Source organism: Carica papaya, chromosome 8 (assembly GCF_054855325.1).
Source record: "Carica papaya isolate Zhongbai chromosome 8, ASM5485532v1, whole genome shotgun sequence".
NCBI classification, from domain to species: Eukaryota; Viridiplantae; Streptophyta; class Magnoliopsida; order Brassicales; family Caricaceae; genus Carica; species Carica papaya.
The window spans coordinates 28,921,707-28,993,346 of record NC_142316.1 but is presented as its reverse complement, the minus strand read 5'-3'; the positions used below and the strand labels follow the sequence as shown (position 1 = coordinate 28,993,346).

General features: G+C 35.8%; 6 protein-coding genes and 2 pseudogenes across 11 annotated transcripts; 1 reads left to right on the top strand and 7 right to left on the bottom strand.

Moving 5' to 3' along the window:
- Nucleotides 1-23,887: 23,887 nt before the first annotated feature.
- LOC110813087 (polygalacturonase 1 beta-like protein 2) lies at nucleotides 23,888-26,217 on the bottom strand. Its single transcript, XM_022040096.2, has 2 exons — nucleotides 26,084-26,217; nucleotides 23,888-25,963 (listed from the first exon to the last, which is right to left on the bottom strand). The coding sequence occupies exons 1-2, from the start codon at nucleotides 26,150-26,152 to the stop codon at nucleotides 24,167-24,169; spliced, it is 1,866 nt and encodes a 621-aa protein (XP_021895788.2). The 5' UTR covers nucleotides 26,153-26,217; the 3' UTR covers nucleotides 23,888-24,166.
- Nucleotides 26,218-26,861: 644 nt separating this feature from the next.
- Nucleotides 26,862-27,503, bottom strand: LOC148252781 (polygalacturonase-1 non-catalytic subunit beta-like; annotated as a pseudogene).
- Nucleotides 27,504-33,282: 5,779 nt separating this feature from the next.
- Nucleotides 33,283-35,314, bottom strand: LOC110813164 (polygalacturonase 1 beta-like protein 2; annotated as a pseudogene). The gene is made up of 2 exons (XR_015813997.1): nucleotides 35,185-35,314; nucleotides 33,283-35,064 (listed from the first exon to the last, which is right to left on the bottom strand). The product of XR_015813997.1 is annotated as a polygalacturonase 1 beta-like protein 2 (transcript).
- Nucleotides 35,315-35,336: 22 nt separating this feature from the next.
- Nucleotides 35,337-37,595, bottom strand: LOC110813163 (polygalacturonase 1 beta-like protein 2). Its single transcript, XM_022040193.2, has 2 exons — nucleotides 37,445-37,595; nucleotides 35,337-37,341 (listed from the first exon to the last, which is right to left on the bottom strand). Exons 1-2 carry the CDS (start codon nucleotides 37,493-37,495, stop codon nucleotides 35,521-35,523), a joined length of 1,872 nt encoding a protein of 623 aa, XP_021895885.1. The 5' UTR covers nucleotides 37,496-37,595; the 3' UTR covers nucleotides 35,337-35,520.
- A 1,395-nt stretch (nucleotides 37,596-38,990) lies between these two features.
- LOC110813126 (uncharacterized protein At4g28440) lies at nucleotides 38,991-46,906 on the bottom strand. The gene is made up of 3 exons (XM_022040144.1): nucleotides 46,667-46,906; nucleotides 43,380-43,613; nucleotides 38,991-39,582 (listed from the first exon to the last, which is right to left on the bottom strand). The coding sequence occupies exons 2-3, from the start codon at nucleotides 43,600-43,602 to the stop codon at nucleotides 39,392-39,394; spliced, it is 414 nt and encodes a 137-aa protein (XP_021895836.1). The 5' UTR covers nucleotides 43,603-43,613; nucleotides 46,667-46,906; the 3' UTR covers nucleotides 38,991-39,391.
- On the bottom strand, nucleotides 43,840-44,774 carry LOC148252780 (uncharacterized). Its single transcript, XM_088210371.1, has 3 exons — nucleotides 44,314-44,774; nucleotides 44,016-44,085; nucleotides 43,840-43,908 (listed from the first exon to the last, which is right to left on the bottom strand). Exons 1-3 carry the CDS (start codon nucleotides 44,772-44,774, stop codon nucleotides 43,840-43,842), a joined length of 600 nt encoding a protein of 199 aa, XP_088066497.1.
- Nucleotides 46,907-61,189: 14,283 nt separating the features above from the next.
- AOR (Oxidoreductase, zinc-binding dehydrogenase family protein) lies at nucleotides 61,190-64,003 on the top strand. Its single transcript, XM_022040101.2, has 4 exons — nucleotides 61,190-61,662; nucleotides 62,254-62,577; nucleotides 63,256-63,415; nucleotides 63,594-64,003. Exons 1-4 carry the CDS (start codon nucleotides 61,243-61,245, stop codon nucleotides 63,857-63,859), a joined length of 1,170 nt encoding a protein of 389 aa, XP_021895793.1. The 5' UTR covers nucleotides 61,190-61,242; the 3' UTR covers nucleotides 63,860-64,003.
- A 324-nt stretch (nucleotides 64,004-64,327) lies between these two features.
- BCA4 (beta carbonic anhydrase 4) lies at nucleotides 64,328-70,909 on the bottom strand. Of its 5 annotated transcripts, none has more exons than XM_022040102.2 (10): nucleotides 70,769-70,909; nucleotides 70,319-70,521; nucleotides 68,281-68,345; nucleotides 67,857-67,997; nucleotides 67,440-67,488; nucleotides 66,876-66,992; nucleotides 66,328-66,381; nucleotides 65,824-65,909; nucleotides 64,918-65,023; nucleotides 64,468-64,755 (listed from the first exon to the last, which is right to left on the bottom strand). In XM_022040102.2, exons 2-10 carry the CDS (start codon nucleotides 70,433-70,435, stop codon nucleotides 64,591-64,593), a joined length of 900 nt encoding a protein of 299 aa, XP_021895794.1. In that variant the 5' UTR covers nucleotides 70,436-70,521; nucleotides 70,769-70,909; the 3' UTR covers nucleotides 64,468-64,590. The 5 variants fall into 5 exon arrangements, with proteins under 5 accessions (XP_021895797.1, XP_021895794.1, XP_021895795.1 ...); XM_022040103.2 differs by having other exon boundaries at nucleotides 70,319-70,404; nucleotides 70,769-70,908; XM_022040104.2 differs by having other exon boundaries at nucleotides 70,319-70,422; nucleotides 70,769-70,907.
- Between the last annotated feature and the right edge of the window lie 731 nt (nucleotides 70,910-71,640).

Genomic DNA, 71,640 nt, shown 5'->3' with positions numbered 1-71,640 from the left:
ATCAACCACAACATAGAAACCTTACCGCAATCTATTATTCAGAATCACAGTAAACCTGCAACCCTACGTGTAATATCACAGTGAAAAAGAATCTCACAGACTCTCAGCAGACACACTATCTACTATACTACTAGTTATTACACACTCAATCATGCCAAATAACGAAAGTATTATTGCTATGTTCCTCTATCCGCTAGACTCGAAAATTAGCAACTCCAATCCCGACTCCATCCCTACTTCATCTGTAAATAATAAGGAGTGAGTATATACAACTCAGTACAGTAAAAATTAAGTTACAAGCATCATATACAACAATAAGGAACTCAGGAGTCCTATATGTACTCCACCTACTCAACCTAATACCTACCATTGGTAATTTAAAAAAAACATGCATGTTAATTATGACTGCCCCTCGACGTCCTCTACCCGTACAAATACTCTCTCCTGTCACCCGTATCAGCGATCACCAATAAACCGTCTATCTCCCGACCCCTAATAGGCCACACACACACACGCAGATACCATTCTCACTCGCCACCAGTATCGGCACCCACCAATAAACCACCTATCTCTCGACCCCTAATAGGCCACACACACACATAGATTTCATTCTCACCTGTCACTAGTATCGGCGACCACCAATAAACCGCCTATTCCTCGACCCCTAATAGGCCACATACATACACAGATTCCATTCTCACCCGTCACCAGTATCGGCGACCACCAATAAACTGCCTATTCCTCGACCGCTGATTGGCCACACATACACAGAGATTCCCTTCTCACACGTCACCAGTATCGGCGACCCAAATAAACCGCCTATCCCTCGACCCCTAATAGGCCACGCACACACCCAAATATCGTTCTTTCCTGTCACCAATATCAGTGACTAAACCCCTTCTCGTCGGAGTCTCCCGACCATCACCACCATCGGCGATCAACTTAGTTCTTCTAGGTAGCAACAACCAACATCGGCATCCCCCAATGCTACCAACCCAAAAATAATATCATCCTGTCCTTACTCCATCACCTTATCTTGAAGTTCTTCTATACCTTTAACCTGTATACCTAAACCACACACGTCTCTCTATAAGACACACACCAATACTTAACACACCCACACCAGTAACGTTCCCTTACCAACTACTAAATTTACAGCAGTTATACCAACCTATATACAACCCTTATCCTCACACCACACAGCTACACCACTCATCCCCTCGCCTTACACAGCTACACCCACACACCTCTAGTTCGACACTTCAAACCCACGCTCTACGGCCTCTCTTTCCTTTTCTCAAATTTTCTACATCCACACACTTCTTCCTCTCTTACACAAATCCACCTCATTCACCAAATCCCTTCCACTCTCTCCCTCCACGGCCTACTCTAGATACTCCACTCTCAAATCCCGAAATCACCTCTCTCTCACGAACCTCACTCACACACTGCATTCCTCCCTCTCTCTTCTCCCGCAGACTTTTCCTCATACCTCCCTTAATACTCACACAGAATCCTCTCTCCTACACGGACCTCACTCACACACCACGTTCCTTCCTCTCTCTCCTCCCCTAGTCCCCTCCATAAACCTCCATTCGTGCTCACACAAATCTCCTCCCTCTTACAAACCTCACTCACACGCCGTACACCTTCCTTTCGCTCCTTCCGCGACCTCCTCCATAAGCCTCCATTCACACTCACACACGATCTCCTTCCTCTCACGAACCTCACTCCCATACCGCACTCCTTCTTTTCTCTTCTCTCGTGGCCTAGCCTCCTCCATATTCCCCGCTCATACTCTCCCTCATGGACCTCCCTCACGCGCCACATTTTTTCTTCTTTCTCCTTCCCTGGCCTCCTCCACACACCTCCACTCTTACTCACACAAAATCCTCCACCTATGGTCAAAATTTTAAACTACATCAACCAACACATAAAACTTAGAGTTTACTGTACCTCCCGTCCCCATTTTTCTCTTTCCCTCGGCTTGCTCTGTCACCGTCCTCTATCTCTTCCTCTTTATCTCTTATCGCTCCTCTTTGCCTCCCGTCTCTATTTTCCTCCATCCTTTGGCTTGCTCTGTCACCGTCCTCTGTCTCCTCCTCTCTCTCTCTTCTCGCTCCTCTCCGCTTCGACTCTTCTCTCTCTCTCTCGAACCTTCTCTTTCCCCCGATCTCTCTTCTCTCTTTTCTTTCATTTCTTCCCTTTTCTTCTTTTCTCTTTTCCCTTTTTTTTTCTTTCCTTCTTTTTTCCTTTTCCTCTTTCTCTTTTCTTTTCTTTCCTCTCTTCTTGCCCGTCCATCTCAAAACGACGTCGTTTTTTTTTTCTTTTTTTTTCCAGTTACTACAATTGTATTCATAGGGAGATTTTATATCCCTATATTTTCATCTTCAATAAGATATATATGATTTAAGTAAATGTATTTTAAATACAAAGATATAGATGCACACATATATATATCATAATCAAATAATACTGATCAATAGTTTTTTTTTGTCTCATTTAACTAAATTTTTGTAGTTTTTCTCAAAATAGTTTACTCTAAATTTGACATTATTATAACCCTATAAATGGGTTATTAGTCAATTCTTATTATATTTAGTCGTTAACTTCCCATTACGTGCTCTCAGTATATCTAATTTCTAATGAATACACCTAATAATCAATGAACAAAACAAAATCATGTGATGTAAAGCTTTAAAAAAAATACATTATTAACTACTACTTAGTTAAATAATTAGTATAATCATTTTCTCTATATAAAATTGTAGGTCTAAATCAAACTGTATGTAAACTTATTTTTTATTAGAAGATATTTTTTATTATATTACGATTGATATATATCTATCATCTAATTAATAAATATATAAATTTTTAGTAAATAATGCATTATCCATTTTTATTGAACAAATCATTTATCTACTCATTTTTGTTTTCACATGTGGTGTACACATATATATGTATATATACTTCATGTCTCGTGTAGTATAAATTTAATATATTTCTAGCTTATTAATGGTATATTTAGTTATTTAATTTGAATAAATTTATCGTAATTTATATATTTAATACATAGTTAAATCAATTCAATAAAATAATAGATTTTATGTACAATTATAAATTTATATCCTCACTTGCAAAGAAATGAATCATAAAAGTATCTTATTAGTACTTGAATTGAAACTATTTGGCTTAAAAATATGTTAAAAAATCGATCCCTAAATTATGCACAATCACATATAAAGTAAAAAGTATAAAAGAGAACAACACAAAATTTTACGTAGTTGAGCAGTATGTCTACATCAACAAAAAAAATTAATAAGAAAATATTTCATTATGATAAAAAAAGTACATTACCTATAGATTAGCAAACCTATATACAAGGAGACTATTAGGATTTTTAAAGTCCCCAAAATATACATAAATTAATTCTTATAATAATTACAAAAATACTCTCATGATTAAATACAATGTCTTCATAATTTAAGTCATATCAATAAAATACATGTGTTATCTCCTTCAAATTGATAGGAAATCTGTGTTAATCTTTTCATTTATATATGTGTATATTATATATATATCTAGTTGGAACTAAACTCAAATTCATCCTTAGAGTTTGTTTTAGTTTGAAAACTATAATCATTATGGTGAATATGTAACGATCTGAAAAATATCCAAAGGAAATAAATTATAAATTAAGTTCGAAAGCGTAATAAATGTTCAAGGTTTATATTCCCTACACAATAACTTAAAGAACCAAACAGGACTATGAAATTCAGTCTTTTAAAAAAAATACAAGAAATAAGGAAATAAACGAAAAATAAAGAAAATTAGCATCTACTTGCAATCTTCTTGCAATTCGGGCTCTGGAACTTGGTCCTCTTGATCTGAAATGGTTAAATAAGGAATGAACTACACTAGCCCAGTAAGGACATCACACCATATCACCGACACAGAAATAAAATTGATAGAAAATCAAAAATCACTAATGGAGCACTAAATTTAGCAAATTAATTTATCAATCATAAAACCATTTACAGTCAACTTACCATAGTAGAATTTATAAAAATAACCTATACAGACAATAATATTATACAAATCATGATTTCATGTAACGTAGCACATATTATAATTCTATATTCATCATCAATAAATCAAACAATAACTGTCACTTTTTTTACCAGCATGCTAGTATCCATAGGGGTTCATAGAGATGTCCTACACGTGAATCCTTTCCTTTAATATTCTCCATTACGGGCCATCCCCATACCCCATTCGGTATAAGTACTAAATTATATAACTTAAATACATCGTCCGGTATGAGCGCCAAATTATAAAGTCTCGATACTTCGTCTGGTATGAGACAATCTTCACGGTAGGGTTTCCTATGTACCTAGTCCGTCCACCATCTCCCAGGATATCCAGTAAGGCTGTCGTTTCACCCATTCACTTAATCACACAATTTTTACCGTTAAACCTTCATTTTTTTCAATTCAGCCATAAACACATAGAATAAACCATACATGCATTCAAAATCATAAAATAAATTAATAAGATACCATCATGCATATAAACTGTAAAAAAAATCAACAAACAACAGTAGATAATTTTCGGCTCTGGCTCAATTAGCAATCCGTAATTAATTATGCACATGCTCTAAATTCGTATAAAATACCATATTATTATTTATTTAAACTTCAATTCTATGATAGGGAATAAGGTGAGAGATCCTTACTCGATTTGATATCCGAAAAACTAAACTATTCTACTGCACCTACAGGCGATTTTCGAGTTTTCTGAATTTTTTTTCAAGAATAAAAACGTGCTAATAGTACCTACAAATATCTCAAAAAAAACCCAAAATAGTCCTAGGGCCCACTTGGGCAATTTTGAAATTTCGGCACGGCGTGTAATGCCCGGAAAGAGGGGAAAAAAATGTGCGCCACGTCAGCAGCCACGTCAGCAGACCCAGTCAGCAGTCCTGGCCAACCAGGACCTGCCACGTGGCAAAACCACGTCGACCGGGGACGGGCCACATTGGCGATCTGTGTGCGCGCGATCGGACGGCCCAGATCAATCGCGCGCACAGACGGCCCAGATGCAAACGCATGGACGACCCAGATTCAATCAAAAAACGAACGACCCAGATTAAAACAAAATAAATGGTTGAGATCAAAAGGCAAAAGGGTATAAATAGAACCCCCACACCAGACCACAAAACCCTAGCCGCCTGCCCTCGCCGGAGAAGACGAACCAGAAGCCGGCCGCCGCCGCCCGCCGCTGCACCGGGGAGAATTCCGACTGCCGATCGAGGTAAATTTCATACCCCCGACTCGTTTTTTCACGCTAATTTCCCCTGTGGCCAAATCGGAGCCAAAATCCCGGCCAAACGGCCGAAAGCCAGCGGCGCCGCCGCGCCCCTCCTCGGTTTTTGCCTCCGATGAGGCCCTTCCCGGCCTCCGTTTGATGAAATTTTTATATCACCGTGATCACCATTCTTTTCTCTACAGGTTGACCGGAGCCGAATCACCAAAAGACGAACCTCGCCGGAGAGCCGCCGCACCCGAGAGCACCGCCGCCGGTAAGCTTCGGTTTTTCGTAGTTTTCTGGCCCCTCGAGGGCCGTAGGTTTGTTTATTCACAGAAACCAATGCGAGTGTGGCCGAATTCGGCCGGAAACGGCCGAAAATGGCCAACCCGAGGCGAATCGTCGCCGCATGCGGCGGTGCCGTCGCCGGAGCACGGCGGAGCTGCCGTGCCGGAGTTGCGATATTGGCCGAAAGGGGCCCTGGACCTAATTTGGGATTTTTTGGAACACGTGCAGGTACCAGTAGTGCGTTTCAGTTCCCTGGAAAAAATTCAGGAAAAAATTGGGGACAGCTTGTAGGCGCACTGTGAAGCCGTGTTTGGACCCCTAAACGAGTAAGGACCCCTCACCCTATTTCCTATCACGGTATTAAAGTTATATAAATGATAAAATGGTATTTCATGAATCAACGAATGTGTGAAATTGCTTAAGGTCGCTAATGGAGCCCGAGTCTAGTGTGTTTGTCGGTTAACTGTGATTTGGCCTGTTTTACAGTTTTAAATGCAGTATGAGGTTTGATGTTTTCATTTTATAGTTTCGTGTGCATATTTTACTGTTTTATTGATTATTGGTTGAATGACTGAAATACCGATGCTCTATGTTGTCTGTTTGGCATGAATTACTGTTTTGCTTATCTAAATGCGAATTGATGATGCTGATTGAGGAAAAGAAGAATGGAAGATTGTATAAATTGATAATTGTGTAATGTGGTCAGCCTGACTAGATATCCTGGGAGATAGTGGACGGACCGGGTTCGTAGGGGACCCCACCGGGATTGTGGTCTCCCATACCGGACGGGGTATGGAGATCTTATGTGTTTTGGCGCCCATACCGGACGGGGTATGGGACGGCTCGCTTCACCCTCATACCGGACGGGGTATTGAGGTTTACAGTTTTGGCGCCCATACCGGACGAGGTATGGGGACGGCCCTGGAATCTGATTACAAGTATTAAGGGTAACGGGTAGCGGGACCCCTATGGATCCCCATGGATACTAGTAGGCTGGTGAATGAGGAAAAGAAATTGTGAAATGATTGAATTGCAAGGGCGTGATAAGTATTATGTTACACAGTTTATATGATTTCATGATGATAATAATGTTATTGCTTTCGTATATTGTTTTATGAATTTCACTGAGGTAAGTGAATGGTAAAAGGTTTTATTACTGATAAATGAGTTTATTGTAAATTATACTCTATTGGTCTTTTTTGTGTTTTCTACCCACCTTTACCTCCGTGACGGTGAGATATCGTGATGTCCTTACTGGGCTAGTGTAGCTCATTCCTTATTTAATCATTTCAGATCAGGAAGACATTGTTCCCGAGCCCGTTCCACAAGAAGACGACGAAGGGGACGCCTAAAGACTCCAAAGTCATATTCATAGCTTTACTTTCGAATTTTTCTTTTAATTAGTTTGATCTTTTATATTTTGAGCACGTTTTTCTGGTTTCAGTGTAAGGGATGTTAATCGAATTTTGACTTCGCTTCCGCGTTTGATATTTTTAATATATATTCCATTTTAAATTTTTGGGGCCGTTACACGGCGGCTCCGCCATGCTCCGGATGGCGGCGGTCCGCCTCAAGTCGGCTGTATTCGGCTGAATTCAGCTGATTCTACATCGATCCCTGTGAAAAAATATGTTAAAGGGTCTCGGTTGGCCAAAAAAATACAAAAAATTGAAACTCACCGGCAGGGGGCTCTCCGGTGCGGCGGCTCCTCTGGCTCACGTTGCGATTGGGTATTTTACTTCGGTCAGCCTATAGAGAAGGAAACTGTGATCACAATAGTGAAAAAATCATGCAGAACGGGAATTGAAAAGGGCCTCATCAGAGGCGTTTTGTAGAATTCCCTGCGGCGACGCTACCGGGCTTTGCCCATATTTTTTGGCCAATCGGCCAGTTCTTTTACTTCGATTTGGGCATGGGTGTGTTTAGAATTGAATTCCGAGCAAAAAGAAAAAATTTTACCTTTTTTTGGCGGTCGAAAAGAGCTCCAGTGCAGCAGCGGGTGGCGACGGTCTCTTTCTCAGTGGCCGGATCTTCTTCTCCGGCGAGAGGGTCTGGCGGCTAGAGTTAGGGTTTGGTGTGGATATAGGTTATTTATATTCTTCTATTTTTGATATGGACTGTCTATCACGTTTGATATGAACCGTCCGATTGCAATTAAATAGGGAGCAAATCTAGACCGTTCATCACGATCCAATCTGGATCGTCCATCGTGATATAATCTAGACCGTCCAATCGCGTTTAAATATGACTATCTGATCGCTTTTGGGGAGGGAACACATCTGCGTCATCTGTGCACGCAGGAACATATATGGGCCGTTCGATTGTGGGCATGCGGATAGCCCGCATGGTACCGCGTCAGCATCTGCTGCCACGCAACGCGTCCTAATTCATTGGGCCTACTGACCGGACATCTGACGTGGTAAAACTTTCTTAAATTATATTTTGACCTCATATTTCTGATTCTTCTTTCAAAAATACCCCCAAAACTCAAATTTTCACTCATTTTTTCCAAAATTATTTTCAATTTCATCCTCTTTCAATTTTTACTCTAAAATAAATTTTAAAAAATTAAAAAATTATATTTATTAATTTTAAATTACATTACAATTTTATTTTAGGGTGTTACAACTCTCCACCCTTAAAAGAAATTTGGTCCCTCAAATTTATCTCTCTCACTCTCAATCAAACAACTGGGGATATTGGTCTTTGAAGTCTGATTCTAGCTCCTATGTAGCCTCTTTCGATGTGTGATTTTACCATATGACCTTTACAAGAAGAATCTCCCAGTTGCAGAATAATCTGCTCTTTCGATCCACAATTTCGACCAGTACTTCCTCGTAGGACAAATCCTCATAGAGTGGAAGAGGCTTGTGGGCCAAGATACGAGAAAGGTTCGGGTTGTACTTACGTAGTATGGACACATGAAATACATTATGGACCCTAGAAAGTTCTGGAGGCAGTGCTAGTCTGTAGGCGGCAATACCAATTCTGTCTAAGATTTCGAATGGTCCAATAAATCGAGGATTCAGTTTTCTCCTCTTGCCAAACTTACTGATTCTCTTAAAAGGAATGACCTTAAGGAACACCCGATCGCCTTTCTCAAATTTTGAATCTCTCCTCCTGGTGTCTATATAACTCTTATATCTACTTTGAGCCATCTGAATATTCTTTCTGATCTTAACTATTCTGGATGTAGTCTTCTCTACCAGATCTGGACCGAACAACTTTTATCTCACACTTCCTCCCAACAAATCAGTGATCTGCATGGATGCCCATATAATGCCTCATACGGAGCCATGCCAATACTTTCTTAGTAACTGTTGTTATAGGCGAATTTTATCAAGGGTAGATGGTCATCTCAATGGCCCTCGAAGTCAAGAACACAAGCTCGGAGCATATCCTCAAATGTGCAGATTGTCCTTTCTGACTGTCCATATGTTTGAGGGTAGAATGCAGTACTAAGAGACAGTTTCATTCCCATTGCTTGCTGAAGACTAGATCAAAATAGAAAAGTGAACCTGGGGTCCCTGTCGGACACTACTGTCACTGGTACTCCGTGTAATCTGACTACTTTACAGATATATATTCTTGCCAATTTGTTCAAAGAATCGGTCATCCTGATGGCCAAGAAATGGGAAGACTTGGTAAGTTGGTCAACAATTACTCAGATGACATCATATCCTGAGCGTGCCTTAGGTAATCCTGTCACAAAATCTATGGTGATATGGTCCCACTTCCACTCCGGGATTAGTAATGACTGAAGTAGCCCATTTGGGTGTTGATGCTCTGTCTTGACTTGCTGACATACCAAACACTTAAAAACAAAGTCAGCTATCTATCTTTTTATCCCGTTCTACTAAAATTGAGGTCGCATATTTTGGTACATCTTAGTATTTTTGGGATGCATGACAAACTTTGAGATATGGACATCCGTCATAATGTACTTTTTTAATTCATTGTCACCTGGAACACACATTATGTTCTGGAATCTTAGTTAACCCATTGGCGGAGACTCAGAATTCCCTTATTCTCTTAATTAACTCAGGCTGAACAATTAGGTGGCCCAAACATGTGACTCTCTTCAGGTCTTGAAACTGTACCTGTTGTGCGGCTCCTTTCTGCCTACATTCTGAAACCATCAAATGGACTAATGTACCTGCACTTCACAAGGAACAGTTGAGTGATAATCCATTGTTTTGGTGTTCTTTCTATAAGAAATGGGTTCGAAGAATCTGGCTCTGATAACAGCTGTAATGACCCCAAAAATATCCAAAGAAAATAAATCATAAATTAAGTATGAAAGCATAATAAATGTTCAAGGTTTATATTCTCTACACAATAAGTTAAAGAACCAAACAGGGATATGAAATTCACTCTTTTTAAAAAAAATAAAAAAAATAAGAAAATAAACGAAAAATAAAGAAAACTAGCATCTACTCGCAATCGTCTTGCGGTTCGGACTCTGGAACTTGGTCCTCTTGATTTGAAATTGTTAAATAAGGAATGAGCTACATTACCCCAGTAAGGACATCACATTATATCACCGACATAGAAATAAATGTTGATAAAAAATCAAAAATCACTAATGGAGTACTAAATTTAGCAAATTCATTTATCAATCATAAAACAATTTATCGTCCACATACCGAAGCAGAATTTATAAAAATAACCTATACAGATAATAATATTATACAGATCATTATTTCATGTATAATGAGCAATATAGCACATATTATAATTCTATATCTATTATCAATATAAATCAAACAATAACTGTCACTCTTTTTACCAACCTGCTGGTATCCATGGGGGTTCATAGAGATGTTCCCGCTATACATGAACCTTCTCCTTTAACATTCTCCATTACGAGCTGTCTCCATACCCCGTCTGATATGAGCACCGAATTATAAAATCTTAATACCCTGTCCGGTATGAGAGTGAAGCGGGCCCTCCCCATACCCCATTAGGTATGAGCCCTAAATTACCAAGTCTCAATATCCCGTCCGAAATGAAACAACGTTCACGGTAGAGTTCCCTATGTACCCGGTCCGTCCACTATCTCCTAAAATATCTAATAAGGTTGTGTTTCATCCATTCACTTAATCACACAATTTTTACCGTTAAACCTTAATTTTTTTCAATTCAGCCATAAATACATAGAATAAATCATACATGTATTCAAAGCCATAAAATAAATTAATAAGATACCATCATGCATATAAACTGTAAAAACAATCAACAAACAACAGTAGATAATTTTCGGTTCTTCCTCCAATAGTAATCCGTAATTAATTATGTACATCTTCTAAATTCACACAAAATACTGGATTATTATTTATTTATATTTCAATTTTATGATGGAGAATAGGGTGAGGGATCCTTACTCGATTTGATGCCCGAAAAGCTAAACTGTTCGACTACGCCTACGGGCGATTCTCGAGTTTCTTGAATTTTTTTTCAGAAATTAAAACGTGCTAATAGTACCTACAAATGTCTCAAACAAATCCAAAATCAGTCTCATGGCCCAGTTGGCCAATTTCAAAATTCTGGCACGACGGCAGTCCGTCTCGAGTTGGTTATTTTCAGTCGTTTTTAGCCGAATTCGATCGATTTTGCATCAATCTCTGCAAGAAAATACATTAAAGGGCATCAGTTGGCCGAAAAAATATAAAAAACTAGAACTACCAGCAGCGGGCCTCTTTGGTGCGATGGCTCCTCTGGCTCACGTTGTGGTTGGGTGTTTTGCTCTGGTCAACCTGTAGAGAAAGAAATGGTGATCACAATAGTGAAAAAATCACGCATAACAGGTATCGAGAAGGATCTCATCGGAGGCGTTTTGTGGAATTTCCCGCCGCCGCGGCGCCGCCGGGCTTTGCCCACATTTTTCAACCAATCAGTCGATCCCTTTACTCCGATTTGATCATGGGTACATTTAGAATTGAATTTCGAACAAAAAGAAAATTTTTTACCTTTTTTTGGCTGTCGAAAAGGACTCCGGTGCAGCGGCGGGTGGCGGCAGTCTCCTTCCCGAAGGTCGGATATTCTTCTCCTACGAGGGGGTCTGGCGACTAGGGTTAGGATTTGGTATGGATGAGGGTTATTTATATCCATCTGCATCGTCCGTGCGCGTATGAACGAATCTGGGTCGTTCGATCGCGGGCACGCGGATCACCCTCGTGGCTTCCTGTTCCCCAAAATTGTTTTCAATTTCATTCTCTTCTAATTTTTACTTCATTTGTACTCTAAATTAAATTTAAAAAAATTAAAAAATTATATTTATTAATTTTAAATTACATTACAATTTCATTTTGGGGTGTTACAGAATCATTAAGTACTTTTATTATAAATAGCATATTGAACTTGTAAACATTTTTTTTCAATTAAAACATTTTAAGTCTTGTTTAAGAATTAATTAAAAAACAGAAAAATTTTACTAAAGGAGCTACCTTTGTGGAGGCTCTATTTTTTAGAAAGAAATTTTGGTGTTGATAGTGGAGACTAGTCCCCCTTCCAAAACTCAACAAACAGAATTGAATTCTTTGTGGGTTTAAGGTCGAACTTTAGTAATTCGTGAGGACATTAGTAAAAATATTTTGTGAATGTATTATAAGTTGATATTTCTATACGAAAAATTAATTAAATTTATAAACGCGATGATTTATTAATTAAAATTTTTATATTTAATTTAAAAATTACTAATCTGAATATTATTAAAAATGTGTAATTGATTATTTTGTGAGTGTATTATAAGTTAATGGTAACTTATCTGTAATACTTAATTTAGAGACTGAGTATTTAATTTATTAGATGTTGGTGGAGTTGCACTTGTTAAATTAGGTTGAGTCTCAGTGAATTTATTATACTTATATATAAAATGTGATATGGTGGTGTTGTCTCTAGTATATAATATATATATATATGGATATAATGTATATGTATTTAATACATGTAAAGAAAAGAAAAGAAAAGAAGTAGAGTAAATCCAAATGTATAAAGTTGAGTCGCCATCCAAGTTGTAAAGTAGTTACTAGTAAGTGTGATTGATTCCCGCGTTTTCTTTTGTTTGTAACGTTGCTGCTTCATTTTAAAACAAAGACCAAGACGCGTTAACTGTCTCTTTCACTCTTTCTTTCTATTCTCCGTTATTTTTACTACTTTTGTCTCTACTTCATTACTCCCCCCCCCCTTCTTTTTTTTATACATGTATATATATATATATATTTAACTAATAATAATAAATTATAATTATCATTTCACTACTGTTATATAAATAAATATTTATTTTGTAAGAAATTTCTGTAAAATTAAATTTCAAAATTTCAAAACTTGTACTTACTTTTTTATAATGGAGTGACCTCTATGCCGGACGTGGAGAGCGAGTTCTCTGTTGTACATGGCCCAAACCTCTGGGAAAACGAGAGAGAGAAGCTTATATATATATATATATATTATATGTATATCTGGACCCGCCAAGGTCATCAAAAAAGCTGATTAGTCATGCACATTCGATGGCACGTAGCTGAAATTGGTCCTTCCCTTCTGTTTATCTTATATATATATATATATATATATATATATATATATACATATTTTTATTTGCAAAAGAAAGGTAAATTTTATTTATAAGAGTAACAGATACAAACACCCAACTAAAAATGCACCGATCCTTCCATGACTCATTATATTTTTTCAATTACAAAAAAAGTTACATTTTATTTTTTATCTTATACTTTTAATTGTATCACATGCAAAAAAGAAGATGAAACTCAATTATATATATTCGACTTTGACTCCAAAGAACTCCGGGAGTCATCAACTCATATATATAAATATATCCAGTACACCAAACCCACGTGCCGGAAGCCCAACCATTTACGAAAACTCTCGTATATATGTATACTCTTAAACATATTAATATATATACATATACTGATATACACCCTGCAGTTAGCTTTCAGATTCGTAGCTAGCACATGAAATCAGAAGAAAATATATTAATTTCGTTGACCTCTGTTTCTTAGAACGATTACGTATATATATAGTACAGATACTGCTTCCAATACATATACATATATATAGGTATAAAGAGTCACTGGATATGAGAGTTTTCTCTGCATCGTGGGTGTGAATTTGTTAAAATCTCATGTGGTGCCACATGGGGAGCAAATTGTATGGAAGATGACAAGTGATTGAATATATACGTATGTACGTATATATATACATATATATTAAGATATAAGGTTTGAGGAGGATGTTAATTTGATTAATTAGAAAGATTCCAGTAGGTAAATGATGAAGACTTGATCCACATAAAGTAGTGGGATGTTGTTACTTTCTCTGCAGAGTATCTCACTCATGTCTTGTCGTTTATATAAAAGGAAATTTAAAAAAAGATAAAGAACCCGCATTTTTTACGCTGCTTCATGCCTGTAGCTTTCATGGCTTACACCTTTATATTTGTTTTCTTTCAGATCAAACAATCCATGAGACTAAAACCCAATAATACAATCAATGATATATATATAGTTTTATTTCAGATCAAACAGTCGATGATATATATATATATATATATACACTTCCATGGATCCACTGGATAAATACATATAAAAGCTGTTGCATGGATATTATTTATTTATACACACACACACACACACACATGGAAGGTGATTTATTGGTGGTAGTGATAAGAAAGCTGCATAAAGAGATGATTAGGTTTCCCATTTTTTATGGTTCTTAAAGCATAATATGAATCATGAGGTTGAATTTCCAGCTTGTAAATAAAAGAGAATTAAGACTACAAGCGTCGGTGCAATATATAATGACGTGTTGACGGAATAATACCTAAAGTGGAGTAATACATATATAAACCTCATCGTTTTCATTTTTTTTGATTTTGTAAAGTTAAATGATCTCAAACGAAAAAGCTGATTTTTATAGCCACCCAATAAAGAAAATGAAAACGAGCGAAAACAATTTATTAATGGATTTATGACATGCGCGTATATAATTATCTACCTTGACTTCGCTTTTTTTTCATATAAAGATGAATAATTAAGTTTTGGTTGATGAAAATAAACATATAGGTGTAGATGATTGTACTGCTATATATATATACATATGTTTATGAAATATATAAGAGTTTGGGGTCTGAAAGGCCCACCAATTTGAATGATTATGATCATCAGCGCCTGAACCATAATGGCTAGTCGATCAAGCACTAACCATTCTCGATTTCAAAAATAAAAAATATATGTATATATATATATCTATGTATATATATAAAAGCAATAAGCACATTAACTAGAATGCTAAAGCCTGGGTACGTGGTTACAGCTTGAGCTTTTACTTTCCAGAATTGTTTGGGCATGGTTTTGACTGAATTATTAAAGAGGTATTTGAGCTAAATGAAAAAGAAAAATTTGGGAATATTTACTGTTAATATAATAAATATATGGATTAATGATATTCATATAAGTATCTAACTAAAAGAAAATGAAGTTCACCGATTAAGCTATCCAAAACCAACATTTTTGTATAAAAAATGACAAGTAAAAGTGAAGGAAAATGCCGGATTTGCACAGACGGTGTTTGGTGACGACAAAAGGTGCAGAAGCAAGTGAATAGAGAGAGAAACTTTTTACAGGAGTGGTTGAATGATGTGTGTACGTATTTATCTGCAAAACAAGCAGAAAAGAGTGCAAGAAAATAGAGAAAAATGGAAGCTTTTGGTGTGCGTTAACAGTAGCAGAGAGGAGAGTAGGTTAGGGTTTCTCAGGGAAGAAAACGGGTTTAAATACTCATTCTGTCCCCAAGCTCACTTGAGCTCGAATACACCGAATCACTCTTTAGTGAAACAATGCATTTTGGTGTCGGCTAGGTCAACCTATTTTAATACAAGCCCGATAACATCCCCCCTCAAGATGGAGAGTAGATGTTTTCTGCTCCTATCTTGATCATATACTCCTTGAGAAGCCAACTAGATAGAGTTTTAATGAAAATATCTGTTAGTTGTTGTTTGCTACTTACATGCCTCGTGACTATACTCCCTGTACTTTATCTTTAACAAATGGCAATCTATCTTAATGTGTTTGGTTCTCTCATTAAATACAGGATTAACAGTTATTTGTATATTAACCTTATTATCATAATATATATCTTTTGTTTCTAAATTACACACTTTAAGGTCATCAAGTAAGTATTTTATCCAAGTTAACTCACATCATACACTAATCATGGCTTTATATTTCGTCACTACTAAAGATCTAGAAACTGTTTGTTATTTTTTAGATTTTTAAGATATTAATGAATTGTCTCAAAGAATACAATATCCTTTAACAGACCTTCTTGTGCCTAGACATCCTAAAATACCCAGTTGGGTATAAAAAAAAGAAAAATAAAATAAAGGACACCTCAGCAAGTGAAGTGTCAAGATGAGCTAGGCCGTTTAGCCACGTGTGGGTACACATGGTGAGATTTGAAAACGTACGGTCTAGATTTGTCTTGCAGATCTGATGGCTCCTAAAAGCCCATATAAGAGCTTCATTTCACCTCTTAGAGAGGAAAGAAGAACCCTAGCTGCCAGGGAAGGCCAGGCGGCATCGGGGCCAAGAGAGCAGAGTGAGAGGAGGAGCCTTAGCCGCGTGAGGAGGAGGAGTGAGAGGCAGTCGCAAAGATGGGATGCAGTGAAAAGGGAAACGTCGCAGGAAGAAGAGGAAAAAGAAAAGGAAGAGGAAGAAGAAGAAGAAGAAAGGAAAAAAAAGAATAAGAAGTAGAAGAAAAGAAAAAAGAAAGAAAAAAGAGAAAAAAAGATAGAAGAATGATGACGGGTAAAGAGAGAGAGAGAGAGAGAGAGAGAGAGAGAGAGAGAAGAAAAAGAAGAAGAAAGGAAAAGAAAGAAGAAGAAGAAGAAGAGAAGAAGAAAGGAAAAAAAAAAGAAAGAAGAATAAGAAAAAAAAAAAGAAGAAAAAGAAGAAAAAAAATGAAAAAAATGAAAAAAAAAAAAAGAAAAAAAGAAAGAAAAAAAAGGAAAAAAAAAATTAATTTAAGAAAGAAAAATGGAAAGGTGACGACAAAATATGATGTTGGTGCGCCGTATGCGACAATGCGTGCTGATTCGATCATCTGCGTGTGGCAAATTCAGTGACGTGTGTGATGGTGCATGGTGACATTGGTGATCGAGACCACGTGTCCCAAGGTAAAATCTGTTCTTAACTTCGCGTAATATAGTTTTTAAAGTTTTTTATAATTTAATATATGTGTTTTCTATTATAAACGAGAAAAATTATCCAAATGGTATTCGAATTTCTGAGAAGACCGTAGACCGAGTTAGAAAAGATTCCCAAAATTTTTCAATCATACAATCGGTAAAAATTATGTGTATTTCGTACGAAGACATAAAGAATATGTTTATGTAAATGTGTATTTATAATGCAATATGTATGAATTTTTAAATATATGTGTAATATAATATAAATATAATTAGTATGTTTAATTTGTATTTATTTGTATCTATGTAATGTGTATATATATACACGTTACTACGCATGTGTGTGTATATATATATAATATACGATATATGAGATATGAATTGATAAGAACAGAACTGATAAGAATAAATGCGTGAATAAATATATATATATATAGTTTGTTGTGTATAATTATGTATATATGCTTAAGTATAAATATATGTATATGTATCGATAGAGATTATGTGTGTGTGTAAATATAAATATATATTTTGTGTGAGACATGTAGTGAGGGTACATGTTTGTATTGTAATATATATGTGTGTATTAATATGTGTGTACATGTATTATGCATGTGAAATATATAATCAGTGTGTGTACGTATGGAATTTGAATATAATGCATTTACTGTGGGATCTTGTGCAGATATACGATGCACTGTATTTGTTGTTTGATCTGATACAGTTACAAGAGGAATCTGAGTATCCTGTGCTTGTTGTGTGATCTGATACAGGATGATTCAGAAAGTGGATTGTAATATATAGTTCTGATGTGCGTGATGATATCGTGTATTGTGTGTGTGTGTGTGTGTTTGCATTTAATTATGCATAGAAATTTAGATTTTATATATGAAATGAATGAATTGAAAATGAGAGAGATTTAAAAAGAGTGTAGAGTGTAAGGACCCTGAATTACCTATTCGTTTAGTCTGAATCGAGGAGGAAAAGGTGCGTGTGTGGCTGAAGTTCAGTGGGTATGATGAACTTGCACATGGATAGAGTTTGAAACCTAGTCCAGACGTGAATAGGTGTTTGTGAGCATAGGTCATCTAGTAAACATAACTGTTGTGACCAATGTGAGATTGTGTGTGTGTTATCCATGTGATGGGGGGATCCGTTTCACCTCTCCTTGATGATGACATAAACGGTATCGCGTGATAAAACTTTAGATGTGATATTTCAAGTGTATTATGATATTTCAAATGTAGATGTGATATCCGAATAGAGATATGATATTTGGATAGAGAAATATTATGAAGAAAGAATGTGAATAATAAGAAAAAAATGATTTTAGAAATAATATTTAGGAATAACATGATAAAAAGATTAAGATAAGTTTTTGTTAATATTTGTTGTGTAGTTTGATTGTGATACTTTGTTTGATATTTTTTTAATTATAAATATATCATTACATTTTATATATTATATGAATGTATATATGTAAGTCTCTACTGGAGAATTTTTTTTCTTACTGAGCTCGTGAAACTCACCCGAATTCACCCCCATACAGGTAAGAGGAAGTCAAAGATCAATGAAAGATGATGAAGAAAACTTTATTAGTTTTTATTTTAATATTGTAAATTAATTTAGATGCCTCAACTACTTGTAAATAAATAATTATCCAGTCACAAGAGATGTGTATTAAAGTATAATTTCGCTGTATATTTAATATTTATTTGTTCCATTAGTTAGAAATATTGTGCTAAGTTTGTACCCATTGACATTGGGGTTCAGGCTGTTACATATCCCACCCAGTCACTGTCAGTATAAGTATTTAGTTTTAGCTCAAATGTATTTGAGTAAAATAGACCTTGACCTGGTGTATCCTTAACATATCTTAAGACTTTGTATGCAGCCCTTAAGTGATAGTCTCTAAGACTCTCCATGAACTGGCTTAAAACTTGAATAGAGTAAGCCAGATCAGATCTTATCAATCTGAGGTATAATTTTCCAATTAACCTCCTGTACATCGTTGGATCTAGTCCTGGCTCTCTTTCATCGTTTGAAAGTTTAATATTTTGGTATAAGGGGAGCGATGAGATTTTGCTTCCTAAAACCCCTGCATCTTTCAAATGGTCTAGGGCATATTTCTTATGACATATAAACCCCTCTTTTTGACCTAGCAACTTCATTGTTAAGGAAATACTTTAAATTTTCTAAGTCCTTAATTTTATATTTGTTATCCAATGCTATCTTTAATTCTTTAATAACATATTCATCATTACTTGCCACAATAATTTCATCAACATATATAAGTAGTATGGTAAAGTTCTCACGAACAAATTATAGTTTTCCCTTGGATTGCTTGAATCTTTGTTGAGTAATAAACTCAAGAAAATTTGGCATACCACTATCTGGATGTTTGCTTAAATCCATACAAGCTTTTTTGAAGTCTACATATTTTCCCTTATCACTTTTTAAGATACCCAGGAAGAAGCTCCATATATGTTTCCTCATTTAAATCTCCACGTAAAAAAACGTTGTTGACATCTAACTGTTGAATGTGTCATCTTCTAATTGTAGCTAGAGCTAACAATACTCTTATAGAGATGATTTTAGCCACAGATGAAAATATCTTGTGATAGTCTAGACTTTCTCTTTGAGTGAAGTCCTTAGCAATAAGTCTAGCTTTGTGTCTTTCAATGGTCTCATTTACTTTGAATTTCACTTTATATACCAACTTACATCTTATTGCTCTCTTCCTTGTCGGTAAATCAACTACTTTCTAAGTCTTATTTTCTTCAAGAGCTTGGAGTTCGTTTTCTATGGCATTTCTCCAGTTTGAGTCCTTGTTGGCCTTCTCATATAAACTTCATTCATTATGGGATGCTACAACAAGTATGTACTTCTTGTGTCCCCCCATAAGTCTACTATATGCAACTTTCCTTGATAGGGGAACGACACCACTACTGCGAACTTTGGATCAAATAGTTTTATGCAATTGTTGTTCCCTTGAATCTGATCACATATGTAGTCCCTTAAGTATTCTGGTGGCCTCTTTGTCCTTGTTGATTTTCTTCTTAGAATCTCATCGTCATTCATATGGTCTTCTCTTCTTTCTCCTTCCCCATTAATCATTTTTTTATTGTTGGATACCTTTTCTATCTGTATGAGGTCCCTAACCTCTATATCTGGGCTATCTTAACTCATTACTTAGTTCCTAGTGTTGTCTTGTACAAAGATGTTTAATTTTAGTCGTCTATCAACATATTTCAAGACTAATGTATAGTTACATATCCTTTATACACTTTTTTTCTTTGTGAGTAAATATTTTTTGATAAAATATTATATTTCTAGAAATAATAACTTCACCAATCTCTTTATCTAACAATTTGTATCCTTTTGTACTAGAAGAATACCCTACGAACACACATCTTCTTACTCTTGCATCGAATTTTCTTCTTCCACTCAATAAAGTAAACACAAAGGCTAAGCACCCAAATACGTTCAGGTGACTATAATTTGGTTTCTTTCCATGTAGAATCTCAAAAGGTGTTTTCCCACCTAACAAAAAAGAGGGTGTTCTGTTAACTAAATATGCAATAGTAATAACAAAATCGCTCTAATACTTGGTGTCTATTCCACTTTAAAATTTTAATGCCCTTGTAGTATTGAATATTTCTTAATGTTTTCTCTCCACTCTCCCATTCTGTTATGGAGTTTCCACATAAATCTTTTGATACATGATTCCTTTCTCATCATAAAATCTCTTTATTTCAAATTCTCTTCTGTTAGCAGTTCTAATTACTCTCACTTTTTTGTCAAATTGAGTTTCAATAAAAGTGCAAAAATATTGTAAATGTGAACCTGTTTTAGCCTTACTTTGCATCATATATACATAAGTACATCTAGTAAAATCATCAACAATTGTTAAAAAATATCTAAACCTATCATAAGAAATTTCATTATAAAGTCCCCAAATATCACAATGTATTAAATCAAAATATTATTATGCTTTATTACTACAAACAGAAAATGAAAGTGTCTGCATTTTTGCCAATGGGCATACATAATATAACTTAAAGTCTTTGTTTGATAAACATATCAAAATCAAAACTAGATTTGAATGAAATGTGTCCAAGCCTATAGTGCCATATGTCAAAGTCTCTCTCCTCTTTGCTGGAGCTTTGTAGTGTCATTCCTATAAAGATTTATTGACTTGTGTTTTCTGAATCCGTGAGTTGTCTAAGGTGATATAGTCCATTCTTGATCTCGTCCATCTCAAGTGTCTTCTAGGTCAAAAGTTCTCTAATGACACAATATAGTAATAAAAAAAAATTAGATAACATCTAATTTCTTGTGTTAACCTTCTTATAGATATTAAATTAAATCTAAATAAAAGCACACATAGCATATTATTTAATACAAGCTTATCACTTAATTTTACTACTCCTACATGAGATATATCTATACTTTCTCCATTCAATAATACAACTTTAGATTTAACATTTGATGTTATCTCAGTATATAATTGTGTTGTATGTATTATGTGATCTAAGCCCACCCATCAATTATCCAAGTTGTGTGTGGGTTAATATTTATATATGTTGTGCATACATTAAAACAAGAAAACATACTAGAGAATGCAGTGAATTTTTTATCCTGGGTTTGCTCTGAAGTTGCTTGTACCATATTGACAGTAGCTTGACTTTGTAAAATGAAGGCCATAAGTTATTGGAGTTGATCCTTTGTTAATAAATTATGCTCTTCTCCCTTGAGTTCAGTTTGTGCATCAATATAGGATACTTGATTGATAGTGGGTTGTCAGATCTTGTTTTTGGTCCTTTGTCCCTTTGTTTGTTCTTATCTCTATAGCATACCTCAGTCATATGTCCTAGCAGATTGCAATTAGTGCATATAGGTCTATTTGGATAGGCCTTAAAGTATTTTTTCAAAAAATGTCCAATCTTCTTGTAATAGGTACAATAATACTTCTCTTTGTTTGGGGTGGTAATTCTCTGTGGTTTATTGGCCTCTTTTATACTGAAAGTCATGACCTGCTTAGTGACAAATTTCAAAGAAATTTCACTCTTTTTCTCCTCTTGTTGGATAATAGAAAATGTCTCGTTCAAATTAGGAAGGAGCTTCCTTGTCAAGATTTAGGATGTCAAGTTGCTATATAACTCATTAAGTCCCATTAAAAATATCATTGTGTGATCTCTCTCCTGGTACCCAATAATCGGTATAAGTCCCCTATATCTACATATGGGAATGGGTTCATAATTTACAAGTTCATCAATTAGAAACTTGAGCTTTAAAAAGTAAGCTCGTATTGGCTCTTGGTTTTGTATGAGTACAGATAGCGACTGTTTAATTTGATACACCCTTATTGCATTTTGTTCAAAATGTTTTTGCTCTAGTTCATACCAAAGTTGATGTGCTGTTTGAGCATAAAATGTGACGATCTTAATATCAGGTGAGAGTGCATTCTGTATCTAAATAATCACGATATCATTACGCCGTTTCCAGTGTGTTCTCAATGGATCCGTTGGATCTGTAGGTTGTATTAGGGTTCTATTTATAAATCCTATTTTGTTCTGTATACTCAATGCCCGCTCCATAAAAATTGTTCATGTGTAATAGTCGTTGTCATTAAGTAATTTTGGGACAAGAACCGCCGTAGAATTCAGTGATTTATCTAGATAATACGAGTTATTGACATTTGAGGGGTCCAGATTTGTTATGACCAAATCCTTAAAGTTTGGGTTTGGATTTGCAATGGTTTTGTAGGATTTTTGACTCTCCATTCCTAATATGCTCTGATATCATAAAAAAAAATGAAGTTCACCGACTAAGCTATCCAAAACCAACATTTTTGTATAAAAAATTATAGGTAAAAGTGAAAGAAAATACTAAATTTGCATAGGCAGTATTTAGTGATAGCAGAAGCAGGTGAACAAAGAGAGAAGCTCTTCACGAGAGTGGTTGAATAATGTGTGTACGTATTTACTTGCAAAACAAAAAGAAAAGAGTGCAAGAAAACAGAGAAAAATGAAAGCTTTTGGAGTGTGTCAATGGTAGTAGAGAGGAGAGCAGGTTAGGGTTTTTTGAGGAAGAAGATGAGTTTAAATACTAGTTCTGTCCCTAAGCTCACTTGAATTAGAACGCACCAAATCACTCTGTAGTGAAATGGTACGTTTTGGTATAGGCCAAGTCAGCCTATTTTTATACATGCCTGATAACGGGATGTATGTATATATATATATATATATATGCCAAATATAAGAAAACAAAAAGGAATTAATGGGTTGATTTGTCTTCTCATTATTGATAACCCTATGGTGGGTAGTGTAACTAATAAGGTGATCTCTAGAGAACTTAATCTTTTCAATAATAAACTTAAAATTCATAATGTGACAATTATTTGTAAAATTTTAATATTTAATATCTTTTTGTTTTAATTTATGGCATCCACTTGCTTACCAATTTAAATTAGTGTTGTGATGTCAATCAATCGTAATGACAACGTGGCTATTTGCACATGCCCTTTTTTGTTTTTTAATAAATTTCTTCGGTATCTCTATGGTGGCAATGATTGATACACATATAATGTATGTATGTATGTATGTATGTATGTATGTATGTATGTTCATTTATTCTCTTCTTTAATGATCATCTTCATCGTGCTGGTGTTTTGTGATGTTGGGGAATGAATGATGGCTTGGAGCTGATGCATATATAAATCAACACGCTCTGCTACTTAATTGATTAATAATTGATCATCTTCATGAGCTGCTACAACTTTTATTATCACGTGGCATATTACTTTTAGATTTTAGTAAAAACAAATTTTTAAATTTATCTTGAAATTACAATTATCAAAATTACCGCATGATATAGAATTGAAGGACTAAATTAATAATTTATACAAGAAAATAATGTGTATATAATCCTATGGCCCATCCCTCAGCTACACAATTTTAAGAAATTAATTTTAACATTTAATTATTTCAAGAAGTAGGAATAATAATAATAATAATAATAAGCGAAATTTCCATTAAAACAATTTTTCTGTTTCTCAAACCTCTTATCACTGAGCCCAAAATATTCCATCAAGATGGACCTAATTAAGGCCCATACACCCTACCTTTCTTTGTATCCAAAAACTTGCATATATTATGATATGTTTACATTCACTATACTTTTATTATTAAAATTAATATTATTAAGGGGAGAATGTTAAATTTTTGCTCATGGGCAAACCAAATTTAAAAAAAAACAGCACGATATTAAAATGTTACAGTTAACAGTTTGCTGGAAGGTGCATATAGCAATGGTGGCCTTAGGAATTCATAGTTGAAATTATACCATTAACTCTAACCCAAATTAATCAGCAATTGCCCATGTTAAGTCATTCTCGAAGATCCAATGGCAAACTTCAATACGACCCGGACCCGAACCCAATGCCACAAAAGCTCCATGACCCGGGCTCCATTGGGATGTATCCAAATGACAGATGGCCACCCCGTGGTTGATCTTTTCCTTGCTATTCCGATCCAAAATATGCGCCTCGTAGACCCGAACTTTGGGAACAGAATGACAATAATACAACATGTACGGGTACAGACTCTGGTGGCAGGACACAGACTTGGTGATCTTTCCACCGTTGATTCCTTTGACCGACCCGATCATGATCTTCTTCTTTGACCCGTTTATATTCTCTGTGGTCCTAACCGATATGCTGTGTCCAAGAACGGAGGTGGCGAAATCGATGAGGTCCTCAGCGGATCCTACACAACGTTTTGTCTCGCCAGGGCTTGGTGCTCTCTCGCACTCGTTCAATGCGTTCATAATGATGTTCTCCATGGATGAGTTATCACCCGCATGAAAGATTTGCTTCAACTCACTGAGTTTAGAGGTGGAGAATGGTATTTTCGATAGAATGCTCCGAGGCAAAAATGATCTTTTCGGCATTTTATCTTCAATGTCCGGCATCTCCATTACAGTACCTTCCTTGAGCATTGATTCTCGGAAGAATTTCCCCGGCTCTACCCATCTTTTTACTAATTTCCCGTTAGCCCCCGCCATTATTTGAGCACGGGTGATATTGTATCTTTTGAAACTGACACCAGTTTTACTGTAACTCTTGAAATTAGTCATGTCTCCATAGGTCTTAAACCCTACTTTGGGTTTATCAGATCCCTCACCATAACCGATGAAATTGTCTCTACCAGTGTTGGCATAAGTTTTAAAATCAACATTAACGTTACTAGAGTTCTTGCCATAAGAAGTAAATGTATTATCCACAACATTAGTCTTTTCTACGTAGGATGAAAAGGTTTCAACGCCACCTTTTCCATCAGAGGCGTAGTTTTTGAAAATTTCCACGAATGAATTACCGTCAAAACCATAACTCGTGAAATTATCGTTTACCTTGTTCCCGTTCTTCCCATAACCAGTGAATCCTGACCCGACAACGTTGGCGTGCCTCGAGTAAGTGGTGAACATATTCTGCAGTTCCTTTCCATTCCTCCCGTAATTGGAGAAGATTTGGGCACCTCCGTTGGAAGAATTCGAATAAGTCTTGAATGACTGAACCCGCCCATTGGATCCGTCTGAATAGGTGGAGAATCGACTGTTCGGCTGGTTTGTGTCTGGTTGGTAGTTGTTGAATTCGCTGGAACCGCCGGTTGCTTTAGAACCATAGGTCTTAAAGCTCTGGTCAGGTGCGCCGCTGCTTGGAGCATAATTGGAAAATTTATCTCCATGTCTTGTAGAGCCCCGACTGTATTGGCGGAATGAGTCGATTGAAGTCATTTCATTATCGGAGTAGTTCTTGAAGGAGTTGAAGCCGCCGGATCGACCTGCGCCGTACTTTTTGAAGTCCTTCTGGGTGTAGTTAATGAAGCTGGAGTCGGATATTTGGTTATGGAGGCTGGAAGATAAATCGGGGAAGCAAAAGAGGTTTGCGGATAAGCAGAATGCTGAGAGTTGAGTGGAAAGCTGGTTTTGCTCTGCAAGCTTAGAAAAAGTTGCAGAGTCGAGGGCAGACAACGGGGAGGCCTTGGAGAGGAGGAAGGAGGATTTAGGGGAATGGAGACTGATCTGCTTGTTCCAGTATCGAATGAGCGAAGCCTTGGGGGTAAATGGGTTTTCCTCAGTTAATAAACGGGCTTGATTTCCCTGCATTAATATGGCAAAAAAAAAAAAATCAGAGATGGTTGAAATTGTAAAAAATCAGAATGCAGATGGTGAAGTGTGAAATCATGGGAAATAGAAAAGGCAAAGAAAGAATTTACTTACATTGATGAAGAAGAGATAGAAGAAGAAGAAGAAGAAGAAGATGGGAGTGAGGTGTTTGAGCATTGCCATTTTTAGTGGAGAAGGCAGTGGGGGGGGTGTGCGTGTGTGTGGAAGTGTGTTTGAGCATTTCCATTTATAGAGGAGGGAAATGTTTATTCAAATGGTCCAATCAGCAGGTTCAACAAAAGGAGGCTACCAGCTGGCAGAATTTTATTTTCTTTTTCCTTTTTCTATTATTAATATAATAATAAGCTTTCATGACATATATATATATATATGTATATATGTATGTTCATTTAAAGGAGATCACGTGCAGGCCAAAATTATTATTTGAAACTTCCACTCTCATTCCGCCGACCAGATCTGTCTCTTCCTACTCTGATCTGTAACAATCTTTTGCATCTCTAAATTTTACATAAAAATAATAAATATAAAGCACGTGGATAAATACTTGTTTATTTTATCATCTCCTTTTTAAATTCCATATTTCTCATAAATATTTTTTAAATAACATTTGCATATTAATTGTAATACAGTTTATTAGTAGATACACGAATAATACATTATTCAATTCAAATTCTTAATTTTTACAAAAAAAAACATCAAATTACTTTTTTTTTAATTTAAAAATCACACTTCATAATTAAGGAGCATGTGTGCACTGTTATTTTATTTTAATGAAAGGAAATTCATTACTTGCTTAAAATTTTGAATTGAAAGATGTTATTTTATTCACACTTCAAATTATCACTTATTCATCAAATATCTTAAATTCATTTTAATCAGTTGTAGTTGTATAAGTTAAGTTATTTTTAAAGATTCAATGACCAACTTCAATATAACCCAGACCTGAGCTCAAACCCAATGTCACGAAAGCTCTATGACTGGGGCTTCACTGGGATGTATCCACATGACAAATGGCTATGCCATGGTTGGTCTTTTCCTTAGTAGTCGGATCCAAAATACTCCCCTTATAAACCCGAACTTTGAGAACAAAGTGGCAGTAATACAATAAGTACGAGTATAAACTTTGGTGACATGACATTGACTTGGTCACCTTTCCACCATTGATTCTTTTGACTAAACTGATCAAAATTTGTTGTTTTGACCCTTTCATAATATGTGTGATTCGGACCATGTTACAACCCAACATAAAGGTGGTGAAATCGATGAAATCCTTATCGGAGCTGATATAGCATTTGGTCTCACCAAGACTTAGGGTCATCTCGCACTCCCTTAATGCATTCATAATGATGTTCTCCATGGATGAGTTATCAGCTACATGAAAGATTTGCTTTAACTCACTAAGTTTCAAGGTAGAGAACGTTATTTTTAAGAGAATGTTCCGAGGCAAAAACGACCTTTTCGGCATTTTATCTTTAATGTCTAGCATTTGCATCATAGTCCCTTCCTTGAGCATGGATTCTCGAAAGAACTTGCCTAGCTCCACCCACCGTTTTACTAATATCCTATTGTTGATCGCCATTGTTACAGTAGAGCTTGTTGGAGAATAAAAAATATAAAACTTCTATTTAGTTAAAATGAGTTACTTGTACATAACAATTCATAGTTTATATGCAGGTAGTGATATAACCATGTAGTCATTCATTTTATTTTATTGCTATTTAATTTATTTTTTTTTTATTTTTTTTATAACTGTTAATTTATAATTTTCACTCCTAACTGATAATTTATGACTTTCATAATTTTGAATCATTTATTCAATACTTTCCATTGATTCGAAATTGTATACACCAAGTAGTGATATGAAGTAAACATATTTTTAATTTAAAAATATTTTTATGAATATATCTACTGCTTGTTCAATATTTTCCTTCAACTTGAATGTTTTTATTATTTTCAAACTTAATTATCATTTTTTGTGTCTCATCAAGCTCTTTAAATATTATTTTCATGTATAATATATGGTTAGAGTATCCACTATCTATAAATCATACATCACTTGCAACTTCATTAGCATCGTAGTAACCCATAAACAACTCACTTTCTTCATTACTTGTCTCTGTATAGTTAACTTTCTCTTTCTTATACCATCAATCTATTTTAACATATATATACTTCTTTTATTGATAACATTGGACTCCACTCTTGCTGCCTCTTTATTCATTGATGGAGAGTCTTTGCTCTAAACTTCTGCCTCTTCCTCTACTGCGGTGGTTGTTTGCACCTCAGTCACAACCTCTTTTTGTTACTGTCTAGTCAAATTCTCTTAAATAGTATGCCTCCTCATTTTTTTTTAAAGCCTTTTGATTTACAACATGTTCTAATAATATTGTTGGAGAATAAAAAATATAAAACGTCTATTCAATTAAAAGGGAATACTTGTACCCAATAATTCATAATTTATACATACGCAGTCCCTACTTATAACTTTCTTCTTTGTTACTATTCCTTTATTCCATTTAATAATTATTTAATTTACTATTATTAAATTTTAGTTTTTTTATAACGACTAATTTATAATTTTCACTCTTAACTGATAATTTATAATTTTTATAGTTTTGAATTATTTATTCAATATAAGTGATGTTGTACCTCTTAAAATTAATGTCAGCTTTACTGTAACTCTTGAAACTAGTACGAGACCCATAGGTCTGAAAACCTACTTTGGGTTTATCAATTCTCTGACCATAATCAATTAAATTGTCTACACCAATGTTGGCATAAATTAAAAAAATTAACCTTTACATGATTCGAATTTTTGGCACAAGAAGTGAAATTTATCATCAGCAAGAAATGTTTATTCTATATAAGAGAAAAATGTTTCAATGCCACCATTTCCACTAGAGGCATAATTGTTGAAAACATTCACCAACAAATTATCTTTAAATCCATAACTGGTGAAATTATCACTTCCCTCGTTCCCATTATGTCCATACACAGAGATTTCAGACTCAACTGAATCATCCTCCATTGAATAGTGAATGATAATGTATATAAATACCACTTTTGTTACTTAGTTTAAATGCACAATCAGGTCATTTACTGCATAACTTAAGTAATTTTATTGAATTCTAATGCATGCGTAAATATAAGAGTTAATTCCAGAAAATAGCATAGTTAAGCTGATTTTTACACAAAGATATCAATCAGTCCACGATTAAGCCTTGGGTAAGGCTTGCACCTTAATGGCATCAACATATATAAGTTGTTTTTATCTGAACTCATTCGAATGCTAAATCTTATCCTTATCTGGAGACGAGCTGAGGCAAAATAATATTTTCAAAAGCTGAATGATAAAGATCAAAATCAAATGAGAACTCTATCTTCATCATAGTTAATCATTACCTTTTTTTGTTTTTTAAATAGAGAAGGATTATAGAGGGAAGTGCAGATAAATTTTTATTTTCTCAGTTTTAAATTTTTTTGTAAATTTTCTCTGTTGGCTTTAAGCAATTGCTGGTGTTCAATATTTAAAATGAGCAGCTAAATACTCTATTTTTCAGTTGAATATCTAATTAAAGTTTCGATTCAAGGACTGTAAAATCTAATTGATTTATCTTTTCTCTTTTTTATTTTTTAGTATTTATATATTTTCTGTACATACGAAAATTATTATTTGTTATATGTTATAACATGGCACATTATGCAATTAGTATAATAGTATATTGCCAGTCAGGATTCTTAAATCTGTAATTATTTAGCTTATTCTGATAACTAGTAGTAAATTAGTATTTGCACTAAGAAAATATATAATTTAATTTGAATGAACTGCGCAATTGAGTTTATTGGTTAAAATTGGATCTTTCTAGTTCTTAGTACTGTCAGTGAATTTGACTTTAGAAGCATCTCCAAGGTTGTTCATTAGCAATAGTTAATCAACGAGTTCTTGGTTAATTTAAAATTAAAAAAAGATTGATTATTAGGAGCGTCTCTAATAAGTAGAATCAATTTATTAAAAAATGGTAAGAATCATCTTAAATTTTTATTTAAGCTGAATTGAAAATGAAATTTTTTTTTGACTGAAATTTATTCATATTAAATTTTTATTTAAGCCGTTGATTTATTTTATGTTTTATCTTAATCGTTTAATTGTTTATTTTTAGTTTAAAAACAAAAATTCCCCTATTTTTATTTTTATTTTATTTTAATTGTTGGTTATAAAAGAATATTAAATCTCAATTTTCTGTGGATTCGATCCTATTACTACTACTACAATTTAATTTATTGTTTGAATATAAATTTATTATTGATAGATTCGAGAACCATCAACGAATGAACATATTTAGTACTTCATTCTTTTTTCTCCAATAACTGTAAAAAGTTTAACCACCTGCATTTGAAGATAGAGAATATGTCTTAAACGACTGAGCCCACTTATTGGAATCACCTTAATAGGTGTTAAATCGGCTAAGCTGAACCCAATTTAGGTTCACATACGCGTACCTTTCTTCATATCTAAAAAAATCACATATTAATTACTAAAGGAGAATATTTTATCGCTTAATAAAATATTTAAATATAATGCTCATCGGAAAACATAATTTATTTAGAAAAGACAATACATTAACCATACGAGATAACCATATTAAGATTTTACAATTAAAAGTTTACTGGAAGGTGCATAGAGTAATGGTGGCCTTAGGAATTCATTGTTCAAATTATCATATATTTGTGGCCATCCATTAACTCTAGCCCAATTTAATCAGCAATTGTCCATGTTAAGTCCTTATCGAAGATCCAGTGGCAAACTTCAATACGACCTATACCTGAACCCAATGCCACAAAAGCCCTATGTGTAACGCTCCGACACTCAATATGAGGCACGATTCCAGCTCATGTCATTTTCATGCAATGGACCTACAAAATATATATACGCACAGCTCAAAATTTATCATACAACTTAGCATCCTATGTGATATATATACAGTAATTATATATACAGACATGAGATCAAAATTTAGAGTTTAAAAAAATAAAACGAAAATTTCTCGAATATACACAAAATATACAAAATAGGAACTCTTTTACATGTCCTATTCGTCTGGCAGCGGTGTTGGCTCTTCATTCTCATCTGAAAAATATTAGGGTGAAATTTAATGAGCTTCATCAACTCAATAAATATTGTTATTCTCTCAATCCAGATAAAATTTCGTGCAAAACACACGGTAAGAAACAAAAACAATAATAATGTTTCAATACAAAATTTATTTTTTTATTTTTACCATTTCATATGTTTCTGATCGACTTTTTGAATTTTTTCGAATACCATATACAATCCTTAAATGTATATCCACATACTCTCGAAAAATATAAATATACTCAAATATCAATTATCATTTTGACACATAATCACATATACACGAAAGATCATATATACACTCGGAATGTCATTTTTAAGATTTCATCGCACGATATTTATGTTATTATCGAGGAGAGATGAAATGGATCTCCCCATTGCATGGATAACACACACACACACACACAAATCTTACAATAGCCACAGTATGTACGTTTGTTAGGTGACCCACACTCACAAATATTTATCTACGTCTAGATTAGGTTTCAGACTCTATCCATGTGCAGGTTCACCATGTCCGCTGAACTTCAGCCACACACACACACATTTCCCTCCTCGATTCAGACTAAATGAAAGGCATTCAAGGTCCATACTCTAATTACTCACAATTCCTCATTTCTGATTTCTTATTTATTTATTTTACTCTGAAATTTTGTTTAATTGATCGTTTCATAACCGTAATTGTTTCTTTTCTTTTCTATTTTTTTCTCTTTATTATTCCATTTCCTCTTTTAATTTGTCACTTAATTAGAAATTTCTTTTAATTTCTAAATTCGTATCTCATCATAGTCCAATTAATCTCAGTCTTTTCGGTCTATTTTCTAGTTTCGTCTTCTCATAAATTTTTAATTACTTAGGTTCATTGGTCATAGGTTTGGGTTCTGTTCTTCATCAAAAATCGAATCAGTATCCGTTCAAATTTTAAAATACTATAATTTAATGAAATACGTACAATTTTTAAAATTCAAATCCAGTTGAAAATTAGAAATACTTAATCTCCTACGCGTCTTCCCATATATGCCAGAAAGTTTTAATTTTCTTTACGCACACAATATAATTTAATTAATATACTTTTAAATACTAAACAAAATTAATTTAATCGGAATTATGAGTTTCAATGACAACCCGATAGAATATCCAAAATTATCAAAATCCGTACCCGAAAAAATCTTTCGGCTTCCTGTTTGACGAACTGGATTTTTATTTTTGATGAAGACTTTTTAGCTTCCCGAATGGCAAATTGAAATCCCAAAAGGGCAATTATGGCTTCCATTTATGTGGAAGACCCTTCAGCTTCCACGGGTGAGTGGTTTTTTCATTCTTGAGGAAAACTCCTCAGTTCCCGCACGGGTGGGTGACTCAGTTGAGCTCGAGTGGCCAGCCCGACATCAGCCTGCTCCGCTGCCGCTCAATAACCACCAAAACACGAAAAGAAAAACTATTTTACCTTTCGGCGTGGGCGATTCGGCCTTGGTTTGGATCCCCCTGGTCTTCTTTCAGTCACCCCGTGGTTATCTAGCTCATTTGCTATTCAAATGGTGATTTCTCAAACCTATAAACTGATTAGTAAGCACAATAAAAAGATTCCGAAGAAATAGGAGAATAAGAACGAAAAGAACGAAGCTTTACCTTACTCGCATCGGTCTCTGCCTTCGCACGACGTCTTGCCCATTTTCCCTTCCTTCTTCTTCCTTTCGACTTTGACTTGCACACTGTCCCGCCTCCACCACTCTCTCTCTTCTTTTCTTCCCTTGCGATGGCCGTTCTCGACTCTCCTTCTCTTCCCGCTCGGCCACTCCTCTCTTTTCTTCCTTTTCCCTTTTTTTTTCCTGCCTCCCTCTTCTTTCCCTCTCTCTTTTCTCCTTCTCGGCTTTCCTCGCGCGACAGTCTTCTTATTCCTCATTCCCCGATCGGCTCCTTTATAACCGTTCATCTCAATCGTCGGATTTCTCTGACTCGATCTGGACCGTCTGTTCTCTTTTTAAATTTCAGCCATCTGATATTCTCAAACGGTCCAATTTGAGCTGTCCATTTTTTTTTTTATTTTTTTTGCCCCCTTTTACTTTCACTTATTTATGTTTTAACTCTTCTTTTTCTTAAGTTCTTTCATTTAGGTCTTCAAAATTAAATAAAAACCCTTAAAATTATAAAAAAAAAATTCATTTAAATCCTAAGTCTAATTTTATTGATTTACTTCATATTTCTTTTATTTTCTTTAGGTGGACGTTACACCATGACCCGGGCTCCACTGGGATGTATCTAAGTGACAAATGGCCACGCCATGGTTGATCTTCTCCGTACTAGTCGGGTCCAAGATACCCGCCTCGTAGACTCGAACTTTGGGAACAGAGTGGCAGTAGTATAGCAGGTAAGGGTACAGGCTTTGGTGGCAGGAAACAGACTAGGTGATCCTTCCACTTTTGATTCCTTTGACTGACCCGGTCATGATCTGCTGCTTTGACCCCTTTATGTTCTCTATGGTGCGAACCGATATGCTATGTCCTAAAACGGAGGTGGCAAAATCGATGAGGTCCTCAGCGGATCCTACACAACGTTTTGTTTCGCCAGGGCTTGGTGCTCTCTCGCACTCGTTTAATGCGTTCGTAATGACGTTCTTCATGGATGAGTTATCAGCCGCATGAAAGATTTGTTTCAACTCGCTGAGTTTAGAGGTGGAGAATGGTATTTTCAACAGAATGCTCCGAGGCAAAAATGATCTTCTCGGCATTTTATCTTCAATGTCCGGCATCTGCATCACAGTTCCTTCCTTGACCATTGATTCTCGGAAGTCCGGTTCCACCAACCTTTTTACTAATTTCCCATTGGCCGTTGTCGTTGCTTGAGCAGGGGTGATATTGTATCTTTTGAAACTGATACCAGTTTTGCTGTAACTCTTGAAAGTCGTAATGTCTCCATAGGTCTGAAACCCTACTTTGGGTTTATCAGATCCCTCACCATAACTGATGAAATTGTCTCTACCAGTGTTGGCATAAGTTTTAAAATCGACATTAACGTTACTAGACTTCTTGCCATAAGAAGTAAATGTATTATCAGCAACATTAGTATTTTCTATGTAGGAAGAAGCTTTCAACGCTATCTTTTCCATCAGAGGCGTAATTCTTGAAAATCTGCTCGAACGAATTACCGTCCAAACCATAACTCGTGAAAAATTATCGTTTACATTGTTCCCGTTCTTCCTGTAAGCAGTAAATCCTGAGCCGACAACACTGGCGTCCATGGAGTAAGTGGTGAACATATTATGCAGTTCTTTTCCATTCCTCCCGTAATCGGAGAAAATTTGGGCACCTACGTTGGAAGAGATCGAATAAGTCTTGAACGACTGAACCCGCCCATTGGAGCCATCTGAATAGGCGAAGAATCGACTGTTCGGCCGGTTTGTGTCTTGTTGGTAGTTTTTGAATCCGCTGGAACCGCCGGTTGCCTTGGAACCATAAGTCTTAAAGCTCTGGTGAGGTTAGCCGTTGCTTGGGGCGTAATTGGAAAATTTATGTCCATGTCCTGTAGAGCTGCGACTGTATTGGTGGAATGAGTCGATTGAAACCTCTTGGTGATCGGAGTAGCTCTTGAAGGAGTTGAAGCCGCCGGATCGACCAGAACCGTACTTTTTGAAGTCCTTTTAGGTGTAATTAATGAAGCTGGAGTCGGATATTTGGTTCTGGAGGCTGGAGAATAAATCGGGGAAGAAAAAGAGGTTTGCGGATGAACAGAATGCTGAGAGTTGAGTGGAAAGCTCGTTTTGCTCTGCAAGCTTAGCAAAAGTTGCAGAGTCCAGGGCAGACAATGGGGAAGCCTTAGAGAGGAGGGAGGAGGATTTGGGGGGAATGAAGATTGAGTATCGAATGAGGGAAGCTTTGGGGGTAAATGGGTTTTTCTCAGTCAATAAACGGACAGGGACATGTCTGGCTTGACCAAGATTTACCTGTGCATTAATATGGCAAAAGACAATCAAGAGAGAGAGTCGAAATTATATAAATCGGGATGCAGATGGTGAAGTGTGAAATCATGGGAAATAGAAAAGGCAAATGGAGAATTTACTTACATTGATGAAGAAGAAGAAGATGCGAGTGAGGTGATCGAGCATTTCCATTTTTAGTGGAGAAGGCCACAGTGCTTGGGGGGGTGTGGACAAGTTTTCATGATTCCAATATCCTAAATAATTATTGGAAACTTCCAACTCTCATTCCGCTAAAACGTTTTCTTCCTTTTTATTATTATTCTACATTTGTGCATCTCTGAATTTTTACATATTTCTTAATATATTTTTATAATCACACTCCATAATTAAGGAGAGCATCTGCATTACTTGCTTAAACTATTGAATTGAAAGATCCTATTCACACTTCAAATTAAGGGTTATTCTCGTCAATTCATCACTTCAATTAGCTGCAACTGTCCAAGTCAAGTCATTCTCAAATATCCAATGACAAACTTCGATATGACCCGGACCCGAACCCAACGCCATGAAGGCTCCATGACTGGGGCTCCACTGAGATGTATCCAAGTGACAGATGGCTACGCCCTGGTTAATCTTCTCCTTACTATTCGGATCCAAAATTTCCGCCTCGTAAACCCGAACTTTGGGAACGGAGTGGCAATAATATATTAAGTATGGGTATAGGCTCTGGTGACATGACACCGATTTGGTCACCTTTCCACCGTTGATTCCTTTGACTGAACCGATCATGATCTGCTGCTTAGACCCTTTAATATTCTGTGTGGTTCGGATCATGATGTTACGACCCAACATGGAGGTGGCGAAATCGATGAGGTCCTCGCCGGATCCGACACAGCGTTTCGTCTCGCCGGGACTTGGGCCCCTCTCGCACTCCCTCAATGCGTCCGTAATGATGTTCTCCATGGACGAGTTATCAGCCGCATTAAAGATTTGCTTCAACTCACTGAGTTTCGAGGTGGAGAATGGGATTTTTGAGAGAATGCTCCGAGGCAAAAATGATCTTTTTGGCATTTTATCTTCAATGTCCGGCATCTCCATCACAGTTCCTTTCTTAAGCATTGATTCGCGGAAGAATTTTCCCGGTTCCACCCACCTTTTTACTGATTTCCCATTGCCCGCCGCCATTGTTGGAGCAGAGCTGACGTTGTATCTTTTGAAACTGAGACCAATTTTACTGTAACTCTTGAAACTAGTTCTGGACCCATAGGTCTTAAACCCCACTTTGGGTTTATCAGCTCCCTGACCGTAACTAATGAAATTGTCTACACCAGTATTAGCATAAGTTGCAAAGTTAACCTTTTCATCATTCGAATTCTTGGCATAAGAAGTGAAATTATCATCAGCAAGATTCGTTTGTTCTACGTAGGAGGAAAACGTTTCAACGCCAGAATTTCCACCAGAGCCGTAGTTGTTGAAAACGTTCACCATCAAATTGCTCTGAAATCCATAACTGGTGAAATTATCGCTTCCCTCGTTCCCATTCTGTCCATACCCAGAGAATCCAGACCCAACTACGTTAGTCCCCGGCGAATAGCTAGTGAACGTGTTCGGTACTCCGTTCCCGTTCCTCCCATAACTGGAAAAAATTTGGCTACCTGCATTTGAAATTTGAGAATACACCTTGAACGACTGAGCCCGCCCGTTGGAATCGCCTGAATAACCGCTGAATCGACTGTTCGGCACGTTTGTATCTGGTTGGTAGTTCTTGAATTCACTGGAACCGACGGTTGCCCCTGTTCCGTAGGTGTTGAAACTCTGGTCGGGCACATTGGTGCTTGGAGCATAGTTAGAAAACCGGTCGTCGTGTCCGACAGAGTTGCGGCTGTATCGCCGGAACGAGTCGATGACGACGTTTTCATTATCGGAATAGTTCTTGAAGGAATCGACGCCGCCGGGTCGGCCATTGCCGTAGTTGTTGAAGTCCTTCTGAATATATTTAGCGAAGTTGGAATCAGAGTTGTGTTTCTGGAGACTGGATGATAAATCAGGGAAACAGAAAAGATTGGCCAAGGAGCAAAATGCAGGGAGCTGAGTTGAAAGCTTGTTTTGTGCAGCCAGCTTAGTGAAAGTGGCGGAATCGACGACATTAAGTGGGGAGACCTTAGAAAGGAGGAAGGAGGAAATAGGAAAGTTGATATGAATTTCTTTATTCCAGTATCGAACGACGAAAGCCTTGGGGGTAAATGGGTTTTCCTCAGCTGATAAATTAACTGATAATCGTCGACCTCCAGCGAGATTAATCTGCATGGTGATTTCAACCCATCAATGAATAAATAAAAAAAGAGTGATGTAAATAAAAAAAAAGAAAGTAATAATAATAACAGCAGAATTATAACTTGCTTACATTGAGAGATGATAAGAAGAAGAGAGAAAAGAAAAAGAGGGGTTTGCTCATTGTTTTTCTTCTTCTTCTTCTTTTTGGCTGTGGGTGAGAATGAAAGATATACCTCTATATATACATATGGAGGGAGATATTTTCAAACTTGTTTTTAAAGGTTTGAACTCTGCAATGCAATCAGTGAGTGATAAGGGTGTAAAAAAAGGAGGTTATTCTATTGCCATCCAACCAGCCAAAATAGTATTTTTTTTAATTTTTTGGAAAATAATTCATATCATCGTAAACTTGTTATTATTAAATTTAATAAATTAGAGATTTCTAAAAAGAACAAATTAAATCAAAGGTTAAAAATTTTTATGATAGGAAGAAAGTTTGAGTTAAAATTTCCTTTTTTTTCTCCTGGATTTTGGTAATCCTAAAAATTGACGAGAGGAATTGAAGTTTAAAAAAAAAAAAAAAAAAAAGAATCACCCACAGGTAATCTGCAGATTTTAAGAAAAAATATAAAATCGCATACGTTCGGATGACATCAATCAATCGTAATAAACACCAGATTTCTCTTCTTATTACTTCAATGATAGGACAATATCTCTTTCTCTTCTTTCTTTTCTTCGTTTACTTTTTTCTTTTATCGTGTTTTTTATTATTTAATAAAAGTGAGGGGTCCTGCGAAATAAATCATGGGTGCATGTCACCCCACTCTCACCAATCCATACACATCACATATCATATATATTTTATATGCATATACGTAATGCCTTTTAACTCTTAATTTATTTTGTGCACAACTAAACCACTCATCCAAGAAATGATGGTTCTATCATGTCATGTCATGTCATTCAGATTCCTTTTTGTCATCATATCCACATTCCTACTTTCAACTCTCTCTTACTGCCCATCACCATTTATTAGTCATTACCATAATCATCAAACATCTCATCAAATTCACCTTCCCCTTCTCATTCCAAATACAACTAAATAATCACTGTGAATTCTCTTCCTTTCTTCCCCATGAAAGTACAAAACCATAACTTCTGACACTTTCTTGTCTTAAATTCTCACCCCATTCTGACTTTAGCCTATATTTCTGCAGTTCATCTTGATTTTGACCTACACAAACATTAAATTTTCTATCTCATCTCACTCGTCCCCAAGAGATTCAAGATGGACTGACGAGAAGATCAAACATAAAAGTTATATTCCACTTCTACTCATTAAAACTAAAAGAAAAACTATGAACTAAACCAAAAACTCAAACTGCCATCTGCAATTGTTCTACATCTCAAATTTCAACAAAGGGTCTCACGCAGGCAAACTAGACCTTATTCTTTTACCTCAGAAAACTCTCTGGCCTTTCAAAATCTACTTCTCTATAGTTCAAATGAAAAAATAACCCCACATACCCCCATTGTAGTTTTAAACTCTCATCCCTCTAAAAGATACTCTACTCAATCAAATCCAACTCCTCTCCGTCCTGTTCAAATTCTCCTAACCTATACATTTTTGCATTTCAAGATTTTAGTAATGTGATGGCAAAGTAAAACTAACAAAATAGTGGAAGATGTAAGAATCACATTAGGTTCCACAGAGTACAATACTTCTTTATAACATTAATATTCTGAAGTATAATCTACCAGGCAAAGGACACCTACAGTCCAAAATAAATAACTACTAACAAAGCAAAAACCAGGTTCCAAAAGCCAGCTGCTTTAACTCATTAATTTACAGCCATCCCTATCTGTTTGGAGGTTCAACCAAAAGGTTCCACTGGATCTGCTGCAAAGGTAAGAAGCCGCTTGGGCAATACTAGCTTCCAGATTTCATCTTCCTAAAAATGAACTTCACGAGCACTTTGCACATGGGATACCCCATAAACAACATTAATATGCTTTGCTGGAGTTGTTTTTATTCTTGGATCACAATGTAGCAGAGAAGTGTGCAGCATCCAGAAAGTCACTCTTCAATAACATTGACAAGCTCATATTCAATTAGGGAAAGGTTGTTATCTTCCTTCACAGTGAAGTTGGCAGGTTCCGTGACTTCCACCCTACCCCACTTGTCCACAGCAAGTCTCATTGATCCTTTAAACATGTCAATTTTTGCATTGCGAAGTGTAACTGTTGTACCTTCTTTCATCAAGTCCACTAAACAAGAAGAACGATATCAATTATATTCAACCATATCTAGAAAACCTAAAGCAGAAACATATAAAATTAGAAAACAATTCAAGATACATGGTTCCAGTGCATTCATGACCAAAAATAATAAATTTATTTATGCTAAATTTTACAGGCATAACTTTTAGAACCACATTTAGCAGGTAGATTAAAAGCCAACTCAGAATATTCCTAGTCCATTCATGACTAAAAATTGCACATAAAAATGTCAGCCAACATCCTTAAACAATCAATTATTCATGTATTCTATATTAAATTTTTTATTTAGAGAGGGCTTCAAGTTCTCAGGAAGAGCAAACAAGAAGCATGTGACCATTCATGTAAAACTATTGGCATTCACCATCTGAAATATTTAGAGCACATCCTTTACTAGAAAAAACTAGGAAATGAAGAGTAAACAAGATTAAAAATTACGTTGTCAAGATATTGCCTCAAAGAAACTACAAAAAGATATCTGATGATTATTTTCTCCTATCCAAAACCTGTAGGTTGACCAATGAACATCTAAAACCAGCTTGTTTTTTCCATTGTGTTTAGAAGTGTTGTGTCCCCGACAGGTCGACTTATACAGCCAGACAGAATCAGATGGGAAGTTATTGAATTGGGCAATGTCACTGTTTTGTAGTTGTTGTAGAGCATTTATCGCTCAGATCTGAAAGCCTACAGTAACAGCCATAATACATGCTGGCCTAAAACATCTACCATCATACTGCATTATATATACAAATTTGTTGCAAATCGATGAGCTTTCAGTGTTATATTTGTTCTTGAGCAACCCTTGACTCGAAATCACTTAATTGAGGGGGTAAAACTTCTAATTTTCTTCTTGTATTAGTTGGGTTTTTGTAGAAGGTGGGGAAACTTCTTAATTCCCTTTTATGACAAGAAAAATACTTTGTATACTGAGTGAGGCATCTTGTCAACTAGAAAGAGCAAAGAAACCAAGTTTCTAGTGGAAAATTCTCAAATAGGAGAGCTTGAAGAGACAAAGTATTCACTGATTATGGGTCAAACCTCTATAAATAATATTTGCTATTTCTCTTCCCTGTGTCCATTAATCTTATTGTTATATTTAAATTCTTTTTGCAGAGAGAACAGCGCTTGCCACATTAATGTTTGTTTGAATGATTTAAGTTCTTTTTTCTTAAAGGAGAGTACAAAGAGACCAGGGGACAAGTTATCCAGCCAAGGAAACAATGACAAAGTAACAGAACAAAATAAAGTAAAGCAAGTAAAAGGAAAGTCTGATATCATATCACGTAACAATGACATGCCAACTCCTATGTAAAACAGACAAAGATATATATGAACAATTCCCATGAGACTTAGCCCAGAGGGAACCCAAAGATGTTGTTTTCTCACACAGAATTGGATCCAGAAAAGAACGATTACCAAAAATGTGATGATTTCTTTCCAGCCAGATCATCCATAACCCAGCGAAGAGCACACCTTTCAATATCTAACCTTGGCCTTAATCCTAAATCCACTAATGCTGGACATAAAAAAAGATTTGATTGAAGGGGAGCAACGCAAGCCAAATTGAAAGTGTCAAACAACTAACACCGTACTTTCCACGCCATCTCACAATGGAGAAACAGGTGGTTATGTATCTTGCTGCTCCTATGGCACAGCACACAAATGTCAGGAGACAAGGCTCGGTTAGGTCTATGAATTTGCAGTAGCTCCTTAGTGTTCAACTGATTTGGAATCGCTGTCCAAGTGAACACTTAACCTTTGAAGGAACCTAAACATGCCAAAAAGTCTTGGTAAGCTTGTTGTGGTAAGAATTAGGGTTTTTGGTAAGGTGATCAAAAAAAGATTTGCAGGAATATAATCCCAGATGAGTCAAGAGTCCACATCCTACGGTCAGATTGTTGAGAGAAGGTTGAAAGGAGTTTAAAAGGTTTAACGTGGAAATGAGTTCTTCGGTCTCTCTATCGTTCAGGATACAAAAGAAATGAAAATTCCAAGTCACAACACCATTAGGAAGACGAAAAAACTGGTCTACCGGTACCCTGTGGTGGGAAGAAAGGCAAAAAAATAGAGGAAACTGGGTACCCAATGAGTGCTTGCACCTCCAATGAGCCTTCTAAAAAAAGACCTTACACCCATCCCCCACATTGTACCAGGTGTGAGCAAGATAAATATCAAGCAAGCTGGAAATGGCCTTCCAAGGGCTCTTGTGTTGAGTAGATCTTGTAGCCACAGCATCCCAACCATTCCATTGGTACCCATGGATACTTTTGTTTACTTTAAGCCACAAAGAATTAGATTCCTGCAGAAGCACCACAGACATTTAACCAATAATGATAAATTCCTGATGCCCAAACCTCCAAAATTTCAAGACTTGCAATAAACCTCCCAATTCACTAGTTGATCTCTCCTGGCCTCCCCATACCCAGGCCATAAAAATTCCTTATGACGCCCTCTAACTCCCTGATAATCCCAGCTGGAATCTTAAACAAGAATATGTAATAGATAGGCATAGTAGACAAACAAGCCTGAATAAGGGTCACTCTACCCCCCATGGAAAAGAGACCCCATTTCCACCTGTCCAACCGTCTAGATACTTTACTAATCATTCCATCCCAAAATGACTTACACCTAGGATTACCACCAAAGGAATGCCAAGATATGTAATGGACCACGATAAGGTCCCGCATCCAACTGCCTCAAGCTAGGGTGCTCGTTATGCTATTGTCCATATATTCATTCTTTCCATACCACATTTGGCCATATTGATGCGAAGCCCTGATGCCAACTCAAACACCCTTAGGAGTGTGAGTGCATTAGAGATAAGACCTATGATCATGTAATATGAACAAAATTGTGTCATCAGCAAATTGTTGATGGGTTACCTCAACACTATCCTTTCCAACCGCAAAACCCACGATAGCCCCTCATTGAGAACCTCTATTTAACATTCTACTCAACCCATCCACCATGAAAGTAAAGAGAAAAAGAGATTGAGGATCACCTTGTCTAATAACCCGCATGCCCATAAATCAATCATGTGCCCTCTCATTCACAATTATTGCGAATGATACAAAGGACAAACACTCTCTTATCCAACTTCTCCATCTATATCCAAAACCCTTTGGTTCATGACTAAATCCAAGAAACTCCAATTAACCCTGTTATGCACCTTTTCAAATCCAACTTCAAAACCAGTCCCTCTTTCTTAGCCCTTTGCATATATTTGACTGATTTGTTTGCTACGAGGGACACATCATCCAGGATTTGTCTCCCTCCCACAAAAGATCTTTGATTTGGTGATATGGTGTCATCCAGAACTGCACTAAGGCATATTGACAATACCTTAGCAATAGTTTTGTAGACATTAATCACCAAGCTTGTAGGATGATAATTAGAAACCCTTTTAGATCTGTCTTTTTTAGGGATTTCCATTTAAATAGAACTCCTGAAAAACCTATTTCAGATCATCCTTAATTTTTTAAAATTTCTAAATCTCCATTCACCCCCTTTTGGTTGCTGAAGCACTCACACTGATATGAAATAATGCAGAAACTCCAAGAAAGAAAAGATAACGATGCATAACATATATTTAAGAAAAAAAATCCAAAGAACAGCTAAATAAGCATGTATTCACAATAACAATAAGTATCATGCTCTTGACTGAAATGCTCTCCAGAATCAACCATGCTAACAAAACATGACAAAAAATTCATAAGGATCAACCAAGCTAACAAAGCATGACAAAAAATTCATAAGAAAATCAAATAAATTTGTAAGAGAATGCAAACCTTGATCATTTCTAGCAGTGAATATGATCATTCCTGTCTCATCCCCAACTAGGCATTCAGCAATTCGCATTTGACGTACTTGAGGACCATCAGCACGACCTTTCTGTAATACCATTTTTGCACTGACAACCTTCACTGTTAAAGTATGCCCACTAGTTCCTGGGCGCAGCTGATCAACCTTAGTAAACACTGGTTTCCTCAATCCTGGTTTTGACTCTGCCATTTTTGGAAAGCCTACAAAAATAGAAAACATAAATTTTGAAGATAATTTTGATAAAAAGCATCTTCTTTTAAATTGAAAGTGTAAACTGTATAATAACTAGGTACCAAAAACGGAGATATCACCCATTTACAAAAGATTTACAATAGTTTAGTGAATCAATAACATTCCCAAAATCCACATCACTAATAATGTCATATCCTAACAATATAGACCCAAAATAATGCATTCGTCTATCTTTTAACCTAGTAATGCTACTAATCTCACTATCAAACGCTCTATTCTTTTCTTTCCAGATGACCCAAAAAACTGTCAAAGGGATCACATTAGCTAACTTATTTTTTACATTTAAACCATCCCAAGCCCAAATCTCTCCCCCACCGATCCCACAACGACCTAATCAATACCCAACAGACCATATAGATAAGTCCACAAGCGGTAGGCAATGGGACACCACAATAATAAGTGGTTACATGTTTCTTCCGCCTTCAAACAGCAGTAGCAACCATTCACCAATATGCAGCCCTCAATTTTCAACTTATCTATAGTTATAATCTTCTCCCAGCACGCCTCCCAAGCAAAAAAAACAACATGGGGAGGAACCTTGGTCTTCCAAATTTGTTTTGCCGGAAAAATACTCCTGCCCACTTCACTCTCCATACACAGAAATGATAATAAGAAGAAACAGAAAATGAGCCATTTTTTTCCAATTACCACAAAAGTTGATCATCACCACAAGAAATATTCTGTTCTGCAAGAAGCTGCAGCAAACCTTCATATTCCCCCAACTCCCAATCATTCAAATTCCTATTAACATTAATGGACCAAACCACATTCCCATTCGAACACAGGTAAGCCTCTTCTACAGCCAAGTTCTTGTTTTGAGTGATACTGAAAATGCTAGGAAATATCCCCTTTAGGCTACCATGACCCACCCAATTGTCTTCCCAAAAGTTATTGTTCCCTCTACTGAGCTCCCACTTAGTACATTGCAGAAAGCAAGATCTATGCATGAGAATTTTCCTCCATGACCCTCTCCCATGGGGTATAGACATGCGACAAGTCCCACTAGAATTCATAATCTTACCCCACCGAGAATCAACAATCCTCCTCCATAAACTATTTTCCTCCCTCAAATACCTCCATAACCATTTGCCATGCAGCGCTTCATTCATTTTAACCAAAGATCTAATGGCAACCCCTCCCTCCCCCCCAATTTACTTCCATCTTGCAAGCGTGCTTTTAATTAGGGTATATCTATCCCCTTTAAAAAGAAAATTTCTCTTCCACCCCGCAAGTGTTTTCTCAAATAAATCAATAATCGGTTCCCATGTAAGTTGATCCTTGTATTTTGCCCCCAACGGAATCCCAAGATATTTGAATAGAAACTTTACCTCCTTATACCCTAAAATCAAAGCACATGAACCAGCTTCTCCGCTGCCACAAATTCTTGCGAATTCGGATTTGTTAAGATTTATTTGAAGCCCTGACACAGCTTGGAACCAATATAAAACACATCTCAAATGCAATAAGTTCCTTAAATCTGGTTGGAAAAAAAATGAGCATGTTATCTGCAAAAGATAAGTGGGACCCCTCCATTGTGTTGTCTCTATTCCCCACCACAACACCCTCCAATAAATTAAGATCTTTTGCTCTTCCAAAAAGCACCTTTAAAAGACATCTATAAAAATATAATAAAATTTTTTAAATCCAGTAAAGTTAATGCATAGCTAAGAGAGCCACCAGCGACGAAATTCATAGCACGTACAAGGGAAAAAACCTCCATTACAATAGTTGAGAAAACATATACATGTGTGACATGCCCCTATTTCAGATGTGACAGAAAAAGGGGTAATCAGGGCTTAGATTCTAAATCGAAAAACTTTCATAAGTTGGGGCCCGCTAAATAAAAAGAAAAAACTCACCCAATCCCAGCACAGTGGAAAAGGAACAACCATATGCATTATCTACAACAATTTACCCCTCTCCAGATCTACTTACAGGACAGCAGGAGCAGTAACAGACCACCTATATAATCATGGGTCAAGACTATCTTTCCTACACGCGAGGGTTCATTTGGCTTAACCTTTTCTTAGAGCTTTCAGCTCATGGAGTTTAAGCTCAAATTAACTTTTAAGCTCATAAAGGTTTAAGTTGAATCAGTGTTTTGCTGCCTAACTTTTACCAGAGTGTTTAGTAAAAATAGTGTTTAAACCTGAAAAATTTATAAAAATGACAAAAAGAAATGCAGTTGATGTCAGAGAGAATAACACTTGTTAAGAGCATTTTAAAAAAATTAAGGCAGGTTTTTTCAAAAACAAGTCTTTACCAATTAATTTTTGCTTAGAACTGTAAAGCCTTTGTGTCATTTTAAGAATTACCTACTGGATCTTTTCTTTCACCCAAAACCAGCCTCAACCTAGGTTGACTTAAAAAAAAAAAGAGCCGACCTAAACAGGATCTCTAATCACACGATTATCCATCCAAAAGAAAATGTATGAAAATCGGGAGAATCAAAGTAAGAAGCAGAGGTTTTTCATCATTAGGAGGCAAAGCTCCACAAACCATACTCCTGAACTTAATGACACGAAGATTGAATTTTTGTAACCCTAGAAAAACAAAACAATCCCAGATCCACAATATCAAATCAGATGCAGAATATAATGTTTACCTATCAAATGTGATGTGTAAAAAGAACCTCTTTTGGAAGCAAAGAAAAGATGCTTAATTGCTTATAATGGATAACACAAATACTATAAAACCCTAAATTCTTTCCATCAGCTTACGTGTATTCCCAACTTCCAGCAATTATGTCCGGAAAAAAAAAACCCTAATCCGCCCCCCCACCTCTAAAGTTTTAGATTTTAAAAGCCAGAAAGCGATGGGATCTTATTACAAACGAAAGGAAAGGAAATCATTAACCTAGCATCCCAAATCAAAGCATGAATCTTAACCACAGATAGTAAACAAAAACATCAACAAAAAAGAAAATCATTTTGGTATAATGAAGCGCTTAAACTGGAAAAGATGAGAAAACAATAAGGAAGAAAATAGGGGCAGAAATCACCTGTGATTTTTGCACAGAGGAGAGGATTCGAGGATTGAAGAAGTGAAGAGGGATCTGATTGACAGATTAAGAAACGCAGCCGTCAGGACTCAGAAGTCCGCTCTAGAAGGAAAGGTTTCGAGAGAAATATTGGTCGTTGATCTTCGAAGTTTAAAAATGATCTTGACAGTACACGTGTAGGCCTTAGCGGGATAGACTCGAATGTACAAGAATCTGTCACCTGGCTTCTGTTTGTTTGGTTGTAAACTTGTGATTGTCTCTTGGCCATAGAAAAGCGTAAGTGTGATCAAACATCGCAAAACAGAATTATAAGTATAACTTATTTTTGGTTTTTGATAAGAGTGAAATTAAAAAATTATATATGATAATTTTATTTGTATATTTAAATGTAAATCAATTAATATATTTTATTAATTTATTTATTTTTCTTCTAAAATAATTTATTGATTTTAATATTACTTTAATTAAAATATAAAAGTTATTTATTTTTAATAATCTTACATTTATTATAAATTATTTGAATCTTTTTATTTAATATTAAATAAAAAATATTTAAATTAATAAATATATTGAACAAAATAATGAATAATTACATTCAAATAAATTACTAAATAATTAAAGTAAATTTTAAGAGAAATATTTAATATTGTTAAATAATTATCATGATTTTTTAAAATATCTATTACTAAGTTTATAGCATAAATGTATATTTAAAAAATACTTTAAATATAATATTTCATCTTAAAGTTATTTAAAAAATAAAAGAAAGAAATAGTAACTCCCAAACAATGGATAAAAACTCAGATATATTTAAAATTTTTTTATTCAAAATATTTATAATCTGATTACAACTTCTAATGATAGCTGACATGGTTCAATAATACATCGAAATCTACAAACAAATATAATTTTTCAAAATGATAATTCAAAATGATTTAAACATTTCTCTCTATCATGATGTTATTTATCCCTTAGCTTACAGTCAAATCCATATTGAATAAGAAAATTATAATTTTTGTTGCTTATACTAAATTACAATACTCTATTATTCTTATACTAGCAAAAATAATCTACTAATATAATTTTTAAATATTATTTTAAGTTCTATTGAAATCAGTTTGTATATCAGAACAAATATAAAGTTATTTAGTTTTAAAGACCGTTTTAGTTGGTGGACTCCATAAGACAAACTCAGTGAAATGAATTGCTATATATGCAACATTTTTTAACATATCACAATACAAGTGTTAATCAAATCAAATAGTTGATAAAAAATCCAACAATATGTAAATAAAGTATAAATTTAAATGCATTTATAACTCTTCTTTACAATTAGCCCACTCACCAAAGTGTGTGTGCATAAAACTTTTATCAAAACACAATTTTGCCTCCAGGAAAGTGGCTTAATTGTAGTTTAGGAATTCTGTTTTTTGACATATTATAAAATTTTTTTATAAACATTTTACATTAAAAATGTACATTTTTTAAGAAAATATTTACATTTGTTTAAACTTCTAAATTAAATCACATAAAAATTAAAATGGAAATTGAAGAAAAAGAATGAGGAAAAATCTCCTTTCTGTATGTTTCTATATCTCTTTTTTGGTTTATTATGTACAGGGCTATTTACATACTCAGGAAAGAGAAAAAATGTTTAACTATTTGCTTAACAAATCAAAACAAATTGCAATTCTAGAATCTACCAAGACTTTACAGCTGGCTATAACAAATAGCTACTTTAATTTCTGGCCCTTCATTTTCTGTTTTTAATCTCCATCATCCTTTTGTTTTAAACCCTAGTAGAAAACTTTCATTCTTTACAGCTGCCCCTTAAGATGAAACACTTTTCGCCATTCTGTTTCTTTAAACTCCCAACTCTTCATATCTGTTCATGCTTGAATTCGCATTTTGTAAGTGTTTCATTTTGAAAAGAAGATGATGATGGGCTGTTGTGCCTAGTGATTTTGTAAGCAGATCTACAAGTTACTTTTTCGAAGTGACATATTCTGTTTTGATAAAACCACGTAGGACTTGATTGCGAACTATAGGACAATCTATGTCGAGATGCTTTATTCGCTCATGAAACACTAAGTTTGTAGCAATATATTTTGCGGCTTTGTTGTCACAGTTTAATACGATAAGCAAAGAGGGCGTGATCATAAAGTCCCTGAGTAGATAAGTAATCCACTATAGCTCACACATGGTTGAAGACATGCTTCTGTATTCAACTTCCGTGGAGGATTTACTGACCGTTGTTTGTTTTTTTTATTTTTCAAGATATCATTGATGGCCCAAGAAAAATGCAAAACCCATGAGAGATCTACAAGTCATCGGACGTGATGCTCAGTTCAAGTCGTAAAAAGCTTGGATCTTGATGTTGTTTATTTTTGGAAAATACAAGCCTTGCTTTGGGTACTGTTTTAAGTATTTGATGAGGTGAAGTGCGGCATTTAGATGCGGCTTTCTGGGTTGTTACATGAACCGGCTTAAGTACTAAGTGGAGTAAGATATGTCCAATCTTGTGAAATTGAGATAAAGTAATCATCTGATCAAGCGTTTATATTTCTCCAGATTCGATAAGATCTCACCCTTTTCTGTGTTTAATTTCAATCCAGTTGGTAAAGGAAAGTGACTTCCTTTTGCCTCTTGCATGCCTATATCCTGTAGTATATCTTTAATATACTTTCTTTTACTGATGTAAATTCCTCCTTTTGATCTAGCTATTTCAACTTCTAGAAAATATCACGTTTGTCCCAGATCTCTCACCGTGAATGTCTCATCCAGTGCTCTTTTGACCTTGCTGATTCCTTTTTCATCTTGCCCAATAATAAATAAGTCATCGACGTACACAATATTACAATGTAATTTTATTCCCTCCCTCTTGTAAATAAACAATGGTATGCTTCAGATTTGATAAAGCCAATAGAATGAAGCTTTGAAGTGAGCTCTTTGTTCCATTGGCGCCCAGCTTGCTTTAGCCCACATAGACTTTTAGTTACGCAGTAAACTTGGCCTTCACTTGCTTTAGTATAGCCCTCTGGAGGCTTTAGGTATAACTCTTCCTCTATGTAATAATGTAGATATGTATTATTTAAATCCAATTAATGGACAGACCAATCGTTGTCGGCTACTATGGCAAGAAGTAACCGGACATTTAACATTTTGGCTAGTAGTGAAAAATTATCATGGTAGTTGGCACCAAATTCTTGGTTATAGCCATTGGCGACAAGTCTCATCTTGTATTTATTTATTGTTCCCCATCTATGTTGTATTTAATTTTGTACACACATTTTAAGTCAATTGCTCTTCTCTCTTTAAGGAGCAAGGTTAGTTCCCATGTTTTGTTTTTTTCTAATGCAGTTAATTTGGCCTGCATAGCTTCAACCCATCTACTGTCCTCCTTAGCAACCTTGTACGGTTTTGATTCTTGTGTAACTAAGACATATGCAACAAAATTGACATAGCCATGATTATATGAAGGTGGGGTTGACATAAAAATAAGGAGAATCTGTTGATGATGCCTCGGTTATGTGTGCGATAAAGACCTCTATCCAAGAAGGCCTACTTTTTGCCCTGGTACTTCTCCTAATTTCAGGTTCTTGAAATTTTGTTTCAGGTAAGACCATTTCCCCTCTGTTTTGTAGTTAATTTTCATTGGTGTCTGATATGGTTATGTTGGGTATTGGTAATGGTGTATCTTGATGATCGATTTGTGGTGATTGTGTTGATATGGGTAAACATGTTCATGAAATATGACATCCCTTGACATAAATAATTTTTTGTTTGAAATATCATATAATTTGTATGCTTTAACACCAACTTCATACCAAAAAAAAAATGCATTTTAAAGCTCGTGCATTAAATTTTATCTTTTGAGGATAGACATTTGTAGCAAAATATAAACAACCTAATGTTTTTAAAAGGGAATAATCTAGTTGTTTTTTATATAAAATTTCCTGAGGAGTTTTCCATTTTAAAACTGAGCTTGGCAAGATATATATTATATATGTGGTCATAAGTATGGATTCTCCCCAAAAACTTTTTGTCAAATTAGATTCAAACATTAGTGTTCTAGTAACTTGTAAAAGATGTTTCTGTTTCCTTTCTACCACACTGTTTTATTCTAGTGTATAAGCATAAGTTTTGTGATGCACAATGTCTCTCTCGGAAAATATCTTTGCATGAGTTATTTGCAAATTTAGTACCATTATTAGTTCTAATAACTTTAATTGTTTTTTGAAATTGATCGGACACAAAATTACAAAACTATTTTAAAACATTTGGCTCATTTAATTTTTCTTTTAGTAAGAAGGTCCAAGTTGTTCAAGAAGAATCATCCACCATAGTTAAGACATAAGAAGCTCTCAAAATATATTGAATTAAATAAGGATCCTAAAAGTCAATATGTATTAATTCGAAAATATCATTAGCAGTAATATTACTTTTAGAAAAAGGTAAATGTTGTTGTTTTTCTAATGGACATATTTCACAAACATGTGAATCCATTTTGTTTGAAAAGCTTAGGGTGGGAATATGAAGTAATTTTTTCATTGAGGTGTGACCGAGTCTTATGTGCCAAAGTTGTAGGCTGTTTTCTTGGGTATGATTGGTGCATGTTTTTTTCTGGTTTTGTGTCTCTACTCAGGGTATACAGGCCTTCCTTTGTTGTTCCTTTCTTTAATTTTCTGTTAGTTATCAAATCCTGCAAAAAACAATGGTTTGGATAGAAAGAAACGTAGGTATTTGAGGCTTGAGTTAATTTTCTGACGGAAATTAAGTTACATGCAAATGTTGGTATTAAAGAACATCATGTAGGGTTAGGTCATTGCATAATTTTATGGTACCTTTATGTGTTGAGTACCTCAAAGTTCCATCGGGTAAAGAAACAAGTATTATGGGTTCTAGTTTGATGGTTTTAGTAAACAAACTAAAATCATGACATATGTGTGATGTTGCACCTGTGTCGATTACCCAGGTACCTACATCATCTCAGGTATGTAAAAAATAGTAGTTAGATTGTTTACCTGCAGGGTCAAAATAGCCCACACATCCTGATGATTCCATTGTGCTTACGCCCTGATTTTTCATGTATTTGCTAATTTTTTGTTGTATAATATTGGTTATTTCTGCATTCCAGCCTGTTGTCATCGGTGTTTCGTCATTGGTATCACTGGAAATTTCATCTGAAACAGTATTTGCCTTTTTTTTGCCTCTTTTTCCTCTAAGTTATGTAAACCATTCGGAGTAATCGTGGAGTTTGAAACATGTGTCCCTTGTGTGTCCTGTGTTATTGCAATAAGTGCATATTATATTGTCTTTGCTTCGATTTTGTGGCCTTGAAGTATCTTTTAGATTGGCATAAAAAACGGTAGACATCACTTCAGGTACATTATTGATTTGTACTTTTCTTTGTTTCTCAATACTGAGCACCATTGAGTAGGCTTTGTTAACAGTGGGTAATGATTCCATAATCAAAATTTGAATTCTTACATGATTGTATGAGTCAGTAAAACCCATTAAAAATTGAATTAAGTTGTTTGTATTGTCAATCTCATTATGCAGGGTAGCAACATTGCAAGTACATGCAGGTAATGGCTTCAAATAACTAAGTCATCCCAGAGTTTTTTTAATTTTGTAAAATAAGCGACAACTGAGAGGCTTGATTGAGTGATGAAGCTAATTTCTCACTTTAATTGATATAGTAGAGGGGCATTGCTTTCTCCATACCTTTTCTTAATCTCATCCCACATATTTTTTGCGGATGTGGTGTACAGGAATGCACTAGCCAGCTCCTTGGTCATCAAATTGAGGATCCAGGACACCACCATGTTGTCGATTCCTGTTTGATTTATTTTACAGTTTAAATGTATTATGGTATCTGGTTTATCTATTCTATGATTTTAAATGCATGTATCACTGCTTACTTGACCACTGTGTGATTTTGGGATTTAAGATATGATTGCATTACCGGGTGCATGTTCATTGTTTATGTGATTGTATTTGATTTGGTAACGAAGACTAAGAGAAAACAGGAAAGGGGTGTGATCTAATAAACATATAAGACGACAGTCTCATTAGATATCTTGGGAGATGGTGGACGGACCAAGTTCATAGGGAACCCTACCGTGAACGTTGTCTAATACCGGACGAGATATGGAGAATTGGTAATTTGGTGTTCATACCGGACGGGGTATGGGGACGGCTCGCTTCATCCTCATACCGGACGAGGTATTGAGATTTAATGTCTTGGCGCTCATACCAGACGGGATATGAGTACAGCTATATAATTAAGACTGTTAAGGGAAAGGGTTCACGTGTAGCGAAGACACCCCTATGGATCCCCATGGATACTAGTAGGCTGGTGAAACGAGAAACGGTTACGAGTTTGTCTATTGTTAATGGATATAGATTTATAATATGTACTATAATGGTTGATTATGCATGAAATTATGATCTGTATGATGTTATTATCTTTATAGATTGTTTTCATGAATTCTCCAATGGTAAGAAAAAAAGTAAATGGTTTTATTTTAAATAAATGTATTGTTTTAAATCTACTGCTCCATTGATTGTTTTGATTTTCTACCAAACTTTACTTATGTGACGGTGATATAGTGTGATGTCCTTACTGGGCTAGTGTAGCTCATTCCTTATTTAACTATTTCAGATCAAGAGGACATAATTCCCGAACCCAATCCGCAAGAAGAGTGCGAGTAGATGCTAGATACCTTATATTTTTCTTTATTTTTCTCATTTCTCGTATTTCTTTCAGATAATTCATTCTGTGATATTTGTTTAGTACTTTTAAGTTATTATGTAAGGGATGTAAATCTTAACTTTTTATTTCATTTCCGCACTTAAATTAGTATGTATTTCTTTTTGGATTTCCGGAATCATTACAGTTGGTATTAGAGCCACGTTCCTCGGACTCATCCCTTACACAATAATACTTAGAGAAACACAAACCAATGAATTATCACTCAACCCTTTCTTGTGAAATGCATATACATAGAGATGAGAAGAGGAAGACCCCCACTAAATGAAGCAGCCCGGGATGGTTCGTTTAGGGAGGACGTTGACAGGATATTTGAGATACTAGAGAGACTCATTGCTACCCAACAGGGCCGAGAGGAGAGGAGGGAGCTACCTGACCCTCCCCCGCTGCACAGGTTGAGCCACCATTGCAGCGAGAGGATCCCAAGCCATCTCGGTACGACCCTGCTCCTCCACAGTACCACCCGGCACCACCGCAGTCTGATCCAGTGCCCCAGCCACAGTACCGCCACAGTATAATTTGGTGGCCCCGCCGTATCAACAAGTACCACTACAGGGCCCCCCAGTTTACCCTCAGCTTGGCCCAGTCCCTTTTTCATGGGACCCAGTTCCTTTCACGATTGACCCAGACTACATAGAGAGGTACAAAAGACTAAACTCATCCACTTTTGCATGGGGATCCTCTTTTGAAGATGCCGAGTACTGGTTGGTAGAGACAGAGAAGGCCTTCAAGACCTTAGGGGTGACTTCTGAGCAGAAGGTCACCCTTGCTACCTACATGCTAGTGGGAGAAGCAGACCGCTGGTGGGAACTCAAACAAACCACCCTGCCTGTTTCGGTTATTTGGGAACAGTTCCTAGCAGCCTTTCATGCAGAGTACCTCCTAAAGCATCTCCAACATCTGAAGGAGATGGAGTTCGTCCACTTGGTCCAAGGGAACATGACTGTGTCAGAATGTGCTCGTAAGTTCCTGGAGTTGGGCCGATACTCCCTTGAGACGTTGTTGGATGAGGGCAGGAAGGCTAGGAGGTTCCAGTGGGGCCTCCACCCAAAGATCAGGCAACATTTGTTCGTGCTGGAGCTAAGGATCTATTCGGTCGTTCTGGCCAAGGCACAGTTGGTGGAGAGGAGCTTCCACACCCTCCCTCAGGCAGTAGGGAACCTCAAACCCTCAGCTCCACCCCGCAGACCAGCACCTACTGTGTCTGTCCAATAGAACAAGAGGCCTAGGCCAGTGATCCAAGTCCCCCTTAAGCTCCAGTGGCAGGACGTGGTAAGATCTGCCAGCATTGCGGCAGGGATCACGGGGACCGATCCTGCTACCGCCTCAACAACACATGTCGCATATGTGGTAGTGCCCAGCATTATGCAAGAGAGTGCCCAAGGAACCAGAATCAGGGCAGACCTCCTATCTAGGGCAGGACTTACAACCTCACCCAGCAGGATGCCGAAGCCGACCCGGATGTAGTACATTATCTGTAACTATCTTGCTCATGTTTTGATTGACACTGGTACATCGCATTCATTTGTTTCACCTATTTTTGCATCTAAATTTAATGTATTACCTGATAAACTTGATTCTATATTATTTGTGTCTACTGTTGAGAGTATGACACTATTAGAAAAAGTTGTCTATAGGGCTTGTGTAGTAGAGATAGCAGATAGAAAATTGAGTGTGGACCTAACAAAATTAGACACAGGGGATTTCGATATAATTTTAGGAATAAATTGGCTTGCGGCGTATCACACAACTGTAGATTGTTTTAACAAGAAGATTATATTCAATCCTCCTGATGAGGAGCCATTTATAAATTAATAAAATTATTTAGTACTTATTCCTTGATGACAAGTTTTCTTATTCGTCGAGTACTTTAACCCTATTGTTTTCTCTAACTATGCAAACCCAAGAAAAAGAATTGTATTTGAGAGATTCTGATAGTCCGAGATTTCCCAGATGTATTTCTGGATGAACTACTCGGACTGCTAGTGGACAGGGAAGTCAAATTTACCATAGACCTACAGTCAGGCACCCAGCCTATTTCGGTTGATCCTTACCGTATGAGCCGCGTCGAGATGGAGGAACTGAGGAAACAGATAACTGAATTACATGATAGTAGTTTTATCAGACATAGTGTGTCCCCTTGGGGTGCCAGAGTCACTTTTACTAGAAAGGAAGATGGAAAGTTGAGACTATGTATTGATTACAGAGGATTGAACAGAGTCACAATCAAGAACAAGTATCCCCTTCCCAGAATTGATGATCTCTTCGATCAGTTGCAGGGTGCGCAGGTCTTCTCCAAAATAGACCTACGTTTAGGTTTTTAATTTGGTTTATTTTATTTTATTTTAATTTAATAAAAAATAATAATAATAATAATAAAAGGGTAAAAATTAGTTGAGTATTTAATTGAAAATAATTTTGGAAAAAAGGGGTGAAATTTTGAGTTTTAAGGGTATTTTTGAAAGAAAAATCAGAAACTGGGGGTTAAAACACAATTTAGAAAAATTTCGCCACGTCAGATGCTGGTCAGCAGCCCCGACCAACCAGGACGCGCCAGGTGGCAGAGGCGCTGACGCAGGAGGCCACGTAGGGGGAGGAGCCATGTGGGCGATCTGCATGCGCGCAATCGAACGGCTGAGATCCGTTCATGCGCTCATGGATGGCCCAGATTGAAAACGTGTACAGACGGTCCAGATTGAATCACGTATGGATGACCCAAATTGAATCCCGATGAACGGTCTAGATTCACTCTCTATTTAATCGCGATTGGACAGTTCAGATCAAAAGCGATAGATAGCCCAGATCAAAAAGTGGATGGGTATAAATAACCCTATCCGCACCCAAACCCTAACCCTAGCAGCCAAAGCCTCTCACCGGAGAAGACAGCCCAACCGCTGGGGAGCTGACTACCGCCACCCGCCGCCGCACCAGAGCAATTTTCGATCGCCAAACGAGGTAAAATTTTTTCCTCTTGTACGAAATTTAATTTCAAATCCACCCATGGCCAAATTAGAGCGAAAGAACCAGCCAATTGGCTGAATAATGCCGCCGAAGCTCGACGGTGCCACTACGGGGTGTTTCAAAAAATGCCTCTGATGAGGCCCTTTTCGATTCCCGTTCGATGTGATTTTTCCACCGTTGTGATCACATTTTCCTTCTCTACAGGTTGACCAGAGCAAAACACCCAACCGCAACATGAGCCAGAGGAGCCGCCGCACCGGAGAGCCCCACCGTTGGTGAGTTTTAATTTTCTACATTTTTTCGGCCCACCGAGGGCCCTAAGTGTGTTTTCTCGCAGAAAATGATGTAAATTTTGCTGACTTCGACAGAAAACAGCAAACCGAAGCATATCGCCGCCACGGACGGCGACATCATCGCTGGAGCACGGCGGAGCCGCCGTGTCGGATTTTCGAAATTGGCCGAGTAGGCCCTGGGTATGATTTTTGGGTTATTTGGGACATTTGTAGGTATCGTGAGTGCATTTCAGTTCTTGAAAAAAAATTCAGGGAACTCAGGGACCGCCCGTAGGCGCAGTAACCACTTAGTTTTTGGCGTCAAATCAAGTAAAAACTCCTTATCCTATTTCCTATCATGGAATTAAAGTTTGAATAAATGATAGTACTGTATTTTGTACAAATTAAATAGATATGCATAATTAATTACTGATTGCTAATGGAGCCCGAACCGGACATTATTCTCTGTCGATTTCTGTTTGATTTATTTTATAGTTTAAATGCATTATGGTATCTAGTTTATCTATTCTATGGTTTTAAATGCATGTATCACTGCTTACTTGACCACTGTATGATTTTGAAATTTAAGATATGATTGCATTACCGGATGCATGTTCATTGTTTATGTGATTGTGTTTGATTTGGTAACGGAGACTGAGGAAAAACAGGAAAGGGGTGTGATCTAATAAACAGATAAGATGGCAGCCTCACTAGATATCCTGAGAGATGGTGGACGGACCGGATTCATAGGGAACCCTACCGTGAACGTTGTCTTATACCGGACAGGATATGAAGACTTGGTAATTTGGCGCTCATACCGGACGGGGTATAGGGACGGCCCACTTCATCCTCATACCGGACGGGGTCTTGAGGTTTAATATCTTGGCGCTCATACCGGACGGGGTATGGGGATGGCTATATAATTAAGACTGTTAAGGGAAAGGGTTCACGTGTAACAGGGACACTCCTATGGATCCCCATGGATACTAGCATGCTGGTGAAACGAGAAACGGTTACTAGTTCGTCTATTGTTAATGGATACGGATTTATAATATGTACCGTGATAGTTGATTATGCATGAAATTATGATCTGTATGATGTTATTATCTTTATAGGTTGTTTTCATGAATTCTTCAATGGTAAGAAAAAGAGTAAATAGTTTTATTTTAAATTAATGTATTGGTTTAAATCTACTGCTCCATTAGTTGCTTTGATTTTCTACCAACATTTACTTCTGTGACAGTGATATAGTGTGATGTCCTTACTGGGTTAGTGTAGCTCATTCCTTATATTTTCCTTTGTTTTTCTCATTTCTCATGTTTCTTTCAGATAATTCATTCCGTGATGTTTGTTTAGTACTTTTAAGTTATTGTGTAAGAGATGTAAACCTTAACTTTTTATTTCGTTTCTGCACTTAAATTGGTATATTTTCCTTTTGGATTTCTGAGGTCGTTACAGATGTCCCACTATAAGTGAACCCATATCAAACCTTGTCAACTAACCGACCGTTCTCATACCCTGTCCGGTATGAGCGCCAAAAGTATCATTTCTCAATACTCCGTCTGGTATGAGGGTGAATCGAGTCGTCTCCATACCCCGTCCGGTATAAGTGCTAAAGATACCATTATTCAATACCCCGTCCGATATGAGGCAACGTTCACGGTAGGGTTCTTTATGTACCCAGTCTATCTACCATCTACTAGGATATCCAGTAAGACAATCATTCACTCATTCACTTCACCAATCAATTTTCGTTTATATTTTAATTTTCAGTTTTATAATTTAACCGTAAATCACGCAAGACAAATAATACATGCATCAAGGAAATACAACCGAATTATCTTACTAATTCCAATCTATTATCATGTATTTAAAACTATAAAATCAAACAATCAGTTAAAACATGACAAATAATAATAAACAACCAGTTTCGGCTCCATTAGTAACCTGTAATTAATTTTAAAAAATTTTTAAATTATACAAAATACCGTATTATTCATAATAAACTTCAATTCCATATTAGAGAATAAGGCGATGGATTCTTACCCGAATCGGTGTCTGAAATAACGAACTTCTAATGCACCTACTACCGGTCTTCAAGTTCTCTGAATTTTTCTGCGAAGATTAAAATATGCTTTATGTACCTAAAAATACCCAAAAATCCAAAATCAGTGTTAAAAACCCTTTTCCGGCCAATTTTGGGATTCCAGCACGGTGGTACCACCGTGTTCCGGTGATGGCATTGCTGTCTGCAGTGGTGGTTTACCTCGACCTGGCTGTTTTCAATCGATTTTGACCGGTTTCAGTCAATTTTATACCCATCCCTACAAGAAAACACGTTAAAGGAACTCAACTGGCCTAAAAAAAAATAAAAAAATAGAAACCTACCGGCGATGGAATTTTCCAATGCGACGACTTCACCGGCTTACTTTCGCGGCTGAGTGTTTTCCTTTGATCGACCTGTAGAAAACAGAACAGTGAACACAATAATGAAAAAAATCACATGAAACAGGAATAGGGAAGGAGCTCATCGGAGGCAGTGTGGGTTTTACCCGTGGCAGCGCTGCCGAACTTTGCATGCAATTTTTAGCTCACCCGCCATTTGTTTTGCTTCAATTTGGCCACAAGGGTGCTCGGAATCGAATTCTGAGCGGGTGGGAGAATTGTTACCTTTTTTTGGCAGTCGGAAGTGGCTCTAGTACGACGGTGGGCAGCAGTCAGCTCTCTTCTCCAACGGGGGGCTAGCGGATAGGGTTTAGGTTCTATGTGAAGTGAAATATTTATATCTATCTCACATAAATTTGGGCCATTCATCACGTTTAATCTTGACCGCTCGATCGTGCCTAAAGACGAAATGAATATGGACCATTTATTGCATTTGATCTCGACCGTCCGATCGCGCCTAAGGAGAAAATAAATATAGACCGTTCATCACGTTTGATCGCGACCATCCGATCGTGCCTGAGGAGGGAACAGATCCAGACCGTCCACGCACGCAGGAAGATGTCTGGGCCATTTAATCGTGGGGCACGCGGATCGCCAGCTTGCCTTGCCACACAGCGCGCTCCGTTCGTTGAGACTGCTGATTGGACAGTCCTACGTGGTACAATTTTTTAAAATTGTATTCTGACATTTAGTTTCTGATTTTTTTTTCAAAAATACCATCCAAACCTAAATTTTCACCCATTTTTTCCAAAATTATTTTTAATTTCATACATAACCTATTTTTTTTTCATAATTTCACATTAAATTAAAATTTATTAATTTCAAAAAATAGATTTTTATACATTTTCGAATGTAAAAATTAATCTCAGACCAAATTCCAGACTCTGGTATTACAAGCTGCATTCTAGGTTTATCTGAGTTTTGGAGAGTCAGAATATCGGTAGTAGAGTTTGGGTTCGCCATTGTAAGGGTGGATTAGCAGTAAAGGTTAATGAAATTAGGAGAAAAAAATAGTACTTAGTACAGGCATTGTTCTGATACCGTGAAGAAAATGAATGAGAAAAAAATTCATTTTTTACATGTTTTTATATGTCTTTTTTTAATTTATTATGTACAAGGCTGTTTATCCACTTAAGAAAGAGAAAAAAATGCCTAACTAATTGTTTAACAAACCAAAACAAATTGCAATTCTAGAATATATCAAAACTTTATTAATGACTATAACAAATAACTACTTTGATTTCTAGCTCTTCATTTTCTGCTTACAATCGCCATCGTCCGCTTGTTTTAAACCCTAGCAAAAAACTTTCATTCTTTGCAGAAATAAATTTAAATTGATGAAAAAATTTTAACAGTAAAAAGTTTTGTGACTTGTATCAAGTATAAAATATAATTTTTATAACTACATAAAAAATGGTATAAACAATATTAATGTAAAAATTATATAAAAGTAAACAAATTTGAATATAGATATAAAAAAATTACTATATCCGTATTTTTTTAAATTAAGAATTCATCGAATGAATTAAATTTTTTTTAAAAAAGTAATCAACTATTTATATATATATGTATAATTTAAGAATTTTCAGTCAAGTAAAAATTAATTAGATAACTATTACATATAGTTAAAAGATTAAACAGATAAATATTATCAATTATCACATTAAAGAATTAACTATCTAATTATTATCTATATATAACGTTAATTTTGCTTCATATATTAAACATTATTTTTATATTTATACAATTTAAATACCAATTATTATGTATATTATCATATGTATCGATTCTCCATGTATTAATTTTTGGTATTATTTTATACATAATAGATAATACATCATAGATTATAGAATAACAGTATGATTTATCTAATTTTATTTAAACTAAGGAATAATACTCACCTTCGTTAAGAAAAAAACCATATAAAGATTAAACTAGAAATAGCTCAAATTATACAGAAGAAATTATAATATATCTTATTTTCATTCATGCGGAGCCACATAGTTTTAGACACGTGTATCTCTTTACTGTTTCCTCATCTGTAAAAAAGACAAGTTCCAACACAGACGCAGGTATGAAAAGGCATCACCAGTTGTAAGAGATAAGCCGTAGAGTCGAGAACAATGGAAGCCATTCTCGCATCTACCACATTTCCCCATGTCATACTCTCTCATCCTCTCTCACCTCTTTCCTGCAGATTTTCCTTCAGATTCCGGGAAAACAGAAACACACCCACGTCCCCCACGTCTTCTTCTCTCAAGCAGACCTCATACTTCTCTCACATTCATCTCAGGGTGTCTGCAAGTTCTCAGCCCGCTCGTACTGCCACCGAGACCGTGAATTCCTTCTCTCTCCCCAGTGACATGAAGGCTTGGGTATACGGGGAATATGGGGGTGTTGAGGTTTTGAAGTTTGATAGAAATGTAACGGTGCCCCAAGTGAACGAGGATCAGGTGTTAATCAAGGTTATGGCTGCAGCTCTTAACCCTGTTGATGCCAAGAGGAGGCAGGGCAAGTTTAAGGCTACAGATTCTCCCCTCCCGGTAATTTTCCCATTCTCGAAATGTTCTTTCCGAGTAATGTTTGGTAGCTGAGAAAATCTTAAAAAGGTTAAGCAATTTATCCCATTAACTGTTGGTTTTTATTTATACCAACTGTGAATTGGGAAATGTCGATACATAGGGTCATATATTTCCAACGTGAGAAGGTAGCTGAGAAGATGGAGCACGTAAGACTTTCCTTCTTTCAGTTTGAGCGCATGAGTTTTAACATACTGGTTGGTAAATACGTTATTATCATCTGCTAGGTGAAGACCTTGAAATCTATAGGGATTAAGAAGATAAGCTTTTTTTTTACTCTAATGTTGCATGTCAAGTAGTAAAGGATGTGGGTTTTGATTTTACTGGGCCTTTTTGTCGTTCAATCCTGAAAGGAATGCCTCGCGGAAGCTCTTTCTCTGGATTTTTGGAGGAATATTGAGAAAGTAATTATTCTATGGCAGCAATATTTAGTGACAAATGGAATCCGTAATTCTTATTGATTCTTATCGTCATTGTATAATTAGAGTATTGTTTGATTATATTATGTTGGTGGAGTGATCAATAATTGAATGTGCTGTTCAACTTTCTTCATAGACCGTTCCAGGCTATGACGTTGCAGGTGTGGTGGCTAAGGTTGGTAGTGGAGTGAGGGAGCTGAAGGAGGGTGATGAAGTATATGGGAACATAAATGAGAAAGCACTTGAAGGGCCAAAGCAGTTTGGTTCTCTTGCAGAGTACACTGTGGTTGAAGAGAAGTTATTGGCCCTGAAACCAAAGAGTTTGGACTTTTTTCAGGCTGCTGCGCTTCCTCTTGCCATTGAGACGGCCTATGAGGGTCTGGAGAGAACAGGCTTTTCAGCTGGTAAATCTATTCTTGTTCTCAATGGTGCTGGTGGTGTTGGGAGTTTGGTCATTCAGGTACTCTATTTCTCACTGGATCAATATTTTTCTCTGATAGAATGTAAACCAGTGTATTGAGGCATCTCATAAAATATTTGGTGAAGGATAATTTTATTTGGTGCAAATATTTTTGTTTGTTTGAACTTTGAAGAATGCCTGTTAGTGTTTGTGACTGTGCATAACATACGATCTCTTGCAGTTTTGCTGTATCCTTTCTTGTCTTGATTGTCTGTCCTTTCTTCATTCGTTCCTTGTTATTCTCATTTGTTGTACTCACATTTTGCTGTGGTAGATCACAACCGTTATCATTGCTGTATACATTTTCTTTTATTTCTGCGTGCTGTCAGATATGCTATCAACTTTCCAATTCATAGTTCTGGTTGCATTGGAAAGTTTTCCACAACCTTTTTCCCTTTGCCATTTCTTTTCTTGCTCTCTGCTACTTGTTTCAAATCCACCTGGCCTTTTTTTGGGTTGTCATAAGAAGAAAAGGTTGGAGAACATAATTCTACCAATTACATGAGAAAAATGTCTCTGAATACTTGCTTCACATTCTAAGGTATTCTCGTAGTTGGTAACTGAATTTTTAAAACCAAACAACATAAATATACATAAACGACTTGTAATAGTCTATGTTGCATTTTTTAGCCTTATATTTGAACCTAAAGACCTAATTCCCTTTCGTGGCTGGAACAGCTTGCAAAAGAAGTCTTTGGTGCATCAAGAGTTGCTGCCACTTCAAGCACTGGAAAATTGGAGCTTCTAAAAAGCTTGGGTGCTGATTTGGCTATTGACTACACGAAAGAGAACTTTGAAGATTTACCCGAAAAATTTGATGTAGTTTTTGATGCTATTGGTAAGTAACGTCATTTCCAACAATGCTTTGGACAGCATTGTAAGGATCCAAAGTTCATGATGTTGGATGCATTTTTGCATGAATCAGTCTGCTATATTTGATCCATCAAAGATGGAGGAAAAGGCTGTTAGTGGAGAGTTTTAGTGTTGACTTTGTGGTGTTCCTTTCAAAATAACAGGGCAGTGTGATAGGGCAGTGAAGGCAGTGAAAGAAGGAGGCAGCGTGGTGGCCTTAACCGGAGCTGTCACACCTCCCGGGTTCAGATTTGTGGTTACTTCTAATGGAGATGTACTGAAGAAACTAAACCCGTATCTCGAGAGTGGGAAGGTGAAGGCAGTGATCGATCCCAAAGGACCGTTCTCATTTTCCCAGGTTGCCGAAGCTTTCTCTTATATTGAAACAAACCGTGCTACTGGAAAGGTGGTCGTTCATCCAATTCCTTGAAGGAGAAAAGAGAACTCAACATATCCTTCATTTTGTAAAGATGTCAATCAAATACTTTAGGTTCTGGAATGCCAAGAGACATGTAAATGTTGTAGATGCATGAAGCAAAAAATAATGTAGACATATTCTATCTTTTATGTTCAATATTGAAGCATCCACAAGTGAAAGATCCGGCACCGTTTCTGTAAAATCAGAGATGGAGAGGGTTTTGACTTTTTCAAACTGGATCAAGAGTCAAAACCCATAACCTTAGTGAGCTGTGCAATAGACTTTAGGTGAAGAAGGTCCATAATGGGTGCCTGGTGGAGACATCTGTCCTCCTCACGCCATCCGACTTTGAACAGGGGTTGACGACCGATTAAAATGACCGTAAAGTCCATACAGTGGTTAAAATGGTTAAAATTATAATGGGCTTCATGCATCTGTTTCTTGGGTTGACTTGAAAAATGGATAAAGAAGACAATGAAGTATATAACGCAAATGCGCTTTTTATCAGCAGAAAGAGCATATAAAAGTCACTTGAAATATACATACACCTCTCAAGGAAAAGTTAATTCCCAATTAAAAATAAGTAACCACCTGAAAAACAGATCGACTTCAAAGGTGGATGGGAACAACGAACGCCAAAATAAATTATTGTTGAAGCAAGATACAAGTTGAGACTAAAGTTTATTACTTTTCCCGTTACCCCGTATTATGCACTGTAGTGAGGAGGAAAGAAAAAATTTTGTTCATAAAGCTATGGCAGGGGTAACTTTGAAGTTGAGATCCCAAAGCTCGAAAGTTCCATTAACAAAATCGTAATGTGCGCCCTTCAAAGCTAGTGTTTTCTTCACTAACGCTTCTCTAACATATGGATATGTCAGTAGGTTTCCCAGCGACACATTCACAGCCTCCTGTTCACATTTCAAGATTTTTAATATTTTACATGACTTAGGAGCTTGAATAAATTTGCATCTGTATTTTAAGTTCATTATTATATGTAATCGCTGAGTAAATCATATTTATATTATATTAGTGATGAAGTATGGACAAGTAAGATGCAATAAGTTACTAACCTTCTCACAATTTGTGCACTGCTCTTCAAAAGTTAAACTGCCACATTCTGTTTTCACCTTGTTCTTCGCTGATGAACCGATTTTAACCCATTCTTCAATGAAATCACTGTAATTTATACGTAAAAAAGAACAAAAGGAAAAGTATCTTTAGAACCGCATTACATCTTCTTTTTAGCTTTTTCGCAATTACTTTTTTCAATTTATAGCCTGAAATTTTAATAAATAATAAGTATATCTAGAAAATCCAATTTGTTGGAAGCACGTAAATAATATTAATATTCCCTTTTCAAACATTAGTGTGTCGTACACAAAAATTGGTCCGACATGTACCCTTCAAAAGAATCGATCCAGAAACACTTTTGATAAAAGACATGCGTATAAAGTCAGAGCATATGGTAAGTTTTCCATCACTGATTATTAAAAAATAAAAAAGGTGAGTGAGAGAATTCAGCCTTTTCTCTATGGAGACATGTGGAGACAATTCGACAATATAAAAAGTAATTAACCGGATAACTCTCCTAATACTTTGGGATTCACAACTAAAACTATTAGCACACATTAATTAGTCTTCCTACTTGCTAAAATAACTTCAAAGGACAGGAATTATGTTCTTTACTTTTTAACTTTCTTAATTTACAGATTCCTCCAAGAATATGGTACCACACCATGAAACAGGACAGCAAGCTGTTTAATTATTAATTATTAATTATTATTTAGCAGATAAATAAGTGCATTAATTAGCAGTCTTGCATACAAGCAGAAATCCAACGTAGAAAGTAACAAAAAACACAAAGCTAATGTAATTGTTTATCCGATGTCTTTCTCTTCATTCAACTAATTAACTAATACATGTCATGCAGAATAAATTTATAGTTTGTGGTATGCTACAGTTGTAACAAGTATTACCTGGCAGTAGTACCATCATCTGGGATGTTCATAAGCCCCTTAATGCCACCACAGCAGCTGTGTCCAATTATCACAATGTTTGACACCTGAAGGATTGTCATTCTCTTTCAACTTCATTTTCGAAATAATTTTCAAATCCAACGGTGCAGGGAAGCATGGGATACGTTTATACATACACACACACGCACATATATAGAAAATAACCGGTTAATATCGTAAAAAGCAAAAAGCTTCGCTTCTAAAGCTAGCTGGGGCAAAGAAGGAAATTGTATGCATCTCTGGGAACAAGCTAGCTGAGGCTTATCATTCTCTGGGAACTGGTGGGTAGAGCTGGAGCGGTGGACATGGTTATTAACTATTGCAACCACAAGAATCTCCATCCACCAAACATTGAACCAGCATTAAAATATATATTATATAAATATACATTATCAAATTGCACATAACTAAGTTATGTTATATAAATTATGAGAAAAGATATATAGGTGATAATAAAATATTCACCTTCAAATGCAAGACTGCATATTCAATGGCCGCCCCCACTCCTGAGCACTTGTTCTGTTAGAACCAATTAAAGCGAGTTCAAATAAAAAGAAAAAGAAACAAATATCAAAGAATAAATAAAGAAGAAAGAAGAAGAGACAGATCGAAAGGATAGCTAACAGGAATATCATTATTTAGATGACTTATAAAGATGCTGCAAATAAATATATGAATATGTATGCCCATTTAACTGGAGGCGCATTGCACGCGTAGGATAGAGATTATCCAGTTATCGAAAAGATGAATTAAAAAAGAAAAATGGAATCATCAGAAACGGAATTAGAATTATCGTCAAGCCCTTTTAGTTCACTTTCTTTATAGTTTATAAAGGGATCTCAAGGTTGTGGAGTTAAATATATATCCTTAATTTACAAGAAAATGAAAAGGCAAAAGTACAGTTTTTGTGATCAAAATAGAAGTGCTTTCATATTTTGCTAGACTATGATTAAAGTTGGCATTAGGTGGTAGTAATTAAATCACTAAGAAATGGAGACGTATTCTAGGCAAACCTTTTCATATGATGGAACCATATTCGCAATGTTTCGGACCATAAAGGCCTCTCCTGGTTGAAAATTCAGAATATGAGAAGGACAAACCCGAGAATCTGAGCATGCAAAAACCAGAAACTGCATAACAAGGGAAAAAAAAATTAACCGGCGCAAAATAATTATTCTGGGCACCTCAATCATGTGATTATTGGGATAAAAACATAATTTTATTTCATTTAAATAAAAATGGATAATTTTAAAGGAAACATAAAAATCATGTGGACCAGACGGTACAGCTCATCACCGTGTTGCCTTATAAGTGCTTTCCCATTTCAGAATTTCAGCTTGAAAACAAACAAACAACAAAAAAAAAAAAAAATCACAAATCCAAAGGAGTAATTCAACAGAATCCATTAATTTAACTGCAGAAATCTGAATCAAGGGCTGAGATCACGGAACCATTCTGTTCTTATGTATAAAGAAATTGATAAATACAAAGCTAACAGTAAAAATGACAAAAAAAATGTGCCAAATAATTATTGATAATATATTGTATATATCAATAAGTAAAATACACCCACCCACCTTGGGGCTCTGGCCTTTGGCAAGTTCACCGAACAAAGCAGTATCCTTCCTGTAGAAAAAAGCATATACCACAAAATTCCGAGTCAGCTTACACAAAAGATAAAGCACTCCGCAACCCATCCACACACGTCTTTTCCCAATTAAAACCTCTTTCTTTTCTTAACCTCCCAAATAATTAAAAAAAAAAAAAATGTACTTTTTCTGATATGCTATTTGATAAGCAGCGGTTTATACTAATAAGATTTGAACTAGTATTCGAAATTTCAAAATCACAAATGATTTCATAATTTACAAATAAAATTTGTTTATTTAAAAAACAAAATTTAACAATATATTTATGTTAATGAATGACTATTCTTAGTAAAAGTTCAGAGCATAGAAGGCCAGTCAAATTTTCAGAACAGGAAAGGAAGTTACTCGAATTTTTCTTTCTTGAAGTGAAGGAAGCCGGAGTTGAGCCTCTCGACCGGGTCGAACTGAGCCGACTTAGCTGCCTCCAACTCGGTCGTTAGCTCTTTGATTTTTGCGGCGGCGACGTTCCAAAGTTCAGCTTTCTCACTGTAAACGATGACGAATTATAAACCGTCAGATAATTATAGTAAAACCGATCGCTGGGACCCATCGGCGGTGGACGGCACTCCAACCTCGAAACGCGGTTTAACAGATGGATCTATACTCACCTTATTTGGATAGGATAGCGCAGATTGCTGAACCAGCGTATTTCGAAATGACAGAAAAGGACAAAAACTAGTCTCTAATTTACGGAAAAAGGTAAAAGTACCACGAAATCAAAGACTGCTGGTTTGGAAGATGAAAAGTCGGAGAATGTAGTAATCAGTACCTGAGAAGCTTTGTCAATTCTGCAATGGCCTCTTCGTATGACTGATCCTTTGCCATCTCTTCCTTCTGATATTAAAAAAATAAATGAGAATCATTATCTTCAATGAAACTTTGACTGAGAGACAGACAATTGATACACATAATATGAATATATACTAGATCGGATAATCTTCCGGTACCGGAGTCAAATTCATCCGATCAATGAATCCAAACAAATATCGACAAACCTCAACAAGATTGTTGTTTTTATTCAGATCAAAATTGTGGATTCAACAAAGTCGATGCATTGAAATGAAGGAAAATCGAATTAAAATATCCAAAACCTCCAATCCGCTGATCACCGCAGTAATCAAAAGATGGTGGAACAACGATAAATATGAAACAAAAAGAAAAATAGAGATATAAATCAGAAGAGATTTGAGATGGTTATGGGGATGTGAAAGTGAATCCAAGTTGACTCATGACCAACCAAAAGCTGGAACTTGTTGCCGATAAAGAAGCATGTGTACGAACCTTTTGTTTCACTGATCAGCTTCTGATGAGTTGTGAATTGAACGAGGGAGACAATTAAGCAGTTAATTTAACCACTGCTTTTCCGTCAGCTGACTAATAAAAACCACACAGATTTAGCCTATATTTATAATACCACTGTACTCGCCGGGGTCAAATAAGTAAATTCGTTGACTTATGGGGTTAAAAACGTGATTAGCCGGTAATCACAGCGATTAAAACTGGAAAACCCAAGTTTTACAGTTTCGGATTAAATTATGGCATGGGACAATAAACTTGGAACGCGTTGTCTTGTGTTTTGTTAACTTATCGGAACCAGAAATGATTCGGTGTAGCTGGCCGTATGATGATACGATGGACCTCCTTTTAAGTTGAATTATTTATTATTTGGGTTAGTGGTTTCCCATTTTTGTGGATCAAATTGACTGCGTCATGATCTCACGGTGCGGAAAGGAAAAATAAACGGCCAGCGTTTCGGTGGATGGAGTGACGTGTGAGGCAGACACGTGGCGGGAATTGGGAACGTGACGACAACGGCCCACCAATTACGTTTAATAAAAAAGTACTACATTTAATAAAAAAAACAAAATTATAATTATGACACATTTTAAATTATGGGTTATATATTAAAAAATTCTAACAATGTGAAATTCAATAATTAATTCATTATTGTAAACAACCAAGAGATTAATAATGTGTTAATACGAAATTTTTTTAACAATTAGTTAATTATGGTAAGCCAAGTTTGAGAGACGAAAAAACTCAAAAGAATATTCGTAGGGTTGAGGTCATGCCCACTGTAATTGACTGTGAATCTTAAAGTTGCTTTTTTGTATTTTCTATTTTTACACAGAAATCTCCACCAAACTTTTGACAAACAATATATATATATATATATATATATATTTGTTGTAATAGAGCAGTCAACATAAGGCTCCTAGTAGAAACCCGACCCGTACCCAGAAACATATTCTATTTAACCGGTGTGTTTGCTTTTTTAATTCGATTCCTATTCTACTTAAAAATAAATAAAATTAATCATGATTATGTTCAGTTTACATATTTTATATAGTAAATTTAATTTAAAATTATCTATTTTATAGTTGTAATTAAAAGATCTCCGTAATTTAAGGTACTTTCAATCTTAATCACTTGATTTTTCATACACTTACTAGTAAGGTTAATCAATATAATTAACTTTAAACGGCTGCTTATTGGAGAATTAAGAAATTCCCAATTGGGTCAACCCTGGTTAAAACCTGGCCAGATGTTGACACCCCCATCCCCTCGGCCTGCTACTCGATTGTTTATTGATCCAAAGAGCTTCCTTCACTTAGAAGACTCAGCTAATTGGTTATACAAAATTTAAAAGTAGCAATGCAATTAACAAAATAGGTGTTGGAGTAATCAAGAATGTTGAGATCATTTCCAATTAATCTGCTGCCCTATTAAAATATGTAATTATACACAAATAAATTTCCTTATCTTTTCGTGGGTCAATTAAAAAGAAGAAGAGAGAAAGAACTTACGGGAACCTTTGTTGCACAACAAAGGACATGTAAACAGTTGCTCAATTTTTTGGCCATCTCACTCTTCTTAACTTGTCCCTCGTCACCTGTTAAAATAATTAAATCTAAAAATAACATATTCAAATTTTTAATCTTATCCCTAAAAATGCTGCCTCCGCCCAACAGCTTAACTATTCACAACCCTTGATGAAATTCAAGAGTTTCTTTCGTTTTTTTATTATAAAAAAAAAAAAAAAAAAAAAAAAAAAAATTATTGGGTTTAGTCGTAGATACAGCAAAGAGATGAAAAAGGGTATAGCAGTCTATCTCCGCGGGATTGATTGTGGCTTTTGCGAAGATAATGGGGCAAATTTTTATTAAAAAAATAATAATTGGGTATTATGAAATTAAATGAAAATAAAGTAAGTAAATGCATTGAAGACGAGGGGGGAGGGGGAGAATAATTAATACCTGTAAATTAAGGTTGGCAGAGTTCACAAATGGAGTTGAAAATGGAGGTGCAGAAGTGGGAGTTGACAGGGAAGAAAAGAAGGATGGATGGTCATGTGGACAAAAATGAAAATGGAATTGAGAAGGGGGCAGGTTCTATCCTAATCCCTTTCACTGGATAAAGAAAGCCAAACCTCAAACAACAAACCGGATTTTATCTCTTAACTTCATACAATTGACAGTTGTCATGAATTTGAAGTTTTATTATGAATGAGTAAATTGCACTCAACTTTCTTTTTTTTTTTCCCTTCCCTTCCCTTAATGTGACTCATAACTACACAATACTTCTTTACTTTATGTAATTTTCATATCATATAGTATAATACTATACACTATACACTGACTTAATTCCATCCGGTCATAATATTTTTATTTTATGTAAAAAAATAAGATAATTGCTAATGGAAATATCTAAAATGAAATTAAGTAAATAGGATACAATTCTTTTTGGAAGTGGTTAAAAGTAAAACTTATAAATCAAAATATGAATGAGAGATTACTCAAATTGAAAATAATTTATAGTACCCTTTGAAAAAATATAATTGAAAACACAATATATTTTAATACGTTAAAATTATAGATTACGAACGAAATAAAATTTAAAAAATGTTAAGAAATGAGATAAAGCACGAATGGTGTATATTGCTCATTTAGTAATATAATATGTTACGAACGAGATAAAGCATGAATAATGGAGAGTAAACTTTAGAGATACTTTCGTGTTATTTTTTTTTTTAAAGTAAATAATACAAACGTAATGACACTTACAATAATAAATTATTAGCAACATCCATCTATATATATATATATATATATATATTTGAACAACAACA

Bases quoted from the DNA above. Each gene is read 5' to 3' on its own strand.
- LOC110813087 (XM_022040096.2), bottom strand. From the start codon at position 26,152: ATGGCAATGCTCAAACACCTCACTCCCATCTTCTTCTTCTTCTTCTTC. The intron at 25,964-26,083 runs GTAAGTAAATTC...ATATTAATGCAG, and splicing joins TCTATCTCTTCTTCATCAAT to GGAAATCAAGCCCGTTTATT.
- LOC110813163 (XM_022040193.2), bottom strand. From the start codon at position 37,495: ATGAGCAAACCCCTCTTTTTCTTTTCTCTCTTCTTCTTATCATCTCTC. The intron at 37,342-37,444 runs GTAAGCAAGTTA...ATCACCATGCAG, and splicing joins TCTTCTTATCATCTCTCAAT to ATTAATCTCGCTGGAGGTCG.
- LOC110813126 (XM_022040144.1), bottom strand. From the start codon at position 43,602: ATGGCAGAGTCAAAACCAGGATTGAGGAAACCAGTGTTTACTAAGGTT. The intron at 39,583-43,379 runs GTTTGCATTCTC...CTTCTTGTTTAG, and splicing joins CACTGCTAGAAATGATCAAG to TGGACTTGATGAAAGAAGGT.
- LOC148252780 (XM_088210371.1), bottom strand. From the start codon at position 44,774: ATGAATGAAGCGCTGCATGGCAAATGGTTATGGAGGTATTTGAGGGAG. The intron at 44,086-44,313 runs GTAATTGGAAAA...TGCTGTTTGAAG, and splicing joins GGTGATGATCAACTTTTGTG to GCGGAAGAAACATGTAACCA. The intron at 43,909-44,015 runs GTCTGTTGGGTA...TCCCTTTGACAG, and splicing joins CTTGTGGACTTATCTATATG to TTTTTTGGGTCATCTGGAAA.
- AOR (XM_022040101.2), top strand. From the start codon at position 61,243: ATGGAAGCCATTCTCGCATCTACCACATTTCCCCATGTCATACTCTCT. The intron at 61,663-62,253 runs GTAATTTTCCCA...CTTTCTTCATAG, and splicing joins CTACAGATTCTCCCCTCCCG to ACCGTTCCAGGCTATGACGT. The intron at 62,578-63,255 runs GTACTCTATTTC...TGGCTGGAACAG, and splicing joins TTGGGAGTTTGGTCATTCAG to CTTGCAAAAGAAGTCTTTGG.
- BCA4 (XM_022040102.2), bottom strand. From the start codon at position 70,435: ATGTTATTTTTAGATTTAATTATTTTAACAGGTGACGAGGGACAAGTT. The intron at 67,998-68,280 runs GTACTGATTACT...CATCGTTTACAG, and splicing joins GAATTGACAAAGCTTCTCAG to TGAGAAAGCTGAACTTTGGA. The intron at 64,756-64,917 runs GTTAGTAACTTA...AAATGTGAACAG, and splicing joins AGTGCACAAATTGTGAGAAG to GAGGCTGTGAATGTGTCGCT.